This window comes from Desmodus rotundus, chromosome 6 (assembly GCF_022682495.2).
Source record: "Desmodus rotundus isolate HL8 chromosome 6, HLdesRot8A.1, whole genome shotgun sequence".
Classification (NCBI taxonomy): domain Eukaryota; kingdom Metazoa; phylum Chordata; class Mammalia; order Chiroptera; family Phyllostomidae; genus Desmodus; species Desmodus rotundus.
Window position 1 is genome coordinate 129,467,128 of NC_071392.1, and position 71,879 is coordinate 129,539,006.

General features: G+C 39.4%; 2 protein-coding genes and 1 pseudogene across 5 annotated transcripts; 2 read left to right on the plus strand and 1 right to left on the minus strand.

The window, feature by feature from the left end:
• Positions 1–20,231: 20,231 nt before the first annotated feature.
• On the plus strand, positions 20,232–31,646 carry SNRPB2 (small nuclear ribonucleoprotein polypeptide B2). Of its 4 annotated transcripts, none has more exons than XM_045194861.2 (7): positions 20,232–20,362; positions 21,911–22,000; positions 22,436–22,608; positions 28,108–28,248; positions 29,231–29,281; positions 30,701–30,789; positions 31,271–31,646. In XM_045194861.2, exons 2-7 carry the CDS (start codon positions 21,937–21,939, stop codon positions 31,428–31,430), a joined length of 678 nt encoding a protein of 225 aa, XP_045050796.1. In that variant the 5' UTR covers positions 20,232–20,362; positions 21,911–21,936; the 3' UTR covers positions 31,431–31,646. The 4 variants fall into 4 exon arrangements, with proteins under 4 accessions (XP_045050796.1, XP_024415561.1, XP_045050795.2 ...); XM_024559793.3 differs by having other exon boundaries at positions 20,350–20,453; XM_045194860.2 differs by lacking the exon at positions 20,232–20,362 and adding an exon at positions 20,499–20,829.
• A 2,296-nt stretch (positions 31,647–33,942) lies between these two features.
• On the minus strand, positions 33,943–37,914 carry LOC112303646 (bromodomain-containing protein 7 pseudogene; annotated as a pseudogene).
• A 2,543-nt stretch (positions 37,915–40,457) lies between these two features.
• OTOR (otoraplin) lies at positions 40,458–43,046 on the plus strand. Its single transcript, XM_024559266.4, has 4 exons — positions 40,458–40,572; positions 40,957–41,096; positions 42,026–42,136; positions 42,936–43,046. Exons 1-4 carry the CDS (start codon positions 40,458–40,460, stop codon positions 42,957–42,959), a joined length of 390 nt encoding a protein of 129 aa, XP_024415034.2. The 3' UTR covers positions 42,960–43,046.
• The last annotated feature ends 28,833 nt before the right edge of the window (positions 43,047–71,879 follow it).

Consider the following 71,879-nt stretch of genomic DNA (forward strand, 5'->3'; position numbering starts at 1 on the left):
TTCTCACCTCAGGTAACCTTTACACTTATTTATTTTTTAATTAAATTTATTGAGTTACATTGGTTAAAAAAATTAGATAGGTTTCAATTGTACAATTCTATAATACATCATCTGTATGTTTTCATTGTGTGTTCACTATCCAAAGTCAATCTCCTTCCATTGCCATATATTTGACTCCTGTTACCCTTTTATACCTCTTCACCCCTCTTTCCCTCTGGTAACCAACCGTAGTATGTCTGTGTCTAACAGGACAATTAGTTTACCTATTTTTGGAAATTTATATAAATGAAACCAAACAGTAAGGCCTATTTTTGCTTGGCTTCTTTCATTGAACATTATATTTGTGGGATTTATCCATGTTTTTGCATACAGCAGTAGCTGGTCAATTTTTGTTGCCATATAATATTCCATTGTGTGAATACATACCTTACTCATTCTATTTATCCATTATACTGAAGAAGAATTTATAGGTAGTTTTTGGCTTGGGGCTATTATGAATAGTTCTCCAAATACTAGTATGTGCTTATTGTTTTATATATATTTCTGTTGAGTATAGAACTCAGAGTGAAATTACTGGGCCACAAAATATGCTTTTCTCAGCTTTAGTAGGTAGAGTTAAACATATTTCCAAATTGTTGCACAAATTTATATTCCAACCAACAATGCATGAATGATCCTGTTATTCCACACTTGTCTGTCTTTTTCATTTTAACTATTCTGGAATATGTGTTACAGTTTTCTTTTGAGACTTAAAGATTTGGAGGGTTTTTCTCCCCCATAGTGGGAACATTTAATGACCTGTTTAGTGTATGTTCCTTTGGGTTCTGATGCCTGGTGCCAGAGCAATCTACAGGAATCTATCAACCTGGAAGGATGTAGTTTCTAAAACAAAATGATGCAAAAGAGCATGAGGCACTCAAAGGGCTCACAGTAAACTTGGGAAGATAAGAAATTTACATATGGCACTGACAGGCTACAGTGAATTAATGAAGTGTTTGAGACCCATGTTAAATCTTCTCTTAATGTTTCTTGTGTTTGAATTGCTAATGACAAACAGTAGAATAAAGCCCTGAGCACATAGAGGGGAATGATGACAGAGCACTGGTGCTGGGAAAAGGAGTGAAAGGGGACTGCAGCTGGGCCTTTAGGTGTAAGATGTCTGCAGGTGAAGAAAACTGTGTGGGTGTGTGTGCATGTTTTTTCATATATAACACCGAGCTAATATATTTTTTATCCACAATTACCTAAATTGCTAACACCGTGAGGAGACTCATGAGCATGATGGAAACACAAGGTGCAGGGATCTGCTCATTGAATGTTTCAGAGAAATAGTGCCATCCTTTACGTTTCAAATTGTCCTCTTATATCTTGCATTAGCTCTGACTTCAAACATTTAGACCCAGAGCAAATGTGCTTTGAAATTAGGGGGTAGATTTAAAACATGATTTCTATGCTGCCATCAAATATTTAGACTCAGGAATAAATTCTACAAAATCTATTTCTCACCTCAGATTTCAAAATATTGAAGTAAATCTCTCATTTCTTGTAGGCATTTAAGAAGAAAAACTGTTACCACAATTATATATTCCTAGAAATGTCTTTATGATGCATTTAACTTAGTAGGTATTTTTTAATATCATAAATTGGAAATTTGACAGAGAGGGCTTCTCACCTCCAAATACTAATTTTGGCTTTTTGCCTTTAGTAAAGAAAAACTTGGGCAACATCTCTGGCTAAAAGATTACATTTCTCAGTCTTGTTTGTAATTTCATGAGTCCATAAAACTAAGTTCTGGCCAAATTGATATAAATAGAAGCACCATGTGAGACTTCTAAGAAACCTACCTAAAAGGCAGTAGGATAAACCTTCCTTCCTGCTGCCTGGAATGTGGATATAATGGCTGTAACTCCAGCAGCCACTTCTTCATGAGGTGATCTTTTGAATGGGAGCAGAAAATAAAGGAAGAAAATAGAGCATAAAAATTGAAGGAAACTTGATTCATGGATACTTTGTGCAACTGCCCTAACCTGCTGATTTTCAGTTGTCTTTTGTATAATAAATCTGTGTGAGTTTAAGCCAGTGCAAATTAATTTTTGTTGTTAGTCATTGAACATGATTCCCCATTGATACAGAGGGGTGGAAATTCCTACTTTCTAAACCTACAGAATAAGGCTAGTCAGAGGACCCTGATGATGTTTCCCTCTCTGTAAGATTCCCATTGGGGAGGGATATGAATCTACCTGCATGTTTGGATTCCTGAACTATTCAGGAATGTCACTATTGGGTCAGTCCTGTTTATTCCCCCTTCCCTCAGTTTGGGGTACATCTCAAGATTGTAGGGAAAAGAAGTCTCTCTCCGCCCATAAAGACAGAAGACCTCTTTTATGACCTTTCTATCAGTCACCCATGGCCCAGAAGGCTTGAGGCACCTTGAGAGAGGCAAGATTATGTTGCGTTGACATCCCACCCAGAAATGTGAGAAGCTATTCCTCCAGAAAGCCATGTGTCAGTTACTGTTTTCCAAAAGAGAACACAAGAATATTTCTGGTCTTATAAGAACTTCAAGAAATTTTCTACTTCTCTCATCAAGATTGGTCTTTACAACGTCCCATTCCTTTAAACCCAAGGCAGGCCTTTGTGAATGTCACAATTAAAAGAGGACAGCAAAGGAGATACTTATGTGACTTCCAAGGATGAATCATAAAGGACAATACAACTTCCTACTGGCATACTTGCTTTCTCTCTGTCTCTCTCTCTTTGTCTCTCTCCACATATGTTTCCAGTTCTGAGCCATGATGCAAGCAGCCCTCTACCCTGAAGTCTCCAGTCCTATAACTGTCTGAGTCTTGCCAGCCCAGCTCACACATTAGGAGCGAGGAAGTCTTCAGATAATTACAACCACAGCCACTGTCTGACATAAGATACCTTGAGCAAGAGCTGCCTAGCTGAGTCTAATCAACCCCTAGACCAAGAGAGAAAATAATAAAATAATTTTTGTAGTATTAAGCCACTAATTTAAAAAATTATTTGCTCACAACAATAGAAAATCAGAATAGCCCAACAAACTGAATGTCAGGACTCTGAGATGCCATTCATTCCTGCTCTACATTTCATGACTAGATACCTTCAGAAGTGCTCCTGGCAAGTGGTCCCTCCCATTTCACCTGAACTCCTCCAGCGATAGGGACTCACTATCCCTGTGATAGTCTGCATGGTTTTCGATATGCTCTAAAATTCTGTCTCCCTGTGACTTCCACCTGATGATCTTACTTAATTCAGAGCACTGGGACCACTCAGAGCAAACTGGACTCCTCCTCCATAACTGACTTTTAAACTATTCAAAGAAATTTTTTGCTCTTCCAGCAAGATGGAGGCATAGGTAGATATACTTTGCCTCCTCACACAACCAAAAGAAGGACAACAACAAATTTAAAAACAAAACATAACCAGAACTGCCAGAAAATTGAACTGTATGAAAATCTGACAACCAAAGGAGTTAAAGAAGAAACATTCATCCAGACCAGTAGGAGGGACAGAGATGGACAGCTGGGGTGGAGAAAACTCATGGCAAGGCAGCGGCTGGAGGAGTGGGTGGTTCCACATTTGCATGCAGATAAACTGGGAGAAACAACTGGAGAGTAAGACAGACCACACAACCCAGGGTTCCAGTGCAAGGAATTAAAGCCTCAAAAACTCTGACTGAAAAAAATCTGTGGGAGTTGAGGCAGTGGGAGAAACTCCAAGCCTCACAGGAGAGCTTGTTGGAGAGACCCACAGGGTCCTAGAATGTACACAAAACCACCCACCCAGGAATCAGCATAAAAAGGGCATGATTTGCTTTTGGGGAGCAGAGGAAGTGACTGAAAGTAGGCAGAGAGCCGAGCAAGTGGCATTGTTCCCTCATGGATACCTCATCCATATACAGAGCCACAGTGCAGTGATGTGGGTTGTCCTGCCCTTGCGAATACCCAAAGCTCCCCCATTTACTATGTAACAGGAGTACTGAGACAAATAAATGGCCCAAATGAAAGAACAGATCAAAGCTCCAGAAAAAACACAACTAAGCAACGAAGAGATAGACAACCTATCAGATGCACAATTCTAAACACTGGTGATCAGGAGTCTCACAGAATTGGTTGAGTATGGTTGCAAAATAGAAGAAAAAGTAAAGGCTATGAAAAGTGAACTAAAGGAAAATGCACCAGGACCCAACAGTGATGGGAAGGAAACCAGGACTCAAATAAACAGTTTGGAGCAGAGGAAGAAATAAACATCCAACCAGAACAGAATGAAGAAATTAGAATTCAAAAAAAAATGAGGAGAGGCTTAAGAACCTCCAGGACAACTTCAAACATTCCAACATCCAAATAGGGGTGCCAGAAGGAGAAGAGGAAGAGCAAGAAATTGAAAACTTATTTCAAAACATAATGAAGGAGAACTTCCCTAATTTGGCAAAGGAAATAGACTTCTAGGAAGTCCAGGAAGCTCAAAGAGCCCCAGGGAAGTTGGCCCAAGGAATCACACACCAAAGCACATCATAATTACATTATCCAAGATTAAAAATAAGGAGAGAATCCTAAAAGCAGCAAGAGAGACTTCCGGCCAAGATGGAGGCATAGGTAGACACACTGTGCCTCCTCACACAACCAAAAGAAGGACAACAACAATTTAAAAACAAAAAACAACCAGAACTCACAGAAAATTGAACTGTATGGAAGTCTGACAACCAAGGAGATAAAGAAGAAACATTCACCCAGACCGGTAGGACGGGCAGAGATGGGCAGCTGAGCAGAGAGGACTCGCGGCAGGTGGCAGATTGTGGAGCAGGGTGGGCAAAGCTGCAGCTGGCTCGCAAGGAGCAGCTGGTGGACCGGTCAACAGACTGCGCAACCCAGAGTTCCAGTGTGGGGAAATAAAGCCTCAAACCACTGACTGAAAACACCTGTGGGGGTTGAGGTGGCAGCAGGATAAACTCCCAGCCTCTTAGGAGAGTTCCTTGAAGAGACCTGCAGGGTCATAGAATGTACACAAACCCACCCACTCAGGAAGCAGCACCAGAAGGGCCCAAAATGATTGTGGGTAGCGGAGGGAGTGATTGAAATCCAGCAGAGAGTGGAGCAAGCGCCATTGCTCCCTATTGGCCCCTCCCCCACATGCAGCATCACAGTGCAGCTACAAGCATTGCCCCACTCTGGTGAACACCTAAGGCTCCACCCCTTTATGTAACAGGTGCGCCAAGACAAAAAAAAATGGCCCAAATGAAAGAACAGATCAAAGCTCCAGAAAAAATACAACTAAGCAATGAAGAGATAGCTAACCTATCAGATGCATAGTTCAAAACACTGGTAATCAGGAAGCTCACAGAATTGGTTAAATTTGGTCACAAATTAGATGAAAAAATGAAGGCTATGCTAAGAGAAACAAAGGAAAACGTACAGGGAACCAATAGTGATGGGAAGGAAACTGGAACTCAAATCAGCAGTGTGGACCAGAAGGAAGAAAGAAACATCCAACCAGAAAAGAATGAAGAAACAAGAATTCAAAAAAAATGAGGAGAGGCTTAGGAACCTCCAGGACATCTTGAAACGTTCCAACATCCGAATTATAGGGGTTCCAGAAGGAGAACAGGAAGAGCAAAAAAATGAAAAGTTATTTGAACAAATAATGAAGAACTTCCCTCATCTGGCAAAGGAAATAGACTTCCAGGAAGTCCAGGAAGCTCAGAGAGTCCCAAAGAAGCTGGACCCAAGGAGGAACACACCAAGGCACATCATAATTACATTAGCCAAGATGAAACAGAAGGAGAGAATCTGAGAAGCAGCAAGAGAAAAGGAGACAGTTGCCTACAAAGGAGTTCCCATTAGGCTATCAGCTGATTTCTCAAAAGAGCCCTTGCAGGCATGAAGGGGCTGGAAAGAAGTATTCAAAGGCAAGAAAGGCAAGGGCCTACATCCAAGATTACTCTATCCAGCAAAGCTATCATTTAGAATGGAAGGGTAGATAGAGTGTTTCCCAGATAAGGTAAAGATAAAGGAGTTCATCATCACTAAGCCTTTATTATATGAAAGGTTAAAGGAACTTATCTAAGAAAAAGAAGATGATGAAAAATACAGTCAAGTGACAACAAACTCACAACTATCAACAACTGAACCTAAAAAAAACCATAAACAAAAACAGGAACGAACTAAGCAAACAGCTAGAACAGGAACAGATTCACAGAAATAGAGATCACATGGAGGGTTATCAGCAAGCAGGGGGAGGGAGGAGAATGGGGGAAAAGGTCCAGGGAATAAGAATCTTAAATGGTAGGTAGAACACAGACAAAGGGAGGTTAAGAATAGTATGGGAAATGGAGAAGCCACAGAATTTACAAGCATGACACATGGACATGAACTAAGGTGGGGGAATGCTTGTGGGAGTGGGGGTACAGGGCAGAGGGGAATAAGGGGAGAAAATAAGGGACAAATTTAATAGCAAAATCAATAAAATATATTATTATAAAAGAAATTTTTCTTGCTTCTTGTGAATGTTTGTTTCCCTAAATATAGCTTGTGTGTGTTTGTGTGTGTATGTCTTTAATCCCTTGTTGAGCCTCACTGTGGAGCTAGGACTGATAATGATGTGTGGCCAGGACTTGGCTGAAAAGAAATCTTCAAAGAGCTATGATGTAATAGAAGATAAAAACCAAAATGTAACATTATGTAATCATTGGAATTGGTAATTATACAAAATAAGCATATGAGACAGGCCATAATGAACTATAGAAATGATTTCTACAAATATTAAAGGGTGATTTTCTGCCAAATTTTCAAAATTTTATATTATCATGTAATTACTTACATGTAATGCACTTGATAGACTCTAAAGAGAATAATGGTGCTGTTTGGCATGAGGAAGGTGGAGATACCAATGAAGGAGACACATAGGCAACTCACGAGAAAGGGCTGGCCACCTGCGTGCGCCACACTGATTTATTAATGGATGTGGTGAAAGTCCTTGAAAGTTTAAGTTTTTGCCCAGTTTATCTCCTTAAGGTCAGATGTTCCCTTGAACTTTTAGCCAGATGCCAGAAAATCAGTTTAATCAAAATAAGTAAACCAAGGTTCTCTGTTCCCAGACCATCTATTGTTTTTTTCTCTTTTTTCCTTTCTCTCGCAAATCATGTATTTGCCTTGGTTCATTGACAGTGTGTGCCTCACCAAGGGTCAAATGCATGCAAAAACTAAAAATCTCTGAGTAATTTTTGGACTGATTTTTAGTATTAAATAAAAGCAAATCAATTCCTCATTTCCCCAGCATCAAAGATAGAAATAAGCAGATCACCACTATTTACACTAGTTTATTTCATATTTCTTCTCAACTCTAACATTCTGGTTAGAGTCTAATCATTGTCCTTGAATGTGACCCATAAATGTTTTACTTCTCTGTTCATTTTCAGAGCTTTCTCTCTGTGGTTTTCTTTGAATATCCAAATTCAAATTCTCCCACTTTTCTGCACTCCACAGACCCAGGGTATGTACCATTTTGTACATTTCATAAAGGGCCTTTGGATGAGTTACACTTTAAAAATATTTTTTAATTTTTAATTTTTTATTGTTGTTCTATCACAGTTGTCCCAATTTTCCTTGTTGCTCTTCCCTGCCCTGCCCCCCCCCTCCTCCCAGAGTGAATCCCCACCCTGGTGTCCATGTCCATGGGTCATTTATACTTGTTCTTTAACTAGACCCTTCCCCTTCTTTCCTCCATTATCCCCCTCCCCACCCCTCTGGTCACTGTCAGTCTTCCTTCTTTCTATGCCTCTAGTTCTATTTTGCTTGTTTGTTTGTTTTGTTAATTAGGTCTCACTTATAGGTGAGATCAAACGGTATTTGTCTTTTGCTGCCTGGCTTATTAACTTAGCATAATACTCTTCAGTCCCCTCCAGGTTGTCATGAAGAGTAGGAGCTCCTTTCTTTCTGCTACATAGTGTTCCATTGTGTAAATGTACCACAGTTTTTTGATCCACTTGTTCACTGATAGGCACTTAGGCTTTTTCCAGCACTTGGCTATTGTAAATAATGCTGCTATGAATATAGGGGTGCATAGGTTTTTTTGAATTGGTGTTTCAGGGTTCTTAGGGTATAGTCACAGCAGTGGAATCACTGGATCAAAAGCCAGTTCCATTTTTGTTTTTTTTTTGAGGAAATTCCATACTGTTTTACACAGTCGTTGCACCAGTCTGCATTCCCACCAACAGTGTACTAGAATTCCCTTTTCTCTGCATTCTGCCAGCACTTGTTATATGTTGATTTGTTAATGATGGCCACTCTGACCGGTGTGAGGTAGTATCTCACTGTGGATTTAATTTGCATCTTTCTGATGGCTAATGATATTGAGCATTGTTTCATATGTCTCTGGGCCCTCTGTATGTCCTCCTTGGAGAAGTGTCTGTTCAGGTCCTTTGTCCATTTTTAAATTGTCTGTCTTCCTGGCATTGAGTCATATTAGTTCTTTATATATTTTGGAGACCATACCCTTGTCTGAGGTATCATTGGAAAATATGTTTTCCCATATGGTTTGTTCCCTTTTCATTTTGATGATGTTTTCTTTAGCTGTGAATAAGGTTTTTAATTTCATCTAGTCCAATTTGTTTATTCTTTCCTTTATTTCCCTTGCTCTAGAGGATGTATCAGCGAAATTATTGCTGTCTTCTTTCTTCAATAAACTTGTAATGCCTGTGGAAGAAATGATGACATAATTATACAAACCTTGTGTTTCCTACAGTATATAGAACATGGTTTGTATATACTACTATAGAAATAAGAGCCGAATTTTAGCCAAATCCAACTGTGGAAAGAAATGGAGACCGCCATTTTAGCACATACTATATGTCAAGCACAGAGTAGCTTTTTTCCCACTACTTTACTTCATGTAATCCATATAATAACCATGTATTTTGACAGCATCACCTTCAGACAACAGAGGCAAGAGAAATTCCTCCCAGTCCATGAGGCCAAGTGGTTCCACCAAAACCCTGCATCTTTTCCCTCTGTAGATATGTTCTGTGTCCAGGAATCCCAGAAACCCCTAAGTGGTACCAAGTCATCTTTCAGGGTCTCTAACAACCTCTTTATTCCCAAGGATGGACTTTGTCCAAGGGGTAGCTGTTAAATAACTTCCTGGGGCTGAGGTGAGTTGAGGGGATGGTGAATAGAGCTTGGACTTGCCATCTGGACTTTTTTGTTTACTTTTTTGTGAAGTTCCTGGGACTTTGGAATACAGCAGAAGGGACAAGGGCAAGATTAGTGGGGGGAGGACCAATAGTTTCCCTTTGTACTCTTTCCCTGGGACTGCAGATGTTAGTGGTGGCCCTCATTTTGCTATTTATTACCACATTTCACAGAAAAGGAAACTGAGTCTTAGAGGGGTTAAGTATCTTATACAAACTCTCATATCTAGTTTGTGGCAAAGACAAGAGTTAGTTATTTTCCACCCCTAGTCTGGCAAAAGACAAAATAATTGACGATGACATGAAATGTATCATGCAGAAAACTTTCAGTTACACTTCACTTTTAAAATGACCAACCTACCTTATAGCTGTTTGGCTGAAAATCAGGATGAATACCAGCAATGTCTTTTAAAAAGGGTGAGAGGATGTCTTCATTATAGACCCCAGAGACAGGGCTCCAGAGAGTGGGTCTTTTCCAGTCTTTCTCCTCTGTGTGTATATATAAATATGTACACCCAGAAATTATGGCCAGTGAATGGAAATGTCACTGCCTATACCTTACTTTATCTGTTCAACTGTTTAGTTGTAAAACAAAACACATATACTCTAGGCAAAGGACCACTTCTTCTTTTTCTATAAGAACAGAACCAAAGTTTTGCTGTTGTGACTTTTGTTAAGTGAGAGTAGGAAGGGACCTTGAAGGCACTTAGGAGCAACCATTCTTTTCATAAAGACACCAAAGCCCAGAGAGGGTAAGTTAATTGTTCAGCTGATACACCTAGGAGAATGAAACTGGGTCTGACTGCAGAAGTAGGCTGTAACCAAATTGTACCAGCTTGGAAGAATCAACTTTTAAATTTTCAGGAATTCTTCAACCTATAAACGTGGTGGGAGTATTTACACCATGGAATTGGCAAACTCTACAAGTCAGGGTTTTCCTCTTCTCCCCTTCCCCTGGAGAGCTAGTTGTTAAATAGCAGCATACCATTGGCCTTGATTTTTTCTCATATGTCTTGAGAGATTGAATGGAGGTCCCCTGGGCTTTAGGCTTTTCTCTCTGCTCTCACCAGCTGGTTATCCTGCATTATCTTGTTTGTCACTCATCAGAATACAGGCCCTACAACATAAAACTTTCACCCAGATTCCTCCTCCTAAATCTCCAGACTTGTCTGTCCAACTGCCTCTTTGACATCCACAACCGGACATCTCACAGTCAACTGAAGTTTAATCTTTTCAAAATAAATAGCTGATTTCCCAGCTGCCTCTTCCAGCCTGCTCTCACCTCTACTCTATTCACCTTTATTACTCCAAGTGTTTGCCCTGGAAACCTGGGAGGCTTCCTGGATTATTCCTTTCTTTTCCTCATATTGTGGGTTTGTGTCCCCAAAAAGATATGATGAAGTCCTAAGCTCTGGTACCTGTGAATGCGACCTTATTAGAAATAAAATCTTTGCCAATATAATCAAGATGTCAGTTAGGATGAAATCATACTAAAGCAGGGTGGGCCCTAAATCCCAAATGACTGTGTCCTTCTAAGAAGACGAGAGGGACACTGAAACAGTGAGGGGGAAATGTCATGTGAGGACTGGGGCAGAGTGGTGCATCTACCTATGAAGAAACACCAATGATTGCCAGTAACACCGGAAACCAAGAGAAAGGCTGGGGACAGATTCTTTCCAAAGTGTTTAGAGAGAGCATAGACCTGCTGACACCTTGATTTCTGACATCTAGCTTCCAGACCTGTGAAAAAATTAATTTCTGTTGTTTTAAGCCACCTAATTTGTGTTATTTGTTACAGCGGCCCCAGAAAATTAATACCTTGGACAACCCTTCTATATATGTAATCCACTAGCAAAACCTGTCAACTGTGTCTCCAAATAGAACTCAATTCTGTCTGCTTCTCTGCTGTCACATTAAGTCAGGCCACCTTCATCATCAGTTTGGACACTGCAACCATTTTCTAACTGTCCCAGACCTGATTCTTCCAATTCATTAAGGAAAGTTCATGGAAAGCCTCACATTATGTCACTCCTCTGCTTAAATGTCTGATTTCCATTGCTCTTAGCATAGCATTAAAATGTCTTAACCTGGCTTAGATGATACTACCAGCTATAGATGTGTCTCTTTTTTCATTTTTTTAGTTTCTGAAATTTAGCAATTCTTTCATCTCGGGGTCTTTGCATGAAGTATTTACTCTGCCTGGGGAACTTACCATTGCCTTCCTACTACTTACTACCTTTCTAACTGCCTACTTCTTCTACCTTTAAGCCTACAAATCTTTCCCCTCCACCTCTGTTTTTTAATCTTCATTTCTCTGGCAGATTTCATTTTCAAAGAAGATCATAAAGAAGATCCACATGTCACTGATGACCCAAGCCACTGTGACTCCAAAGGCAGTCTAAATATCCTTGGAAGAGCACCGCCAGGAGAAAAAAGCTTGAACACTATGCCATCATCAAGTTCCCCCTGACCACTGAGTTAGCCATGAAGAAGATAGAAGACAACAACACACTTATGCTAATTGTGGATGCCACAGTCAGCAAGCACCAGCTCACGTAGCAGTCAAGAAGCTTTATCACATAGATGTGGCAAAGGTCAACCTCTTGATTCAGCCTAGTGGAGAGAAAATGGCACATGTTCAACTGGCTCCTGACTATGTATGATGTTCTGAATGTTGCCAGCAAAATTGGGATCATCTAAACTGAGTCCAGCTGGCTAATTCTAAATATAAACTTTCACCACAAAAAAGAAAAAAATGGTCATAATAGTACCTCCTTTATCCTTGTTTTCTATAGTGTAAATTTTCCATTCCCGTATCAAGAAAATGGAATCCAATTTCCTTCCCTTTAAATCTAGGCTAGCCTTATGACTCACTTGTAACCAACAAGAAATTGCTAAAAGTTTTGTTGTGTGACTTCCCAGGCTGAGTCCAAAAAAGTCATGAAACTTCCACTTAATTTTTTTGGGACACTTGGTGTGAGGGAACCTGACCTCTATATGACAAAACCAACTACTCAGAGACCCTTAGGCTAAAAATACTAGGTATGGATGTTCCAGCTGATAGTCCCATATGAGGTCAGTCTTTTAGCCACACCTATCCACCGAACATGTGAGTACAGCTGTTTGGATCTTCTAGACCAATCCTTCTACCAGCTGAGTCCCACTGAGTGAAGAATCACTCAGCCACACTCTGACTGAGTTCCTGACCCACAAAGTCCATGAGACATAACCAGTTATTATGTTAAACCATTAAGTTTTGAGGTAGTTTGTTTTACAACAGTAATGGAAACACCTCTATGGTACTTATTCACAGACATTTGCTTATCAGTCTAGTACCTCCAAGAGACCAACAGCTCCATGAAAGCAGGTAGCCTGCCTGTGCTGCTCACTATTATGTCTTCAGTAGCTAGCACAAGATTCCCTGTGTTGTAGGTGTTCAATGAACATAAGAGTGTCTGAAAGTCTTAAGCTATTTAAAACTTAGCACTGCACAAAGACTTCTGGGATACCCTATATTGAATAAACAAGGCTCTTTCAGTCTCAGCTACTTTAATGGAATCTGACTTTTTCAATTTCGGCCACAGAGAAATAACTTAAAACTGATTTTTTTCAGGCTTCTAAACTCACCAGTCTTATTCAGAATCTTCTACTGAAATGACAAAATGTATTATGTTATATTAATATCTTTCAGGAGCTGAAGTAATTTAGTGAAATTAAATATCAGAAAGTAGTTTTGTATTAAAACTGAAAAAATACTGATTAAAGGAAGACTATTCAATATCAATAAGAGATAAACACTATTTCTTACTTTCACCATATTTTTCAATAAACTCATTAACCCATATGATGATAATTTTACCAGTGGATATTAGAGAAATTTATGATAGTTGAACTGACTGATCCACATTCACCTTAAACAAAAGAGTATAGGAAGTATCAGCCTCATTTACATAATTGTTTTGGATTCCCTAGACAGAAATGACTTTCAGGATTGTCTTATCCAAACAAATTTGCAATTCAGACTAGAGGCTTTCTTTTTTTCTTCCAGCTTCTTTGTGATAAGAATCCAAACTGTCTCATGATGTTAAATCTTGCCTGGAATGTTTTATAATATCCTGATCTTTTGTTGCAACATGATTCTGATCACTTTAAAATTAAAGTGTGCACAAGATATCTTTTTATTCCTTCAGAACCCTTCTCTGATGGTATGTGAAAATGCTACCAACCATCAATTCTTTCAGCTAGGTCTCAAGATAATTTCTTATACAGTCATCTTACAAAGGTTCTCCATAAATCTGGGAGTAAATTACTCAATAAGGGTCACTCAAAAGATGGATCATATTGATTTTCCTTTCAAGAGGCAAGAGTCACCTCAGATACGTAACTTCTAATGGACTCAAAAAAAACATCTGCAATTGGGAAACTGCTCACATGCAACTCTTTTGAACTTTCTAAGAATTATTTCTCAGAGGTGGTTTCAATTAGTGTATAAAGTCAGGATGGTGTGCTGCATTAACAAATACCCCTAAATCTCCTGCTTATGTTATATGACCAGTTTGAACTGCTGTATAGGAGAAGGTGTTCTCTAATTATTGTAGTCACTCAGGGACCTAAGCGTGACAGAGGTTCCATGTAGGAGTATGTTTCCAAGATCATAAGACAGAAGAAAGGGCACTTGGCCAATTTTGCACTGGCTGTTGATACTTCTGCTTGAAGTGATGCTTAATATCCTCACACTTCATTAGCCAAAGCACATTAACTGACCACGTCAATTTTCAGAGTGTGGAGAAGTGCAAGCCCTCCATGAGTCTGGCAGGAGACAAGAACCAGAACAGTTGTAAACAGCTTAAAGACAACCACAAATTAGAGGGTGACCCAGGGGCTCACAAATAATTAAGCAATCTCTCATCAAAAGGAAACAAAAATTCCAGACTTTCTCACTCTCATTCAAAATTGATTTCCAAATGCCCAGTAGAAGGCAGTAAAAAGAAAGTTTTATATAACTCCTTTGATAGAAATGGTTGACGTGTGTTTGCAAGAAGATAGTATTCTGTATCTGTATTCTGTAGGAACTCTGTGGCTCCACAGAGAACTGTTTACAATACTGACAACCTACCAGGCATTCTTAAACACAAAACGCTTAGGGTCTTGCTATTCAAAATATGATGGGGGACCAGCAACATCAGCATTACCTGGGTGCTTGCTACAAATAAGGATTTTCAGGCCCTATCCAAGCTCACCCAAATCAAAATTTGATTTTAACAAAATCCCTAGGTGACTTGTGTGCACATTAACATCTGAGAAGCACTGGATTAGGATATTTGGTGTAAGCTCATGAAATCAGTGATAGGTAACGCTCGAAATTACATAACTGAGGGCCAACATTGTTAAGAAGTTTCCTTTTTTTTTTTAATTTGGATTTTCAAATTGTCATAGGGCTTAAGACTCCAAAAAGTTTATAGCATTGAGTCATAGAGGCAAAACCTGTTGTACTTAAGAATTTTATCTGTATAATTTCATCTGCTGTACTTAATAATTTTATCTGCTGGTTAGTTGGGCCTCATGCCATCAGCACCTTATTTTTCCTGTTCTGAAGACAATGGCAGTCACATGATATTACTTCAGTGGACTTCGGGGGAGGTCAGAGGGACAGTAGGCCAAGCACAACTTATTCACATCATAATATTGAAGAGTAAGAAGTTCAGGTTTTCCCCCACAGATTTTTAGATTAGTTATCAGGTCTTCCAAGGCAAACTACTGCTTCCAAACAGTTATGGAATACATACATTATGATACTATCTCTGATTCCACCTATTTTGGGGAGAGGATGGTGTTCCTGCATAGAGTGGAATCTTGGCTCTCGAACTTAATTCATTCCAGAAGGCTGTTTGAGGAGCAAGTTGTTCAAAAACTGAATAATTTTTCCTATTAGAAATAATGTAAATTGAATTAATCTGTGCCAGACCCCCAAATGATTCCCTGTTTTAACCTTTATTATATATAGCACATGTCTAATATACTGTTTATCTGTAAATACTTTAAAAACAAAAAGGACATGAAATGTAAGTGAAAATTTAATATGAAATGAAATGTACAGTAAAAAATGAAAATTTACATATACACTAGAACTTTCCTTTAATGTTGAGAGCTATTGATAACTGAATATGGAGAGGAAGTTTGGAGGGATGGAGGGATGTCATTGTTTGGAAGGGGAGTCCCCTTCCATAAAAATGTCAGGTAGCTGTTCTGGGATTCTTTCTCTCTTTTGTCTCTTTGCTCCATGAGAACTAGCTTCAGGCTTACTGGGCCTCTGTCTCACTAAAAACCTATCCAATGATGTTTGGTTTCACCTGCATTTTAACACTTGCCTGAAGTGAAACACTGTATTGTCATTGAACAAGTTTATCACACAGTTTGCTACTTCTTCGTCAGGGTGATATTTCTCAATAAAACTTTGCATTTCTCCCCATTTCCTAAGCATGTCCTTTACTAGTGAAGTAGGAACATTCCCCTTTCCTCCTTCTCTTCTGAAGAGGGCTCCTCAGCTGTGGCCTATTGCTGCTCTCTCTAAAGGTCTTGGAGTTCCTAGGTAGTGAGCTCTGTGTCGTGGTCCTCTATCAACTCCTCCATATCATCATCATCCACCTTCAAGCCCATGGACTTGCCCAGAGACACAACATCCTCCACAACAGACACAGGCTCATCCTTAAAACCTTCAAATTCTCTCAGCAACACACTCGGACCAAAATTTCTTCCAGGCTGAATGTATGGTTCTAGAAGACTCTTACCCCCATGCTTTGTCTATGAGACTCAAGCAGGTGATGATATTAAAATGTTCCTTCCAGAACTCTCTGAGTGTTAAATTAGTTTCAGAGGCCAATTCAAAACATCTTTAAAATAGTGCCTTTGTGTAGAGCTTCTTAAAATTAGAAATGACCTGCTGGTCCATGGGCTGGATGGGAGGAGTTGATAGGTAGCAAAATATCTAACAGTGACGAAGCTGTATACCTCCACCAGCTTGGCCTCCAAGCCTGGAGGGTGGGCAGGAGCATTGTCCATTACAGTAAGTGCCCTGAGTAGCAATTGTTTTTCCCAGAGGTATTTCTTCACGCTTGGGGCAAACAATTCATGAATCTACTCAATAAAATATTGCTTCGTTACCAAAGCTTTGCTATTAGCCCTCCACATCACATTCAACTTGTGTTTCATGACATTATTTTTCTTGAAATCTTGCAGACTTTCAGAATGGTAGGGGAACAGAGGCTTCAATTTCAAGTCCCCACTCACATTCCCACCCCAATAAATGTTAGCCTGTCCTTCACTGGCTTGTGTCCTGGCAATGACTTCTCCTCCTGTATGATGTACGTCATCTTTGACATTTTCTTCCAGAAGAGGCCTGTCTCATCATAATTGAACACTTGTTGGGGAACAAATCCCTCAGCCTCTATGTATTCTTGAAATTCTGTCATGAAATTATCAGCAGCTACTTTGGTAGGACTGGCAGCCTCCCCATGCCTTACTACACTATGAATGCCACTTCTTTTCCTAAATTTATCAAACCACCCCTACTGGCCTTAAATGAATCACTTTCAGCACTCGTTCTAGGGGTATCTTTTGGTAGGTCAGCATGCAGCATCTCACTTTTTCATACGTCATTGCCTCTGAAATGCTATCACGGGCTAACTGATTTTTGTTTATCCAAATCAACAATTTTTCTACCTCTTCAATTGCCTGTGATCATTGTTTTGTGAGCACTCTCATACCCTTAGCAATGCCAGCAGTTTTGACGGCCTTTTTATGCTTTAAAATTGTGCTAATTGTCACATGAATGCCTCTATCATACTTTGCAATTATTTCTTTTTAAAGCTCTATTGTTCTCATGACTTTCCTTTTCACTTTTCTGCTATCACTAACCTTCTTAGGACCCATGTTGACTTACTGTACATATTTAATAATAATAAGCAGCAACAAAAGCAAAAAATATTCACAGCACAATTTCCTGAAATGTTAACAATCCAAGATTTAGTGGTAAACTGACATGCACTGGTGCATTCTCTCCTTTGTTGGTTGAGAGACATGTGACTGATCACACAGGTATCAGCATGCAAGGGTTGTCAAGCTGAGAACTGAAGTTTTGCTCAACAACCAAGACATTTTTTCCATGAACAACTTGGGTAAGAACCAAATTGTTTGAGATGGGAGATGTTTTAGAACTTGTCTGTATGTAAAAGACACCCTACTATTAACATTAACACAATAGTAAATATCAGAGGTTAATAGTTGGTTCCCCCCAAAACAAAAATATTTCCAAAAAGAATAAAGAAAAAAAACTGGAGTAAAATGAAAGCAAATAATTGCACAAAATGCTTTTCTTCCTGAGTTGAGGTTGTGGGGGTGCTTTTCAGGAAGTTTCAGCCAACATAATTGCAACCAGCTAGGAAAAAACTAAACCTGATTTGGTGCTTGACAATAACGCCTAGATTTGTTTAGTGACTGTTGTGAAAATAATTTTACTCTACATAAATTTTTTAATGGAACTGCCACCTAGAGAGAGAGAGAAAAATACAAACAAATTGTTGTACATTCTGTGGCTCTATCTAACATAAATAAGCCAAAATGTATCCACCAGTTTTATGAAGCACTTTACTTTAAGCATGACCCTGTCTCCAAAATACTGCAGCAAGGTGCTGAAAACATTTAATGAGAAACATAAAACACGTGTCGATAAGGTAGGAAAATATATTGTATTTGGACTCACTAAGAGTTGTCTCAGTTATCATGCTTATACAGTAATTTAGATGTCTTGACGCAGTTTTATTCCCAACTGTTTCTAGTTATTTTTCTACTACCTCTACAAATAAGTGAGTTTCATCATCAATAGCTACGAAAACCTTGGCTAGAGTGGTATAGTGCTGCCTCTGGATCACCAGTTCAATAAAAACTCCTGTTGCAGAGGAAAGTAAATCATGTTACCTAACTGAAATATAAGGGAATGGATTGAGCAAAACAAGCCAACCCACTTGTTTTTCTCTTCTTTTTAAAAACAGGTGAGTTTTGGAAACATCTGACCCTCAGGAGGTGAATTTAATTATAAAGGAATGATGGTTGTTTTACAGTCCATCTAACCAAAGTTTAGATGTTATTATGCTCTTAATATAGTTATTTAAGCAGGGCATTCAAGGCAGCTCACAAAGCCAGAAGAGCTCCTCTCTCCCTTTCATTCCTTTCCCAGTCCTGCTTTCAATTACTAGCCTCTCAAAAGCATTCAGGAAAACATTGAGGATAAGTAGTGAGACACTGGAAAGCCCAGACCAACTGCCGAAGGACAGGAAGATGCAATGGTTCTATTTAGAAAACCTGGGGAATAGCATGTGGATCATTGCCACTGAGTTGGCATTAGATGAGTTCCTTCTCACAGTATAATGTTCACTAGCCATTTCTTAGTGGTTAGTATAATACAATGTGTAGTCTGTGTTTAAGTCTGTGTTTTGTTTTGATTTTTTTCTTTCCAAGTAGAGTGTGTTGGCAAAGCCCCACCTTATCCTCTCTTAATAGTAATGATGTTATCTTGGCCAGAATAACTTACATAATATAGTACGGTTATAGCTTATTTTCAGAAAAATAGTTTAGCCATGTTCATTATCATCAAATAGAAGTAATTGGTCAGACACCCATATTACTGTGCAGGGCAGCTTGCCTGTTGTTATTCAGAAATTGTTTTTTATTTAGTTTATATTTCTTTCAATGTACTAAAGATTTTTCTTTCGTAATTCCTTAACTGAGACTGAACTATTTACATTACTTCTAATTTTTATATCTACATAATAAAATAATAATTTTCTGTGATTGTTTAACATTATTTCCTAGATTTATGTGCATCTTCATATGACGCCACATTTGTTTGGTGTTGTCTCATTTTTCCATGAGGTTTCAGACATTCAATACATATTTATCATTAGTCACTTTTGTAGTTACTGAGGGTACCTGAGTGAACAAAGCAGACAAAAATCCCCACCCTCAAGAAGCTTATATTATTTTCAAGATGTTGCAACTTTAGGTAATCTTTCAAAATAAAAATCTCTTTCTTATCAGACCAACCTATTTGGTCCCTTCATCCATATGTCCAAGTCATAGCCAGCATTTAGAAATAACGCTTATTAAGTACTTATTTTGTGACTAATCGCTTGCTTTACATTGAGTGCACTTAATACTCACAATAACTCTAGAAGAAGGTACTATTATGATCCCTAATTTATGAGAGGAAATTGAGGCCAAGAGATTAGTTAAAGGGAATAACAAGATTAGAGTCCCCTTGGCTCAAAACAACCATTTCAAATGATTCTTTACCTATATTTGATGAATGAATACATGTGTGTACTTTTTAGGATTCCCATTCAGCTTTGCCTAAACACCATCTTGTATTACCCTGGAACAATCTAGGCATTTTGTAGGGAGATGGGAAGGTGGGAGGGATGAGAGAAAATTAGTGGGCTTTGAGGGAGTTTAGGCCAATGATCTCACATGTGTTTGGTTATTAGTCCAGTGTGGTTGCCTTACAAGGTCAGAGCTGGACAGAGACATCAACTCCCTTCACTTTGGGGCCTCGAACAGCTGCCTCGGGGATTCAAGTTCATCAGCAGTGCTGGAGAGCTCCCTCGGAGTTCCCGGAACCGGAGGACACTTGTGGGAGTATTGGCTACCCTGAATGATAGGTTAAACCAGGAACAACCAGAGCCCAGAGAAGGGCGAAACTAAGTTACCTGCCCTGGTAGTGGCCTTGGGGTCTGTGCCTGTAAATATGTATAGAATTTAGAAAGATGGAAGGTACCTTTGTGTGGGGTAAAGCCGCGTAAAGTCGTGCTGGGGTAACTGCTCTTCTCTACCCTCTCACTGCACAGCCACTAAATTTGTTTCATCCTACAGGGTTGCCACAAGTTCCCTCCCTTCCCCCATTCCCTTTTTGCATATTTTCCCCAGGCCCGCCAGGGTGCGCATGCGTAGAGAGATTCTCAGGTTTAGTAGCGGGGCATCGATAGATTCTGTGCTCAGCTTCTCGACTTATCAGCGCTCGATTGAGGGGGCCTGATACAGTTACTTCCGGCTTCTGCTCAGTTTCCGGCTATTGTTTCTTAAGGGACACCGCGCGGTCCTCAGGTCAGTTTGAGTGCATTCTCCTTCGCTGTCTTGGTTGTGGCAACTGCAGGTTGACGCTCGGCCCAGCGCTTCCCTGTGGGAGCGGAGAATAGTGCGTCCGGCTCGGGGTTTGCGGAAGGCTCAACTAGTGGGCGAGGGAGGAATGGTGACTGCCGCGTTGGTCTGGCTAGGCACCCGAACTTAAGAACCTTGTTTGTAGGTTGGGCCGGGGTCACGTGGCTGCTTCCTTAGGCCTCTGACTGGAACCTTGGGCGAGTGTGTCTGTGTCTGGAAAGGAGGGTTACGGAGTACAGAGTGAAGAATAATTGAAGTCCCTTCGCTCGTGTGAATGTGCAGCTCGCTCTGAGCTTTCACGTACCATCGAGAGGCTCCCTTTTGCATTGGGAAACGACTCCAGGTGCCCCCGCACTAGTCCAAGGCCACCATCAAATATCGAATGAGCACCTCCCCTCCGATCTCTGCCTTCGGTTTGACCTCTCTTTTTTTCCTCTTGTTATATTGGCGACTCAGCCCTCTAGGTTCCAGTTTAGGGGGTCGCAAGGCTCTGAGAAGCATTACTTTTCATGTATTACCCTAACAAGTACAGTCCCTTTTCAGTCATCCTGTGCTGTTCACATGCAGTGGAAGAAGTGTTATTTGTGAAGTTAAAGAATATCTAGGACATCCTAGGATATAAAGCAAAGTCAGAATTTGCAACTAAAGACAGTACATACAATGAAATAGCGAGGTGAGTGAAAGAAAAGTGCGAGAGACCGTAAGACGTGAACAGAATTCCCAGGCCTTCTGCTTATTACTTATGTGGCCTTAGGCAAGTCCCTTAGTATTTAATAACAGCTACTTTAAGCACTTACTGCCCAGGCAAGAACTGTGCTGGAACTTTTTCTGGGTAAATGTTGTTCCACCATCCCCACTTGACAAATTTGGGCCCGAGGGATTAAGGGATTAAAGGATTAAGGAACTTGATCCCAATCAAACAGGTAGTAAGAAGCATAGACTGGGTTTGAATTCAGACCTGGCTGGTACTAGAATCAGAGTTCTTAACCATCAGGCAATACTGCTCTCAGCTCCATTCCTTCAAGTTGGTTAGAGATAATTTTGGAATTAGGACAACTAGGGATGGTGTGTTTAAATTAATAGATAAGAAAGTGATTACACATGAATTATTACACATGAAATAGTTCTTGGCAAATAGTTTTGTCTAAATGATTTTTACTGGATGTACACTTGATAGTTTCTCTTTCATTTTTCTTCAAATCTCAGATTCTAAATAATTGAAAAGTTGGTCTATTAGGCAGATGGAAAAACAGTACCACTTGTCATAGTGAAAGATAATTATTAAAATGTATTGAATAAAGTAATGTTGTTAAAATCTGGCTAGGTACTAGTGCTCCATAAAGTTTTGTTCTTTTTTAAAAAGAGGGGTAGCAAGAGTAGGAGAGGCTGAAAGAGAACCGAAAAGTTAATAACCCTTGTGGTGTGTTCTAATGTCACACTAGAGTATGAGTTAACTCTTCCCTGTTTCTAACAGAATATTTACTGTCTCTTTAGGGTATTTGAACAGTTTAACCCAAAAGATGGATATCAGACCAAACCATACAATTTATATCAACAATATGAATGACAAAATTAAAAAAGAAGGTAAGTGCTCTTCAAAAAGGTTTGTAAACACCAAAGTGTGTTTAATTACTACCGTCTTAAAAACTGTACTGTTTCAACACTTCTCACCTAGTCATTTCTCAGTGCCTGAAATAACGGTTTATCCCTATTAGGGTAAGGATTTTAAGGCTTCTTAAAAATACAAATAGAAGATGTGTTGAATCCATTTTCACTCATAGATAAAATGATTTCAGATAACTATATAAATTAGAAAGCCAATGAAAATAGTGTGATGATGTTTTTAAAATGTGTAATTTTGTATAAATGAAAATAGTGTGATGATGTTTTTAAAATGTGTAATTTTGTATAAATGAATAAGTGAATGGTGAGGATGGCATTTAATGAGGTACCATTTAATGAAGAACTTTGTCATTGTTTTATTCACAAATAAGATGTTTCCCCTCTAATTTTACACAGAACTGAAGAGATCTCTGTATGCCCTGTTTTCTCAGTTTGGGCACGTGGTAGATATTGTGGCTTTAAAGACCATGAAGATGAGGGGTCAGGCCTTTGTTATATTTAAAGAACTGGGCTCATCCACAAATGCCCTGAGGCAGTTACAAGGATTTCCATTTTATGGTAAACCAATGGTAAGTTAATCTTAGTATTTTGATTTTAATCTCTATTAACAGTATAGTAGATTTGTAAATATACACCTGAAACTATAGTTACTGCTTTCCGCTTTTAGTTATGTGTTAGAGGGAGTTTGGCTTTATTTTATATTTTTATAGAAACAGTAGTAAGAGTTTATAATTTACTCCCTAATTTATGACAGTTCATGTGGGCAAAAATAAAATAGATTGAGATGTAGACTATTTTTAAAAATAATTGCAGTATGGGCAGTATTCTTATCTCAAAAAAATTCAAAATGATTAATAAATTAGGTTAAAAGGAAAGCTCTATTAATAAACTTGTAAAGCAACACAAGGTAAAAACCATGAGTCAAAGAGGAAATCTAATATTTTAGATTTAGGAAGGTTCAAAAACCACCACAGTGAAATACCGCATGTCAGAAGCCATGCAGTCTGTAGATAAAGCAGTGATCTAAGGATAATTCATAGACTTAAATTTATAGGTTTTATTAATAAATGAAATAGTTACTCATTGAAAGTTTTAAGCTCAGGAGTGATATAATGAGATTTCACATTGGCTGCTAGAGAGAGATTGGATTGTGGGAGGGCCAGAGGGAAGGTAGGGAACTCAGTTAGCAGGCCCTTGCTGTAAGTCAGAGATGGGAGAGGATTGGATCAGAGTGGAGACATAGTGTAAAGCAAGGGGTTCTACTTGTGTGAATGAGTATACAGCACCTTGGGTGTGGATTCCAAAGTGCTTTTCCTCTGGAACTGGACTGTGATGGGAAGGAATGCTGGGGAAAGAGCCAAGGCTGAGCATTTCAAGGGCGCAGGTCCTCAATCTGGTCTGTCATTAACTGGATTTGTGTTCAGTTTCACCACCAGTGAAATGGAAGCCAATTGGATATTTGTTGGTCTAATTCAGAGGTCAGCAAAAACTCTATAAAAACCAGATAATAATTATTTCATGGTTTGTGGGTCACATATGGTTTCTGTTCCATACTTTTATGTGTGCATAGTTTTTTTTTAACAACTCTTTAAAATTGTTCCCCCCCCAAAAGTGCTAAGTCCTTTACTCATAGGCCATACAAAAACAGGCCACGGGCTGGAGTAGGCCCAGAGTCTGTAGTGCAGACCACTGGTCTAATTCCTTTATTTTACAGATGAAGAATCAGGTGCAGAAATGGTAGTCACTTATCTAGGTTATTCTTTTTTTTAATAATATATTTTATTGATTATGCTATTAGTTGTCCCATTTTCCCCCCTCTATTCCCCTCTGCCCTGCACACCCCCTCCCACCTACATTCCCCCCCATAGTTTTTGTCCATGGGTCGTACATATAAGTTCTTTGGCTTCTACATTTATTATACTACTCTTACCCTCCCCCTGTCTATTTTCTGCCTACCATTTATGCTACTTATTCTCTGTACCTTTTCCCCCTCTTCCCCCTCCCACTCCCCTGCTGATAACCCTCCATGTGATCTCCATTTCTGTGATTCTTTCCTGTTCTAGTTGTTTGCTTAGTTTGCTTTTGTTTTTGTTTTAGGTGTGGTTGTTAATAACTGTGAGTTTGCTGTCATTTTTACTGTTCATATTTTTAATCTTCTTTTTCTTAGACAAATCCCTTTAACATTTCATATAATAATAGCTTGGTGATGATGAACTCCTTTAACTTGACCTTATCTGAGAAGCACTTTATCTTCCCTTCCATTCTAAATGGAAGCTTTGCTGGATAGAGCAATCTTGGATGTAGGTCCTTGCCTTTCATGACTTCAAATACTTCTTTCCAGTCCCTTCTTGCCTGCAAGGTCTCTTTTGAGAAAGCAGCTGACAGTACTATGGGAACTCCTTTATAGGTAACTGTCTCCTTTTCTCTTGCGGCTTTTAAGATTCTCTCCTTATCTTTAATCTTGGGTAGTGTAATGATGATGTGCCTTGGTGTGTTCCTTCTTGGGTCTGACTTCTTTGGTAGTCTCTGAACTTCCTGGACTTCCTGGAAGTCTGTTTTCGTTTGCCAGATTGGGAAAGTTCTCCTTCATTATTTGTTCAAATAAGTTTTCAATTTTTTGCTCTTCCTCTTCTCCTGGTACCCCTATGATTAGGATGTTGGAACGTTTAAAGATGTCCTGGAGGTTCCTAAGCCTCTTCTCATTTTTTTTGATTCTTGTTTCTTCATTCTTTTCTGGTTGAATGTTTGTTTCTTCCTTCTGGTCCACACTGTTGATTTGAGTCCATTTCCTTCCCATCACTGTTGCTTCCCTGTACATTTTCCTTTATTTCACTCAGCATAGCCTTCATTTTTTAAATCTAGTTTGTGACCAAATTCAACCAGTTCTGTGAGCTTCCTGATTACCAGTGTTTTGAACTGTGCATCTGATAGATTGTCTATCTCTTCGTGGCTTAGTTGTATTTTTTCTGGAGCTTTGATCTGTTCTTTCATTTGGGCCATTTTTTTTTTGTCTTGGGGTGCCTGAGGCACGAAAAGTTAAGTGCCTAAGGCAGGTTCTGCTGAAAGGATTGATGCACCCGACTGTCTCTGAACATGCAGGTAAAAATGCGGGAAGAACTTGTCCCCGTGTAAAAAGTCTACCCCCATCCACACAACTGCGGTTCCTTGGAAGAAAGTACATTCTGGGTGGAAGGGATTACTCCTCTTTTCTTTCCAAGTTTTTCCTAGGTTATTCTTAATATAACCAGTATATCATCAGACTTGACACCTTATCTCTTAATGCCCAATATTGGAATTGTTCTTTTCCTAAACCAGGAGTCAGCACACTATCTGTAAAGGGCCAGATAATACTTCAGGCTTTATGACCCAGCTGATCTCTTAACTGCTTTTGTAGCAGGAAAAGCAGCCCTAGATGATATGCAAGTGAATGGGTGTGATTTTGTTCCCTAAAGACCTAATTTACAAAATCAGGCAGCGTTGCCCAGGAACAGTAGATTGTGGATCTATACCACACTGTTTAATTCCGGAATGAGCACTTTTTGTGTGTTACTAGAGCAAGTTTTCTTCTCATCTTCTATCCAGCTCCTCTTCCCATCGCTTCCTACCTGACTGGGCATAATATGTGTGGAAAGGCCTGTCCCAGAAAACTGTGGGATTGTGCCCACATACCCTAGTTTTCAGTAAATTGGTACTTCTTGAAACCAGCTTATCTTAGTAGTATGAAGAAATAGCATAATTGAGGTCTCAGTTGGCAGGAGTATAAGACTAGGTTTTAGTTTAGATCTAAAATTACATTAATATAAGGGGTAATTTCTTCCTTCAGGAAGGTTTTTAGGAATTTTTTGCTGAGTTGAAATGACAGGCTTGTGTGTGCGTGTTACTCAGATACAGGAAAGCTGGAAGTTATTTGCTGTGTTTGGCACCACTTCACCTTGTCAAATAATTTAGTTTAAATCAGTGGGAAAAGTTCATGGACGGTTCTTATATTAAAGCTATTTTAGGATGTCCATTCCCTGCCTTCAGGAAGGTAGCACATATCTGCCAAATCTTCAGCATCCTGGAAGAGGGAGAAGAACGTTCTTCGAGCCATCTTGTTTGTATTTATTTAGGTGGTTATAGTTGCTCTTCTGTTGTAGTTCCAACACACCAATCAGAAGTGAACAAAATGTGCTATAACTTAGAACTCAGAACAAAATTATTTTTTGTGATTCGAGGACATTTTAGCATTTAATGTCAAAAATACCTTAATAAAGTAGAATCATTCTAAAGGCTGCTGTCATGAAACATTTGGCTTAAATGTAAATCTTGCCCCCTTCTTGAAGCTGCAGGTGGGCTTTTATTTCTTATCCATATTCAGTCTAGACCAGGGTTTTTCAGCACTGGCATTTTGACATTTTGAACTGAAGAATTTTGTTGTTGTTGTGGAGGGCTGTCTTGTTCATTGTAAAGTGTTTGACAGCATCGCTGACCTCAGGCCACTATATGCCAGTTTCATGACCACCAACAATGTCTCCAGTTAACGGTGCCAACTGACCCCTGGTGGGCAAAATTGCCTCTGGGTGAGCACTGCTGGTCTTGACCAGCCAGCTAAGAGTGATGAGTGGAATCAGAGATTGTCACAGGTGATTGTCAAAAGGACAGACATGAGAGATCTACTCAGAGGAAGATGATATAAGACCCAGGGAGGGGGAGTTGGGAGGGAATCCTTGGAACGAAGTTGTCAGAGTTAGTGTGCGCTGTCAGCTTACCTATGGTTAGATGATTGCTGAGACTAGCAGAGTTGCTTGCAGGGATAAGTGCACTCAGAGCTACTGTAGCACAGCAGCCCAGGCCAGCCAGAGAACGCCTTGTGTACTCAGGCTTAGTGGTAGCCTTGGTCCCCTCCTGTTTCTCCAGTACTTTCATCTCTAGCTGAAGTGAATGAAAAGAAAAAGAATTGCTCTTGGTTTTGACAGATTTCTTGCTTTCAGATCCACACTATTTTAAAGGTCACTTGTTCCCTTCAGATTGAGATTGAATTCTTGCTGTACAGGGCAGTTTTAAATAGTAATGTTACGTGTTTTGATTGTTGTGCTTTTATATGCTCTTTTGAGACAGAGTTTGGCTCTTTTGACTCCAGGGAAGAAATGTTTCCCTTGAAGGGATGGTTGCAGTTTTGTATACTGTAGATAACTGTTTAATTCATAGCAAACATTTTGGAGCGGTTAATTGTGTTGACTTCTGCTCTGTGACAATGTTTTCGGACAGGGCTTAAATACTCCTGAAAGAGTCGCTCCATTCCAGTAGTATTACTGTCCCCTCTGTCCTTGTTAGAAGTGTAGAATCTCGGGCCTCACCCAGACCTACTGCGTTGGAATCTGCACTTTCATAAGCTCTCCTGGTAATTGCAGTGCACATTCTGCAATAGTTTATGAAATGCTATTCTAGACTGGTGTTTTTCAATACTTACCTGCTTCTTACTTGTACATACTGTTACTGCTGACTGGCCTAGTAAGAATGAGCAGGTGGCCCGATTGTAGAGGTTGGGATGCCATGCTTTTGTTACCTTTCAAAGCATTTTAAGTTTAAGCTGATGCCACTAGTAGTCATTTTATTTAAAAATAATAGATCAGGTTGAAAAGAAAGTCATTCCCAATCTTGTGCTTTAACTTTGGAAGTAACAAATTCCAAATGACACATTTCATAGCTAATTGCCCATCTGCTGAGAGCCTCTGCTAAGGATAGGCAACTTTCTAGTGCCTTTTTCTCTATTCTTTTACTAATTGGAGAGAAGCAGTGGTATAAATATTTCACAGTCCTATTTTTCTCATGAAAATCTACGGTTTTTCTTCTTATAAACACAGTTGACTCTAACTTTGTATAAGTTGTGAACCAGAAGCCACGATTTATTTTCATTTGGCACTCAGTACATTTGATAGGTTTCCTTAGGAATGGGTATAAAATTATACCCATAGTGTATTTGGGTATACTTGTAGTGTTTTTGGATAATGAAATTTGAAATATTAATGACTAGTGTAAAAAACCTTCAACATAATGAAAAGTAATTTATTTTCAAATAATTAAAACAGCGAATCCAGTATGCAAAAACAGATTCTGATATAATATCTAAAATGCGTGGCACCTTTGCTGACAAAGAAAAGAAAAAAGAAAAGAAAAAAGCCAAAACTGTGGAACAGACAGCAATTACTGCTAATAAAAAGCCTGGTCAGGTAAGATGGACAAAAGTTCCTTTTTTTTGATATGAAAAATTTGATAGGGATGTCTGCCTTCCACCTGAGGGATGATCTTTGAGGTATTCATGTGCACTTGTCAGTATATGTGTTTAAAAGGTGGATTTTTAAGAAACTAGACTGGTTAAGTTTTAAAGTTCCAGTATTTATGTTTAAAGAACAGATTAAAAGGTATGCCTTAACATACCTAGATTTATATTTGACAGTTTTATTTGAATTTGTATGACATTTGTTCATCATTCGCAGAATATATTAATATCTTTTGGCTTATTTCTCAAGTTCTGCTGCCTGTAAATGGTACTGTAGATATTACCTATAATCATGACTACTCTACTTAAAGCTGCTTTCTTTGAACAATTTAGGAATTCAAAAATCAGTTTAAAATAACAGATAAAAGTGAAATTACCATCCAAAAGAAGTTACTTTTAGAATTTCACTAGGTGTAATGCTTGACTTTTGTCTACTCTTTTTTTTTTTTAAAAAAGGAAAGGAAAACTCCGTTTATTCTCTTGTGCATTTATTCATAATTTTAAGGCATAGAGGTTAAATTTTATGACGTAGTCTTTAAAATTTATGGCTAGACCTTTAAAAAATATTGACAAGCTAAATATATGAATGTTTAAGTATGAGCTAAGATGTAAGTTCTTTTTTTTAATTAAAGAGTTTGTTTATTTTTAGAGAGGGTGAGAAACATCAGTGTGTGATTGCCCCTCCCACATCCCCACTGGGGACTGGCCCGCAACCCAGGCATGTGCCCTGACTGGGATCGAACCAGCAATATTGAGGTTCACAGGCCAGCACTCAGTGCACTGAGCCACACCAGACAGAGCAGATGTAAATCCTTAAAATTAAATGGAATGAGAAGTCTGTCTAATGTTACTTGTATGCAGCAATATAAACATATGCTGCTTTCCTTAGAGGGATTGAATATTTTAATTGTTTCTCTGTTTCTTTTGTTTAGGGAGCACCAAATTCAGCTAATACCCAAGGAAATGCAACACCAAATCCTCAGGTAGTGTTTTTTTGTGTGTGTGTAGTGCTTTAAAATAAAACTTTATATAAAGCAATAGCAATAATATACAACAACCTGATGTCTCCAAAAACTGAAAATAATTCCATTGATAAGATAGAACATTGAATTATATAATACTTTAATGTAGAAACTTAGAACGTACTAATTTCCTTTAGGAGGGAGAAAACCAAACCTGACTTTATTCCTTACTTTACCTAATGAGTCAATGAGGAAATCAGAATGACAGGTTTTAAGTTGTGAGGGCTGGAAGCAAATGTTTTTGTGCCCCACCCCCCGCAGTATGTAGCCCAGGGCTTTATAGACACATGGCCTGAGGAAACTGGCCGCGTAATGGGCTCATTTCCATTCCAGGTAGCTGAAGGTACTAACTAAACCATCTTTTCTAACAGACTCACACAAAGCTGTTTCCATTTACCCTTGCTCGCTCTTCCTCAGCACAAATATTTGTCTCCTTGTATAGATGTGTTACAAGTTTCTTTCCAGATCTCCTTGCTAAAGACCTCAGAGAGAAAACCTTGGTTATATACTTATGGTTTCCTTCTTGCTTCCTAGGTTTCTAGGGTCTGAACACGATTCTTAAATTAGAGAATTCCTTGCATCACTGAAGTTTTGCTGCTCTCATTTCAAGTTATTTGTATTTTCTTATATTTCCTACTTTCCTTCTTTGAGCTTTTTTAATAATTGTAGTCTAGTTCAGAAACGCCAGGACTGAATTCTCTAAGTCTTAAGTTGTTCACTTAAGTTATTCTTTACACTTCATCTTTATTTTTCCATGAAGATAGAGAAGCTTTTTCTTATATACAAGATGATCTCACTATAGTTCCCATAAACTCAGGGTGGGGTACCAAATAGTTAAAACCTAAATAACAATGCTTGTTTTCTGCCTAATTTGTGTGTAACTAGATGCTAAGTATATTTCATTTACTTGCAAAAACATTAGAAGTCACCAAGTAGTAGTTCTAAATCTTCTTAAATGTCGGGAGGCGGTAAACAATAATACAGGGAACTGAGTGTCTGCGTTACTGCCGGGGTGACCAGCGGAGGGGGCAGTGAGTGGCAGTGTTGCCTTCTCCAGTTTTGTTACGATCTTCCAGTGTGTAACCCAGACAACAAACTCCTCTGATTGTGACTGACTTCCAAATACTTAAATATTGCTAAATACGTAAAAACTGGTAAGATTGATAATTTGCCAGATTTGTGTTAAGTGATTTGAATGTCTGCTTTGCTTAGTTGCTGTTAAGTTCATATTTATTTCTCTGGTGTCACTGGTTTTCAGCCTCAGTGTTGGATGCAGTAAGATTTCATAAGCCTTAATAAACTGCAGTGTAGCTCTCTCAAGGTTAGTTTACAGTTCTTTTTATGCTTACACGCTAACTTTACCTTTTTTCTTTTTAATAGGTCCCTGATTACCCTCCAAACTATATTTTATTCCTTAATAATCTACCAGAAGAGACTAATGAGATGATGTTATCCATGCTGTTTAATCAGTAAGTTGTTTTGTTTTGTTTTTTAAAGTTTGTGTTCCAAGAGCCTTCTGTCAGGAGAAATAGCACGTCCATGGATTGACTCTATTTGGGTACCATACAGCAGTAATTTCTTAGAGTTGCATTCATTTGCTCTGGTATTTATCATGAATTGAAGTCAATCTGCCAGTTTTTAGCAAATAAAAGCTAAATTATCTCTAATTTTTAAATTATTAATTCTGATCGATATGTAAAACAGAAAACAAAGCTTTGATATAGTGACAAAAATATTTTTAGCTTACATTATTCCTGTAATTCTTTCATGGTGTTAATTATATTTAATTATAATGGTATTAATTATGTTTTATGATTTTTTATCCTACTCAGGATTCTTGGTAGGGTATACTTTTCAGAAGTTACTGAATAAATTTAAACACAGAATAGATATTTATGTATTTGATGTCATTTATATATTCACATAAATATAAATTGTTTTTCTTCAAAGGTTCCCTGGTTTCAAGGAAGTACGTTTGGTACCTGGGAGGCATGACATTGCATTTGTTGAATTTGAAAATGACGGGCAGGCTGGAGCTGCCAGGGATGCCTTACAAGGATTTAAGATCACACCATCCCATGCCATGAAGATTACCTATGCCAAGAAATAACATTCGGGATAGTTGTCTTTAAAGGACTTGGTGTTATTTATAGTGTTTGTTTTGATAACATTTGGTCAGACCATTTTAGTAGTTGGGGGTGGGAGGAAGTGAAAGTGAAATTTTTGTGTAGGTTTTTAAAAATTACCTAGTCTTTCTTTAGCCTACTAGTGAAATACGAAATGTGAAGGCCTTAATTTTGTACAATAAACTTTTATTTGTATTCTATATATAATACTTCATTTATTGACCCACTGTCTTACCATCAAATACTTATGCTAGTCTAGAACACGTTAAGGTAAATAAAACTAATAGGGTGCTTTCCTGACATTATTTTGGAGCAGTCAGTGTAGAGAAACAGTGAACCATTTTAATAAAAGCAAAGAATTAGATCAAGCCTTTGATTAGATTATCTGTAATGTTATTTTTTAGGCCCATGAACTGCAGTGCTACAGTTGCCTTTAAAAAAAAAATTAATAGTAAATATGATCATCCTAGGTGTTAGAAGAAAATGAGACCTGGACAGGAGCTAAATGTAACCTTCATATTCTTCATATAAATGGGCATAGTACCTTACTGGTAGTAGGCATTTCACAAGTCTTTCTGTACAGTGTTTAATTGAATAAAGGCCATTTAGGAGTAACTGCTTACCGTGTTCTGGGAAGACAGAAGGCAGAGGAATACCGCCTTTAAGCTTCACGTGGTGTGCTCTTACCCTCTTGAGGCAGGATTGTTCCTAAGGAATACCTGTGAGCCTAATACGGAAGGTCATTACTGAAATACCTCCAAGGCAATGATTGTACAATCTACAATCTTTTTAAAGACAGACAAGCTGGGTTTAAAGGGTTGCCAATCCTAATCTTGCTATCTTTTTGTAATTGTTAAACACCAATGTTCAAATATTTTCAAAGCTTATTTTTAGCTTTCGATTTATACCTAAGGCTATTGATTTAGGCCCATGCTAGTAAAAACAGTATCTTTTTAGAAGTGAGACATTTTTTGGTATGGATAGTACATATTAAAATGACATTATTATTTTTTCATATTCCTGTTTCAATATTTCCTTGAACAAGACTTCCTTACCACATAAAATTTTTATTGTATACTCACGGAAAAACTTAGGTTTATGTAGATTATCACATTACTCTTGCATACATATGAAATAAAAAGCAAAGTAGTTTATATTCCTAAAATTTTGGCACATTTGGAGTCTGACTTATGAATAACATTTTTAACCCAGCTGTCAAGTTTATGTAATTTCATAGAATTCAACAGTGAATTACTAGTAAAAGGACATGCTCTTGAATGTTACAGCAACTCCAATTGCTGCTGCATTTTCTAACTGCTTACTCAGTGGCTGTCCTTAGCTTGTCTCAGAAAGTGTTTCACAGACTAGCTCCACCTTGAGTGGCTGGATGAGAAAGTAGAAAGGTGTGTGACCAGTGGTATGAGAGGAAAAGTCAGGGAGGACCAGGGAGTGGGATTTTGCAGGACTTTTAAGGACTTGCTTGCATTCTGTGTGAAATTGGGGAGCTATTAGGTGACTTTTTTAATTGAGTTATTTGCATATAATAAAATTCACTCATTTTAGTGTTCAAATTGATGAGTTTGGTCAATAATGTATAGTGTAATGATGATAAGATGTAGAGTATTTCATCACTCAAAGCTCTCTTACATAGTCTTTCCCCCAGTCCCCAACTGTAGGGAACTGCTAATTGGCTCTCTATCGCTGTAGTTGTGTCCTATCTAAAATGCTTTTGAGGTTCATCTCTGGTGCAAGTGCCAGCAGTTTGTTCTGCTAGTGGATGATAGGCATTTGGGTTCTTTCAAAATGAAGTGGCTATGAACATGCACATATGCCTATGTGGACCTATTTTAGAAGATTTTGAGTAGAAGAGTGACATCTGATTTACTTTCGTAAGCTTTTCATTTTGATATAATTTCCAATAAGTATGAAAGATGCAGAAATAATACACAGAGCTCTCATAAATGTTTCTAAGCCACTTGAGAGTTCATTGACCTGGTTCCTCATTACCCTTTAAACACTTAAGTATATTTCTCACATAACTACAATATGATCAGCAAAGTCAGGAAATAATACAGTATTATTTAATCCAATTCAGTTTTTGCTGATATCCTGACAATGGCTCAAGACACCAATTCAGGTGCATGTGTGGAATACAGTTGTCATTTCTCTTTCCTGTCATTTCCTAACTCTGTCCTTATCTTTCATGATCTTCCCCCCTCCCCCCCCCCAGTCCCAGGTTCAGCTTTATTACCTAATCAGAATCCAATCTCTGGAACATTAAAGCTAATTGTTCCAAAGTTGAATTAAAAATACAGTTTACAGCCCTGGCTGGTGTGGCTCAGTGGATTGAGGGCCAGCTTGCGAACCAAAGGGTCACCAGTTCGATTCCCAGTCAGGGCACAAGCCTGGGTTATGGGCCAGGTCCCCAGTAGGGGGTGCACCTGAGGCAATCACATTGATACTTCTCTCCCTCTCTTTCTTCTCTCTAAAAATAAAATCTTAAGAAGAAAAAGTGTCTTTACAAAAAATACAGTTTACAAATATTTAATAGCTTCTGAAAAGCATTTCTAAGTTAAGAATGAAAAAATATGTACATGATATATCATCAAATACAAGTTAGCTGCAAATCTCATCAGGTCTACACTCAGCAACATCAATCTTTCTAGCTTTTTCAAAATCTTTCTGTCAGATCCATAAGGCTTTTTTTCCATGACGGGGCAGGGGGTAGAAATGCCCATTCTGAATTCCATACATGATGACATCACCTGGAGTTAACTTGCAGAGCAAGTTCTTTAAGATTACTGCTTACTTGCTCAGCAAGATGTATTTGTAGGGCGACAGATCATGTTGGGAGGGGATCTGGTGCTCAGTTGCTTGTTCTGGGTTCCCTGGAGCTCACTGAGCAATTTGGTGGTCCCTCTGGACACCAGCTTTTTCAGAGTCAAAAACTACAACTGGAGCACCAAGTTTGCTAAGGCTTCCAGTGCTATGAGCCTGTCCTGACTAACAGAGTCTAACTGCCCCACGGGCTCTGTTCCTGTAATCTCTATTTCTTTGGCCATATCGAGTGTCCTAGTTTGGCCTTCATCTTGAGGAGATGATGTCTTTAGCACTTGCAAGGTTCTAGAATGCCCTCCTTTTGTTAAAAATATCCAGTATACTATCTGCCATGACATAGGGGTAATCTTGGCATTGGCCAAAAACCTCATGTATGCTTAAATCGCTGGGGAGATCAGAATCTTTGTCATAGGTTGAATAGATGAAATCAGAATTGTCCTTGCTGATACTGGCAAATGTGGAGTCAGTCATTAGTGTGATGTGTAAGAACTGCAGGGCCCGTAATTCAAGTATGGCACCAGAGTTACTTTGTTTCTTTAATCTTCTTCAAAATGCTTCAGAGTATTCACTCCAGACTGAAGCCTTCCAGCGGTCATGCCCAGTCACACAGGACAGTAGCTAGGTTCTCCTACAATGTGGTCCACAAGGTGCAGAAGTCCCAGCGTCCTTGTTCCATCTGGTTTCTTCTTTCGAATTCACACAGACTATTAACAAGCTGCTGCGTCAGCTTCACTCAAGTTTCCTTAACGATGCAGTCATTCTCCTGCTCTCTTTCTAAATTATTGCTTCTACTTTGATCTTCAAGCATATCTTTCTCTTTTTGTTTTCCTTGTTGGGACTTGAAGACATGTTTCTGACTTGTCTCGCTAGAGTCCTCCCTTTCTGGAGGCCAGCAGCCACCATCTTCCCTGCTCTGTGAGGTGTCTGTTCTGTCTTTCTGCTTTTGACTCTTCTGCAAGTCTGCCATGAAGTCTATGTGCTGAATTTTCTCCTGACAGAATTTTCATGCCTGAGCGCAATAGCTTCTTTGCAGCTTTATAATAAATGGCCTCTGGTTTGTTGTAAAGCATAGCATTAGTACACATAAGTTGCAAGCTATCCTTCAGTTCTTCCATCCACTGGTAGTCATTGTTCTTGATCTTTTCTTTCCCAGTACTAAAATCCATTGGGTGTTTAATGATCATGGAGTAGCCAGGAGCAATAAAATCAGTCACAGGAAATAAAAAGAAAGCACTTGGGTCTTTTCTCTCCAGCTGTCATCATTAGTTGATTCAAATCTTATTGAAGCGGTGTCTGCTCTAGTTCTTGTTTGGCTAAAGAACTTGCAGAGGCTTTTTAAGACACAAGCCTAATCCTGCAGAGGCCTGGCACCGGTGGTCTTTCTGCCTCATTCTCGACAAGGTCCATTCTCACCTCTTTTTATCTTCTTTCACGTGTCAGCCTTTTCTCCCCTTTTCTTCCTCCAGAACCTGCTTCTCATCTTTCTTTCTCTTTTCTACTTTCTGTCCTTGTGTTTGTCATGATCATTTGTCTCGGAAGAGGCTTGATTCCTGCTGGAGCTACAGGTGGAGAGCTCGGTGACTTTCTTCCCTCCCACTCTGAGGACCAGCTTCAAAGGCTTCTCTACATACTCCTTGTAGAGGCAGGTGCTTTTTTAACTGTGCTTCTTGCCCACGTCTGACCAGTCCTGGTGCTGCCCTGTGTGCCAGGCCCAGGCCTTGTGGCACAGCTTTGGGGTCAGAGCCAGGTGAATGGAGTGTGAGAGCCAGATTCACAAGACATGCCACCCCCCACCCCCACAAGATGCAGCTGGAGCCCCTCGATCATAATTTTATATAGAGATATCTATACATATCTGGACATTTCTATACAATTATGTTAAAACAATGAATTTACAACCATACCTCTAGTTGCAATCCAAAAACACTTTTATTCTAGCCTTCCTCATTTGCAACTGCACGAGTCCCATTAACCTTAATGCATTTACTACTTACTTGCTCAAATCTCCCTGTATGTAATCCAACTTTAGAAAGCAAGGCTTTAAGAGGGAGGAAGGGGAAGGAAAAAAGGAGCTAAGTATACTTTCAAGAAGACTTGATCAGACTAGGCTCTTTGGACCTTCCTTACCCATCTGTGGGACTGGGAGCGCATGGAGGGAGTGGAGGCTGGTATCCATCTAAAACAGTGATTTTAACCTGTGTGCCTGGTACACTGGTTTGCCACAGGAATTTCTAAACATGCAACACCTGACTAGTCAGAAGCATTGACCTCTTTTTGCTTAGGTTGTCAAATTAAAAAAAAAAAAAATGGCCCTGGATGGTATGGCTCAGTGGATTGAGCATCAACCTACAAACCAAAAGGTTGCTGGTTCAATTCCCAGTCAGGGCATATGTCTGGGTTGTGGGCCAGGCCCCTAGTTAGGAGCCTCCAAGAGGCAACCAATCAATGCATCTCTCACACATCAATGTTTCTCTCCCTCCTCTCTATCTAAAAATAAACAAAAAATTAAAACAACCAACACACCAATAGCCATCCAGTGTGAATGAATCAAAATTATGACCTATTTTTGTCAGATTGGCAAAAAAATATGTATTTTGGTGTGCCGCAGAATTTTAGTAATTAGTTTATGTGTTCCATGAGAGGAAAAGTGTTGAAAATTGCTGACAGAATATAGTGGTTCTTAACTTTGAATTTAACTTTCAACTTTGGCTTCATATTAGAATCATCTGGGAAACACTTTCAAACATTTTCTAATCTACACTCCCTATCAGTTAAATCCCAATCTCTAGGGGTGAAACCCAGTCATCAATATTTAATATTTGTACGCTTCTGGGTGATTCCAATGTGAGTCAAGGTTAAGAAAGAAACAACAAAGCAATTTCTGCCTTACAAACTATGTTATAATAATCAGATCATTATTTCAAATTGTGTTTTTCAAAGGCAGTCTATTAATAAATAGAAGATAGTGTAAAAATGGAAATTAGTGAGAGGCTCATATCTCTATTTTAAACTTTAAGGCTTGAAGTATTTACTGTTTGGGTATTTAATAAGCATTGTCTTTGAAAATGTATCCAGCAAAGACCTAATAAAGAATGTGGAGCTCTGGCCAAAAATTTTTGTTTCATTTGATTTACCCTTGAGCAATACTTCTCAAACTCTAAGGCTCATACAAACCCATTGCATATCTTGTAACAATGTAGATTCAGATTTAGCAGGTATGGGGTGGGGTATGAGAGAATTTATAAAGTGATGCTGAAGTTATTGGTCTGAGGACCATGCTTTGGTGGCAAGACTCCTGAACCTCTACACTAATAATTTAGTCAGTGGCATTAATTTGGAGGGAATAGACCTCTTTATAAATATGACAAAACCTAGGACTTTCACCAGGAAAAGTGGACATGTGCACGTATACACCTAAGCATTCTATTTCAGGGAAATCATGCATTTATTCAATTAATACCTATTTATGAGTACCAAGTATTTTTCTGGATGCTAATTACAGAGTGATGGACAAGATAGACAAGATGCCCACCTCACAGAGCATTGATTGTAGTGCTGGGGGACAAAACACCACCAAGTGAATAAACAAGGCATGTCCCATAGTGATAAATGCCATAGGACAGCATCCATGGTCACGTGATGTGTAGATTGGGTTGGGAGAGTGCAGGAAGTGGTCTGGTAAACTGGTCTGTCTGTGGAGACATCTTGGCCAAGACCTGAATGCCCGTGTCTGGAGTGAAAGCATCCCAGGCAGTAAACTCAGAGAGTCTGAAGTGGAAATGAGCTCAGCATTTTCAAAAGACAGAGAGCAGCTGGTACAGTGGGCACAGAGCAGGTGAGGGAGACAGTGACAGATGCTGACTTCAGAGGGACAGAGCCAGATCACTCAGAGCCTTGTAGGTGACAAGGAGGCTGTTTCCACCTGACCCACTGGCCCAAACCTATTTTTAGACCCTAAGGGACCCAAAGTCTCCATTTTAACAACTCCAGACAGAGAGGCTAATTTAAAAACAGAAGAAAAAAATGTCTTTTGGCAATGAAAGGCTCAGAGAATACATCTGAAAACCCAGAGGAAGGAGGGTAAGCCTGTGCAGAACAGAGCCATTTTCTGGACCCCCGGATTGGCAGTGTCAGGCACAACTGCTTGCTGAGTGATTGCAAGTTTAAGTTCCTATTTGTGAGCAAAATTTTACAAACAGGCTTGTAGTTGTCATCCTGACTCTGCCCATTACAGAATGCTAGGGCATCCCAGGTCTGCCCAGGATGCACTCAGAAAGCTTGACATCTCTCTTCTTTACTTCTTCACCACCAAATGGCCAATAATGGCTTTGTGCTCACATCAGCCTTACTTTGCTGAGTTGTGAGAGCTTGAGAGTGGATTTATTTAACACTTCACCTGCTTTGGGAAGTACCATGAGACAATTTGACTTTGCACAGTCTTCTTTTCTTAAAGTGCCTCTTAAATGGCAATTGTCTTTTAACTCTCCTGTGTTGAGAGCTGGCTTGAGACTATAACAGTCTGTAAAACAGCTGCGGCATCAGGATTAAGAAGATTTAATTAATACTTTACTTTTTCTAGAGATCCTCTTAGATCCCTAGATTATAGGAAGGAAAATGCATTGGCATTCTGAGTTCTAATTTATTCTTTTCTTGAAGTGAAGTTGAAAATAAAAGATGTAAAATCCTAATTCTAATTTAATCACAGATGAATGGAAACAGCACTGAACTGCAATCCCGCTGGGCAACCTTTATATTAGGTGATTAAGAAATGAGGCTCTGGCCTTTGCTGGGCCTCAGTTTCTTCACCCATAATGAAGATATTGAATTAAACAAGGTTCCAAACCAGGGCCAGCAGTATAAAGATCCTCCATTGAAAATAACACCCTCATGCCCATACACAAACAAAGCAATAAAACTTTATTACACACACACACCCCAATCAGCTTTTAAAATTGTACTGTAAGTATATTTTGCTTTACCAGTATCTCCCTTGGAAACTGTTTTGTACAATACAAAATTACTTTGTGAGTTGAATACTTGGCCCTCATTTTGTGAGGTGACTGCATTTAGAGGGCAGGAAGGAGAGGCACAGCTCTGAAACCTCATTGTCCTCCAAATGGATGGGGCATCTGACAGGGACTTCTATTCTCGAAGACTATGGGGGCACCTTATGAAAGAGATGCCAGCCCCAAACACTCTATAAAAAGTAGCATCTTATTGTATGTCACTCTTAATAGAAAGTAAATCTGTGGGAGTAGGGCTTTTTCACTGCTATGTCTCTAGTGCCTACAACAGTGCCTGGCACATAGTAGGTGCTCTGTAAATATTTGTTGAATAGATGGAGCCAGGTGAATAGATGAAGCATTAATGTGCTTCGAGTTTGGTGGGCTCCTAGCAGTGCAATATGTTCTGTGAGAAAGATGCCCAGGAGCAGGGAGGGGTAGAGTTGTAACACAAACCGCCAGCTTTATTACCATCTCTAGGATTTATTATCCTTGAACATTTTGAGACTGAATTTCAGAAGTATCAGATAAAGTAGGTGGGGAAAAGATTGTTCCATTTTTTTCCCCTAGCCCACCTATCCCTTCCTTCCCCATTAGTAAGGTATGACTATGAGTCATATGTTACAACCCATGTCTGTTCCAAGACAGAAGTGATTTCTAAGAATCCTATCATATGACTTGTAAACTTAACCACCCTTTGTTTATCTATTATATAAAACCAGATATTTAAATGGATTCGCTTAAATCAAAATCATTTCTACTAAAGATACAGATCTCACATTTCCACAGATTCCTACAGTTAGCACATTTTTGTTCGTAAGTTGAAAGAACATGAGAGTTGAACTAAAACTTTTTTTAAAAAGATTTAAAATTCTTATAGTTCTTTCAACAATGCTATGCTCATGCAATGAACCACAGCTAAAGTGGCTTCAACAATGGTGGACCATTTGGAAATCATTTGTGTATAAAAAATACATAGAATTTGAGTCTCTTTGGAAAATCAGATGCTAAATAGCCCCTGGAGCCCAGTGGCTGTTATGAAAGCAGAGGCACCTTCCCATTGGCTGGGGGGTTTACCCAGATGTCTGGCTTTCACATAAAAGACAGAAACCATTGAAGTCAGCTTCCACTTCCACTCAAAGGGCGATAGTATAAACAGCAGAAAAGAATATGGCAAGACTCTTGTTACTTTTCCTTCCAGGTCTTGTGGTCGTAGGCACTGTGCATGGAATATTTATGGACAGACTCGCTTCCAAGAAGCTCTGTGCAGATGACGAGTGTGTCTGTAAGGACTTTTTAAATGCCTTTTATTGTCTTTATATTAAATAATTGAAAAACTATCCACTAACAGCATAAAATCTAATTGTTCTTTGAAGCAAAACTTCTCTAATGTGTATGTGATTGGCATTGTTTCTTATGGTCTGTACCTTCAGAGTGCTACCGAAGAAAATTCACTTGGCTAAGATTCTGTTGGATGCTGTTTTAATGCTTTGGATTTCTTACTCTGTTTGAACTGAACGAGAGCTGTGAGTGGGGTGGTATTAGTCACTCTGATTTCCTAGTTTTCTGATCTTCTTTGCCTTTTTACTGTTTTAAAATCCAAGGACCCTAAATAAGGTAGCCAGTCATTCAATGTTTTTTTTAATTTTTTTATTTTTTATTCTTCCAGATACTATTTCTCTGGCCAGAGCTGAAGAAGATTATAACGCCCCAGACTGTAGATTCGTTAATGTTAAAAAAGGGCAGCAGATCTATGTTTACTCAAAGCTGGTAAAAGAAAATGAAGCTGGAGAATTTTGGGCTGGCAGTGTAAGATGAGACTATTAAAAATATACACACATTTTGATATATGTTGCTCATAACTTTTTCCTATTACTTATTATCTTCAATGCATTTTAATGTTTAAAACTAGCTGTTATGAATAATGTAAAGATTACAGATTCAAGTACAAAAGTTCATATATATTTGCTTTTATTGCATTTTGAAGAAATGATGAAAATTTTAGAAATCAAATATAGGTTTATACGATGTTTTGTCAAAAATAAAACTCGTCAAATACATGGGAGCTTGAACATCCCAAAGAGTTTAAAACTTATTCAAAACTGTTTGAGCGGATTTGCCAAGTAAAAGCATGGATGTTGGCAGTCAGTCTATGTTTCAATATTTTAAAGGAAACCTTAGCCACCCCTTTAATTCCAAAGAGTCTGGGTTTTTGTTTGTTTGTTTGTTTGTTTTTGTTTTAAGTTAAAATGTGTAGGATGGGCCTTGGAGAGGAAAGAAACAGGACTTATTTACTGTCCTCTTCTGAAGGGCCACAGTTAGAATCTCAAGTAATGAAAAGCTAAATCTTAAATTCACTCAAGTATTTGTTCATTTAAATTTTTTAAAACTGAAAACTGTGAGTCCTTTAAAATCAAAGTGATGGTTTACTTTAAAAAATTTACTGTCTATTTATTTATGGTCCCAAAAAGATTTCAGGCAGCTCACAAGATTGCATAAAATAAGGGAACACTGGAGCAGTGAGACCAGTCTCACAGGAGAATGGATACAGTTTCTGTGGGTTGACTTAGTTGCTCTAAGTGAACTTCAAATTTCAGTGTGAGCCTCCCAAATCTAGAGTGAAAAGCAAAGCTTTGGCAGTTACATTATTCTTATTAACAGCAAAGCAGGTACCTGAGTGTTTCTCAAAGAGGACTCACCTCAGCCTTCCCCTGACTGTTGCGCTTCCGGGTACTCAGGTGTATAGTGATCGCCAAGAGGACGAGATGGGAACGGTGGGTTATTTCCCCAGAAACCTGGTTGAGGAGCAGCATGTGTACCAGGAAGCCACCAAAGAAGTCCCAACCACGGTAAGTGTCTCAGAGGTGGCCAGAGAAATATTCAGTTCTTGAGGTAATGTAGGCTGGTTTTAAAATGTGTCATGTAATTTAGAAGATAGAAGATATATGAAGCAAAGCCCCTAATTTTCAGTGGTGGCTTCTGAGACAGTGAAGTTTGGGAGAGCATTCATACCTGCTCTCAATGTTGAAAGAGACCTGAACTTTCTCCATTGACTCCCTCTGGTTTTAGATGAAAGTTATTCATGTCAAGGAAAGAAAGCAAAGTAGTATTATCTGACTCTTACTGATGGTTACACACTTATTTGCTAAAGACTTGGGCTGGGGAAAAATACTACTTGTATTTAATAAAATCCAAGCATATGGAAAAATCTTTAAATGCCATATTTTTTGTGGTAGATAAGACTCCACTTATGTGTGAAAAATATTACACTCTTTCCAATGCACTGGGGTCATGTAAACCAAGGACAGAAATAAAAGATCCCCTTTGAGCTACTGTGTTAGGTGGTTATTTTGAAGCTGTTCTCTTGGAGCTAATTTGCCCAACCTCCACAAATGGGACTCATTTGTCCTCACTTCATAGCATTGAGCTTGAATGTGTCAAATAACCATAAATTAAAAAATTGTATTTGAGAACCTTCATTTTAAATAATTTTTATTTAAAGTGATAATTATATCATAATTGTTGGGTTTTACTTATTTTAAATCCAAATTAATCTTTTATTACATATGATTTTAAATAAAGAACCTACATCTATTTTCTGAGCCTGCCTGTTCAGTTTAATTTCTTTTTCCTTTTTTTCTCTCACAGGATATTGACTTTTTCTGTGAGTAAGAAATAATACAAATCTGCAGATAGAAAGAAACTACCAAGATCAAGACCAAAGAGGAAAAAAAAAAGCCCAGAATATGTGTCCCTCATTTCTGACTTTTGTCTCCAGGGTCTGTTACAGGAAGGGGGGCGGGGTTTGGAGTGGGAGGTGACAGAGAAGGGAGAAAGGGCTTCAACTCAGTCTCCTTTTCTGCTGGCCTGGTCATCAGTCCATCATTTGGCTCAAAACAGTGATGGAAAGCAGAGAATTATTTTTCAGCCTTCTCTTACAGGGGGATGCATATAGAAGATGGTCTATTTGTAGCTATTTCTAAATAGTAATTTCTCCCAGCTCTTTGGCTTTCTGCATAAACTTGGTAGATTATACAGTTTTTCCCTTTGGACATGATGTTTTCTACTTATTTGTCTCTCTGGAAAATTGGAGTGTTATAATGTACTGAAGGGACTGTATCATCAAAGAGTATTCTAGGATTGTTGTTACTTTTAATATTTGATGGCTTTGGGATGTGAAACTGTTGGTGGGGCAATGCTATTTGGAAACACAGATGTTTGGACTATGCTTTTAAATTTCTCTTTTAAAAACGTCTCAGAAATTATTTCAATTGAATAATTTTACCCTTTAAATTGTCAATTTGCCTCTCTCCAAATTTTAAATAAGTATGTATATATATAGTGGGGATGGGACAGTTTACTAAATATTTTTAATGAAATAGTTTCCACTTAATATGTGCTATCACTTCAAGTGAAAAGACACAAAAAAGTCGGGGGGTTATTTTCTCTACTTCCATTTCAACTTTGAATTTCCTCTTCCTGTGCAAATTTTCCCGGTCAAGGATGAAGTGTCAAGAAAATCCGGTGAGGGATGTAGATTTGGTGGTTCCAATGGACCCTAAGTTTTTCTATACTTAACTGGAAATCTGCTTTGATTTTGTATTACTAATGTAATTCTTTTGATATAGTACTGAGTTTTGTTTGTTTACAAGTAATTAAAATGCCTGTACTAGACTCAAAAAATTAACAATTCCTGAGTTCATTTTTTTTTTTTTTACTATTTTACCTTGGGAGGGGGTGCTTGGGATTGGGTTTGTTCGTCAATTTTCTGTGGTCTGGTCATCCCACAAGCCTGAAGAGGAGGCCACTTAAGGCAACTTGGAGACTTGGACCCAAGGTCATTTTTATCTATGTCTATTGTGACTTTGGGTGAATATGTTTTTGCCAGATTCTTAAGTTCAGTCAACTAAATGATACAAAAAAGAAAAACCTAAAAAAAAAAAAACAAAAAAAACCCTCACTAGTTTACTTGTTTCTATCTCACTTTATTCCATTAAAAGTCTCAGGCAGTATGTAGGGCTTGCAACACACTTTTAAGGTAAGAGGTGTTTATTCTACCTCTGTTTCTGTCTCTCACTGCCAGCTCCCCCCATTCCAGATTCCCCATTACCCCTTGAGACACCCAGGAGCCCCATTGTGTTCTCAGTCTGCCCAGCGTCCCACATCTGTCTGCCCTTGTGCATCCAGCCTCACTCCCTAAGCACAGGCCTTCCAACTGCAGGTTCCCTGCTTGTCCAGGTCAGCTCCTACTCATCAGGACTGATACCTAACTAGAGAAAAGGGTGCTGAGTGGTGGAGAGTGAGGGTTTGGGGGGCAATGTGGCCTCTGAGACCCAATCCCACTTGGGGAATTTTTCTCCCTTTCTTCCCACTAAGACCAAAGACATGTTAACTCTAAGAGGCTGGGAACCACTGACATTATTGGTCCATAACCCCAGGAGTTCCCTGGGTTAACCTGAAACTGGCCCCTGTACCCAGAGGGCAAGGAGAGTGGGAAGAAAGAGGTAGGCCATTCCAGATTGGTAGACGGCAAGGGGACTTGCCTACAAGGTCACCAGACCTCTCAGTGTGACTGAGTGGAGCAGCAGTTTTTGTGCAGTAAAGCTTTACAAAACCCTAGCATATTTCACATGCTGAAGAGAACGAGAAGTCGAAGGTGTCAGTGCTGTTGCATCACCCACCCTTGACCCGAGGTAAATGTGGCCATTTATTGCTTCTCATGTCTTTGGTTGAGAAGACACTTGTGTCCTTATGAATCTGATTCAATACAAGAAAATATTAAGCTCATTTGTGTAATATTTAAGCAAATCTCTGGAGGGAGTGGGTATTTCAGCTCTGAGTGGAGAGAAGAAATAGGAGCTAGTTCTGGGAAGAAAATTTCATTTCTTCAACCATCAGCTTGCATCTATCTGAAATGGTAAAAAAAAAAAAAAAAGAAAAGAAAAGAGAGAGGGAGAGAGAAAGAAATTACACAAGCTAATACTATTCCACATTCAACCCTTGAAATGCAATTTTTGTGACTTAATGTCTTCGTAGCTGTGTCCCCTACAAGTACCAGGGTATATCAGTAATTCAATCAGCAAGTGGCATATTGAACCACATGCTTTATATAACTACCCTCTAACCCATCATTAACAGAGACACAGAATGCTCCCCAACCCATGATTTAAATATTTTTCTAAGTGGAAATTACTTTTCTGTCACACATGAGCAATTGTTTTAATCCTTTTTTCAAGCAAACATTGTGCTAAAGCCAGTGTGTTTGGGAGGTAAAAAATGACATGGTGCTACTAATATCTCACTCTCCTTTTCTACAGCTCATCTCTTGTTATCCTCCCTCTTCCCTTTTCCTATTTGCTTCAACATGTGAATTTATTCTGGATAAATGAACAAGTGGAGACGGGAATGTTAATTTGTTTGAACAATCCTATGTCAAGCCAAAAAAAAAAAAAAACCCCCTCAAAACTTTTCTCCCTGCTCCTCCCCCTCTCCTTTGCCCCTTATGACCCTAAAATAATTTAAGTGCCTTTTTATCTGCATCTAGATTTTTGAGTCTTAAGTCTACTTTTAACGCCACCACCAATGCAGTTGCAGACAAAGCTTGAGCTTTGACTCCCAAGGACCACAGGCAGACACACTGGTTCCTAGGAATCAGCCTCAGCCACCTCAGAGGGTCAGCAGACAGAATGGGTCAGCTGTACAGACTCGCAATGCTGGTCTGCCTGCTGGAAAAGGCAGGGGCTCTTGGGCCACGCTATGTAACTTGTGTGCCCAAATCCTACTGATATCTGAAGCAGACAGGTAGATGATCATGGGGGAAAGGAACCAATGATTTCTGATCATGAACTGTAAAACAGTGTTTTAGATGAGGTTCCCCAGAAGCAGATCCTGAGATGAGGATTTAGGGTACAGAGATTTATAGAATGATTCCCAGGGAAAACAGGGAGGGTGAGAGGAGCTGCAGAACAGGTCAATAAGGGTGCAACCTTGCAGTGCTGGTTTCTGCCTGATCCCAGCGGGGCCTCAGGGTCGCAGTAAGTTACACCTCAGAGACTGCCTGGCCTGAGTCAAGGAAGCTGAACTTTTTCTGTCCCACTGGGCATTGATTAAGGGTTGTCGTGGGAGAACATCATCTCCAGGCAATTGTGGCCTGCTCTGCATAAGGGCAACGTGGATTCAAGTTGACTGTAAGTATCGAGGGTGCATGACAATACTAAAAGGGCATTCAAGGGCACTTGTGGGGAGCATTGCACAAAGTGCTTTTCACTTCATTTCATCTTCCCAGAAATCTGTGAGCAAGCATGATCCCCTACCATAACCTTCATAGGACAAGTGGAGGCTAATCTGGTCTCACGTTTCCTCCTACATCAGCTTCCAGGGGCCCTGAAACTGTGACGTGAAAGTCAGCTGTAGTGAGAAACTTTGGTAGGATCAGGGTGACATCCAGTGGTGAGCTTGCAACCTGACACACAGAGAAACATTTCTAAGCGAGTCAGTCAGCAGCCCAGGGTGTGAGCATCACCCTTCACAGCATTTAGAATCATCAACATCGGGGCCACCTGCTTGGATGGACTCTACATACTTCACTCCTCCCCTACAGCACACAGAATCCCAGTGCTTGCCACATGGCGTAGAGAGAGCAGTTAATGTGCCTTCATTGCTGACCTTAAAATAAATTCAAATGATTTGAAAATTCGCACATTAGGGGAAAGCTGACATTTCACTTTCAGCTCTGTTATGCATATTTGCCTTGGATATGGAGCCTGAAGAATTTATACATCATTTTAGTTTATTTAATCCATTTACAGAAAAGCAGCAATAGCACCTTGAGCTCAGAGTTGAAGGTTCTTTAGAGAACAATTAATACAACCCCCAGCCCTCTCCAGGGGTGTCATGGGGTAGCTGAAAGGAACAGGACTCAGGGTCCCAGATCACTTACATGTAAAGTGTGGGAGCAGGGACCTGCAGCTAGACAAGCTGGCTTTAAGATCACGAGCTCTCCATGACACCGTGCTGGGATTGGATTAAAGAAAAGCAAGTCTGGGCTTCTACTTCATCCATCCAGCAGCCTAGTGCTCTACAGCAGGGTCTCCAACCTCTGGGCCATGGACCAGTACTGGTCAGGGCCTGTTAGGAACCAGGACACACAGCAGGAGATGAGCTTGAATAGAATGTGCTTGAATCATCCTCAAACCATCCCACCACCCCCAGTCCGTAGAAAAATTGTCTTCCACGAAATCTGTCCCTGGTGCCAAAAAAGTTGGGGACTGCTTCTTTACGGGGGCAAGTTTGACCACATGATCTACCTCCTCCTGAGGACGTTTGGATATGTCTGCAGACATTTTTGATTGTCACAATGGAGAGGGTCAGTACTGGTAAATACCCTATAGCACACAAGAGCGCCCCTGACCCAGAATGATCCAGACCTCAACGTCAGTACTATCCAGGTTGGGAAACCCTATTCTGTAAAGGGTGATATTAATCAGGGGGTAAACTTTGAAAGAATGATAAATGCTAGAAAGGTCAAAGCAATTACATGGCTGTGTGTTTGTTCTCAAGTCAAATCCGGAGTGTATTTTTTTTAATGAAACATTGGGTAGAGCTGGACACCTGAAAAATATGTTTGTGCAGGTTTATTATTTTTAAGATTTTTATTTATTAATTTTTAGAGGGGAAGGGAAGGAGAAAGGGAGAGAAACATCAGTGTGTGGTTGCCTCTCACGTGGCCCTTACTGGGGACCTGGCGTGCAACTGAGGTATGTGCCCTGACTGGGAATTGAACCAGCAATCCTTTGGTTTACAGGCCCATGCTCAATCCACTGAGCTATACCAACCAGGGCAATTTTATCTTGATTCACATATACCACACCTCTGTGCTGTGACTGAACACAGAGAGCACCTCCATCTTGCAAATGAGCATTGCCAATTCTTTTTCTTTAGGAGTGAAAACGTGGCCCTTTTGCTTCCTGCTCTAGTTGTGTATGCTCTCAATCCAGAAGCAACATTTCACTGAATGCCCTTCATCAGCTCCAGGAGGGCTCAAGGCTCCTGAAGGGCTGACACAGGACAGGCAGAAAGCTATTTGCATTTCTTCCCACATCCTGCTTCTGTTTTCAGTCTCCTTTAGGAGACCACTTAATTGCTTTTCAAATACCTATCACATCCTCCTAGGTTTACAGCTTCTTCTAGAAGATGATTACAATGTCCTATTATTTTCAAGAAAGAGTAGTGCATTCTCTCCAGTGGGTAATATATGCACAGTCAATATCCACAGCTCCAGCTGCCTTTACCCTGCATGGATCTCCGGCTCCTTATTTCCCCTCCTGTGCTATCATCATCCCGTTTAACTTTCTCAGGAGAGCTTCCTGGGCACACAGTTATATTTATGGTCTCTGTACATTTGTGGATACAATTAAAATTTAAATACTGCACATTCAGTCCAATGTTGACATTTCTCATTCCTTAGAGGAAGAATTTACTTAAACATTAGTAACTAAATGTGCAATGTACTTTTCCATGCATACTTAAGTTCTGAGACAGGGAGAACAATATCATGCAGTTCTCATCTATTAGCATCGTGGGTTTGTTTGAAAGAGATATGTAATTGGAGACTGTCAGGTCGGAGTTGCTCAAGAAATCAGACGGACTCAGTGAGCTAAGGAGAAGAGTTTATTAGTGGATAATAAGAGGGAAAGTGGAGCCAACCTAGGGAGGTTGGGGAGCCAACCAAGGGAGGTTAAGACTTGCTCGGTTGTTATTAGGGCAGGGTTTTTAAGTACAAAAGCCCACTAAGGGTAACTGGTTGGGGTGATAGAGTCTGATTGGCTAGAGTTAGTTGCTGGGTGCCCTTTCTGCTGACCATTGTTCTCGATACACCTTGTCAGGCTCAAGTTAAAGCTGCATCCTGTTACACCAGATAGGCCCACTCCAGACTCCAATCTTAGCTTGGCATCTGTTTGTCCTGGGTAGGGTCAGCAGGCAGTTTCCCAGGCAGGCATTTTCCCAGGATACAATTTTCCCACCTGGTGATTTTCCATTCCTCCTAGGCCTACCTAGGTCTGTCAGAAACCTAAAGCCTAACTTGAATTTTGTTACTTTATCTTACAGTAGAAGCAGAAATGAACATAGGTTTTTGAATAGTACCTAACTTAACTCCTGCTTGTTATGGTTCATGAGCTTGAATAAGTCTTACAAATTTATTTTTTGAAGTTGCTACTGAATTTCAGTTTACAAAAAGGAAAACATTCCTGCTCTCAAGTGACATGGTATTACATTTTTCAAAATGAACAATCTGAGCAACATGGAGGTAAAAGATGGCTAGAATACACACTAGAGGTTAGAATTTGGGTTTATGTATTCCAAATTCTACACTCTCATTTTCTCATTCCTTCTCCTCTTCTGAGATGCCTGAAAAGAGAGGGGCATCCACAAAGCACAAAAAACAATTGAGTTGCAATATATCAGCTTAATTAACTACCAGGCAAGCATCCAAGGATGCCCCCACCTCCTCAAACAGGGCTTCTAAGTCATAGGCTGGACTGGAGTTACTCAGACTGGGAAGTCTCCTTAAGGTTTCTTAGATGCTACTTCCTTGAATCTTGGTCACCTGGGTCTGTGGCACAGGATTCAATAGCCAGGTGGACAAAGAACTTATCACACTCAACTACAGAGGAGAAATTATAACAGAGAAGAACAGATGATCCCGATACCCAGTGTATGACGCTTACATCTCTTTGTCTGATGACATGTATAGTCCCTGGAGTTTCTCTACTCTTCCAGGGAAGTCTGGGAGCAGCCAGAAATTACTATCTCCTGAGAGAAGCCCTTAACCAATGACTGATGGGAGTTGGTGTTTAATACATCAGCACCTCCACCCTGGGAGGGGATAACTCTTAGGTATGTAGTCTACACTGTCTCCCAGAAACCCCAAATGAAACTGAGCTTCAGGTGTCTTTCTAGATAACACATTTCATGGCTGTCTCTCCTCCCTGCCTCACTTCCCCACTGCCCCAGGATGTTCTCCAGAATCACCACCCAAAGAAATTACTTCTATTCATATGTGTTCAGGGTCTGTTTCTCTGGAAACCAAGACTAAGACAAAATGTGTGACTGGGTCTGTCCTTAATAGCCAGGCCCTGTCCAGCAAAGCTGGAAGCCAAACAGGGTGGTGGAAGAAGACCTGGCACACAAAGGTGCAGGAGGTGAAACAGAAAGAGTAGGCAAAGCTGTTTGTCTTCTAACCCAGTGTCCTACCCTCTAGATCTTGGCCCAGTGAGTGTCTTGGATTCTGACCATCACGATCTGCAATTCCTTCTCTAATGCGGAAAAGGTGGTGGAAAACAGAGAGGTAAAAAGGTTAGGATTTTTTTCTCAGGTTTCCTAACTCCTCCAATAAAATATTTTTAAAAGCTCAAACCAAAAGCCTCCCCTCTCAACATTTCAGGTTTATCCCAGGCTATTCCTAGTTTAAGTGTGGCAGAGGGTCCAAACTGCCTCTGGTCAGAACTCCCAGTGAGTTCACATTCCTCCAGGAAGACTAAAGTCTCTGGTTCAAGTTCAAAGTTCCGGTGCCATTCCCAGCCTCCCGTGGCTTTCAGATTCATCGTGGTGGGACTTACTATTCAAACAAGGCAGTTCTGAAATTCTTCCACTTTCTGATATGAACATGACTTAGAGCTATGAAAAACTTGTAATTCAGCTTTTGGGTGTATTTTACTAAAAGGTAAGATTATGCTTGAAGCAAAGGGTAGGCAAACATTTGCTTAACGCCTTAGAACTCAACAGACAGGAAACATTTTCTCAAGTCAGGAAGCTCAATAAAATGCTGCTGGTGAAGGTCAAACCAGCAGGTCTTTACTTAAAGGTCAAACCAAAATATAATGGGAAAGAAAAAACAGTTTGATATAGACTTTTTTTTTTTAAGGGAGACTGGTTCTAAGTGGAGATTTGTTCCTTCTTTCAAAGTTTCAAAAGTTCATATGTCAGATTTTGAATCACAACTTTCTAAAAAATAAATGTAATTGAAGGGGTGCAGCCAAATTGGCCCTAACACAGCCTCAAATTTAAACAGGAGGAAAGTGACTAAGAGTTTGGAGAGGAAACCTCCCTTTTCCCAACACAACACAACTGAGTGTCCTGCCCTTTCACGGTCCCTGCTCCCCAGTCACTCCCGTGTTCCAGATTGCCAGGCCCCAGGTCCCATTTTCCAAGCAGGCAGGTAAATTGGAGAATAGAGCAGCCATTCTTGAGCCTGTTATGGGCCAGGAACTGAATTTCACAGTTGAAATTGGTGCAATGTCTTTCTGCCAGAGGAAGGAATTATAGGACCTGGCAGGATGCTAGGGGTGATATCCAGATCTGGGAAGCTCCTCAATTTTCCGAAAACCCTATGGGTGGGAGATGACCAATATTTGGGGCAGGCTCCCAGCATATATTCTTGTTTTACAACTAAATGAATGAAGAGGTGGGGATGCTGTTTGGTGTTTTCCCAAGACTTTGGCCATGCTCTCCCATAGGAAGTTGCAGCACATTTTCTCATTCTGTAGTGGGTGTGGAGCCAGTATAGGCTGATAAACCACAAAAGCCCCATAGCCATTCCTTGGGGGATGAGAAAGTGGAGCAGAGCCTTTGAGAATTACTTTGCATATCTAAAGAACTTGGCCAGTGTTTTAGTAATGCTAATAGCTGTACCTGCCTAGCTCCTGAGGGAGCCGTGGAGATAGGTGTGACTAACCTCCCCCCTACCACATGTAGTAGCCAGGAGGCATTCCTCAGTTATCGCCTTGCAGGAGAGGCTTGGAGGTGTTTCCTCTAAGTCACAGGGCCAAGCCGCCCCAGACTAACAATGGCAGCTGGAGAATGTCAGAAGAGACCAGAGTACTGGCAGGTATAACCCTTTATGGGAGGAGTTGGAAATGGGGTTATGGAGGAGGAGCAGGGTGAGGATTTAAACCCAAGTGTGGGGCACCCATGCTCTCTTCACCAATTGGCTTGGGTGGAAGAAGTGGCTCTGGACTATGTGGCTTTGGAGGGGTCTTGGCCACGTGGTTTGAAAGGATGCTGAAGTGTTACAGGGCAGACCCATAAGGGGGGGCAAGATACTGTTACTGAATGGACCCCTCCCTCTTCTGGGGTCCCCCTGTACTAGATTCACCTTACCCACTGCTCTTAGGAATTATGGTTGTTAATGCCAGAGTTTGGTGAAAAGGAATTATTTATTCAAAAGTTATACAGACTTAAGAGTAATGACTTAATGTCTTGGTTAAAATCCCAAAGTCCCTTAAAAAACCCACAAACACAGTCCTTCCTCCCCTCTTTTGCCCAGTCCGGCCAGTCAGGGGTACCATATTTCAGGAAAAAATAGAGTCTGTGGCTTGGCTAGTTTCCAGTCTTTCCCAGTAATCCGTGCTTGGCTGGCAGGCGACCCGCAGTTCCCAGCACCATCATCTGTGTCATTGTCATCTCTAGTTCTTAATCCAAACCCATGTGGCATCTTCTCATGGCCCACCAGCAAGAGTCCTGTCACCCCTTTCCTGCCTACAACATCTCTCCTGCATTCTTACAAACTGCTAAGAGTCTGTGTGGCTGCTACATCTTGCTTTCCTTCTTCCTAAGCCACTTGGTTAAGGGAGCCCCAAAACCTCGGGGTTAACTCCCCAAAATACTAGGTTCCAACCTGCCTGGCTGCCACACCTGGGCTTAAATCCTGGTGTGAATCTTCCTCTGTATCCCCATTTCCAACTCCTCCCACAATCGGCTACACCTGACAGCATTCCCATATTTTTTTTTCAGCTTTTCTGGGCTGCCGTAGTAAGCCCAGGTGGGCATGGCCCCATGGCATGGAGCTGACCATCTCTAAGCTCTCATACAGGCGCTATAACCAGGGGGAGTTGCCTCCCAGTTATGTCATGGCTCGAAGTCACTCCCCTCTCCGTCTCAAAGCATGACCACAGCTACTTAACATATCTCTGAAGCTAGCCAGCTGTTATAGATATGTTAAATAACTGTTTTTATGGTTATTTGCAAAACTGTTGATATGAAAAATAATTCTTAATGTCCATGCTCCATGTGTCCCACTCCCCAGTTCAGACTTGTGAGGGGTGAGGACATCCTATATTTTTAATATTTCCTGGACATCCAAGTTCTAGACCCTATTACAAACCCTCTTGGGGGGCCCTGGCTGTACCCTGTTACAGAAGAACCCCCCATCAGCCCACCATGAGGAGGGGCCATGCAGTTTTGGATTAAGAGTGAGAGCCTAGCCAAACATGGGTGATCGGGAGAAGCCAGAATACAGGCAGAAACCTGCCTAGCTGAGCTGCGGACTTCCGTTTTTCTAAGAGACTGTATGTACCCTTGTCTGGTATACTCTAACATGGACCTGATTTTGCAAAGGGAGGCAGGGTTGTGTGTGTTTATGGGCCTTTAGTTTTTCTAAGAGACTGTATGTACCCTTGTCTGGTATACTCTAAGATGGACCTGATTTTGTTTGCAAAGGGAGGCAGGGCTGTGTGTGTTTATGGGCCTTTAGTTTTTCTAAGAGACTGTATGTACCCTTTTCTGGTATACCCTAAGATGGACCTGATTTTGTTTGCAAAGGGAGGCAGGGCTGTGTGTGTTTATGGGCCTTTAGTTTTTCTAAGAGACTGTATGTACCCTTGTCTGGTATACTCTAAGATGGACCTGATTTTGTTTGCAAAGGGAGGCAGGGCTGTGTGTGTTTATGGGCCTTTAGTTTTTCTAAGAGACTGTATGTACCCTTTTCTGGTATACTCTGAGATGGACCTGATTTTGTTTGCAAAGGGAGGCAGGGCTGTGTGTGTTTATGGGTCTTTAGTTTTAAGGGATTTTGGGATGTAAAAATAATTCTGCCATTATTCTGGACCTGTATACCTTTTGAATAAATAGTTCCTTTCCTTTTCATTGGACTCTGGCATTGGGAGTCATGGGGTTTTTTGGCGGTGGGCAATAGAAACCAGTGGTTCTGTTACAGTCCCACCTGATATAATCAAACCCTCTCAGAAACTTCTTTGGACTTGTTATATGGTGTAAAAATGGTACTCTAATATACTGGTATTTGACAGATAGTTTTGCTTGATTGAGACTTATGGCAGGTAGTTCACTTCTCCAAGATTCATTAGTACTAGTGAAGCAGGGTGCAGACAAGAGGAGGGCCCCAGGAAGGGATTTGTAATGGGGTCCAGGACTTGGGGTGTCCAGGAAATATTAGAAAAATGTATGTAGGATGTCCTCACCCCCACAAGCCTGAGCCAGGGGGGATGGGACACATGGAACAGGGCCATTCAGAGCTGTTTTGGGTAGCAATAGCTTTGTAGCTAACCCCTGGCAGTCATTTAACATATCTATAACCTTTAACTGGTTTCATAGATATGTTAAATAGCTGTGGCCCTGCTTTGAGCCAGGGAGATGGGAGTGACTTCCACCCAAGGTGGGACTGGGAAGAAACTCCCCCTGGTTACAGGGCCTGCATGAGAGCGTGGAGATGATTGACTCCATGCCATGGGGCCACACCTGCCCAGACTTACTATGGCAGCCCAGTAAAGCTGGAAGAATACACGGATGCTGGCAGGTGTAACTGACTGTAGGAGGAGTCAGAAATGGGGCTGCAAAGGAAGATGGGCGCTGGGATTTAAACCTAGGCACGGCAGCCATAGAAGGGGGAGGACCACAGGGTTTTGGAGGAGAAAGGAGTAGACCACGTGGCTCCAAAGTAAATAGAGAAGACCACGCGGTTCTGAAGTAAATAGGGGGCCACACGGTTCTGGAGTGAATAGGAGAACCATGAGGTTCTGAGGGGAAAGGAAGAGGACCACGCGGTTCTGAAATGGGGAAAAGGACCCCACGGTTCTGAAGGAGAGTAGAGAGGACCATGTGGTTTTGGAGTGCTTCTTTTTGCCACGTGGCTTAGGCAGCAGGAGAGACTTTGCAGCCATAGAGAAAGGGGAGAGAGGACTCTTGCTGGTGGGCCATGAGAAGGTGCCACATGGCTTTGGATTAACTGGAGATTGCAGCAGCCACACAGCTGATGGTGCCGGGAGCCTGAATAACAGATTTCTACTTCTTTTCCTGAGACACGGTACCCCGGACTGGGCACAGGGAGACGGCAGGACTGTGCATCTGTGGGTATTCTAAAGGACTTTAGTAACTTATTGAAGACATTAGGTCATTATTCTAAGTTTGTGTAACTTTTAAATAAACAATTCCTTTCCTTTTCACCAGTCACTGGCATTGAGAGACGTCTTTCCTCTGGCGGCGGGCATTTTGAACCTAGCAGGTGGGCGTGGGGGAAGGAACCTCCAGAGACAGAAAGGGGGAATCCTTTCTATAATAATTTATCGTGAACCACCCCCTGCCTTGCTCTGTAACACTAGTTACATTTTGAAACACTGACTTACTAGTTGGTAAATAGTCACTGTCCTGAATCCTCTCTAGTGTCTCTTTCCTGCCAACCCTGCCTCACAATCTCCTCCCCTGGGATCACCAGGACCTCCAACCATTACAAGGTTAATGCCCAGAAGAGCATCTTCCCCCAGGACTCTGCTCCATTCTGATGGGCTGGTGCTCATCACTCTCAGTTTACTGATCGAGTAGGACTCAGCTCTCTTCACTCCCTTCTCATTGGGATTTGACTCGTCCTTACTGCTTCAGTAGCTCTCTGATAGCTCCAATGTATTCCATGTATTTTTTCCAGGTTTTTTTGGTGACAAAGTTGGTGTGCAGTAAGTTAGTCTATCACTACTGGAAGCAGGAATCACCCATGGATTTTTCATGTGAGATAGATGGAGCTCCTGAGGAGTTCAGTTGCTTGCAGCCCAATGAATTTCTCACTGATAAGCTTGCTATCACTAAGACCTTGCCCTGTGCATGATCCATACTCAGGTGGTCTGTGTAAGCATTTGGGTATGTGGGTTAAAGAGAAGGAAGCTGAGCAGGCTGCCTTGAATGGAGGAGAAAACCATAAATGGAGCAGAATATTGGACAAAGTAAGTTCTTCGGGGTAATCAGAGAAGGATAATTTGGATTTCCTCATTGTGAAAAAAACAAGAAATCTATAAAGTGTACTAACAGAATGAAAGGGTTATTAGAGAGAAAACTTAGGAAACTGCTGAGTGGTGGTGTTTCTAACCCAAATTAATAACTTGCTGGAAGCCCAAGAGGAAGGCATTTCGTCTTAACTTTGCCATTAAGCACAAAGCCGAAACTTTTTGTACATGATTTATAACACCCAGAGCTCTGTAGGTTTCATTAAAAAGTACTGAATAAATGCTGATACAGCCCAAGATGTCCCAGAGCCAGAGATATCAGAAATAAAAGGCTTTTTCCAAGGTGAGACTCTAGGCAGCAGGGAGAAGCCTGTGGATGTGAGTGTGTTAAAGGAGAAATGTAATTAAAACACACATACACACAATACATGGGTATTGGTAGGTAGGTACAATCTATATTAATTTCATGACCCCTGTGACAGATTATACTTTCTAAAGTTATTCCCATCAACATGTCCCTTCTTTCGTGGTCTTCCTACAATGGACATAGACTCCATCAAGAGGTGGGGGGTGGTGCCTCTATTCCTTCCCTTTGCATCTGGGTGGGCCTGTGACTACAGTAGAAGTGATGCTGTGTGACTTCCAAGGATAGGTCATAAAGGGCAATACAACTTTCTCTGACTTTTTTCAGACTCTTGACTTGGGATTCCTGCCACCAGCCACATGGGAAAGCCACTGTAGGTATTCTAACCATGCGCTTAACTGATAGCCAGTAATGACCACCCGTCATAAATATTATCATCGGTGCTCATGTGAGTGAGTGAGGCTTTGGAAGATTCCAGCCCCCAGCCTTTGAGCCGCCCCAGTGGAAGCTGCCAAAAACTTCCCAAAGTGTAGGTTCACAGGCAAAAGAAGTGTTGTTTGAAGCCACTAAGGTTAGGAGTGGTTTGTTAAGCAGTGATAGCTAAACCTCCTTCTCTACCTCTGACGTTAATGTTTACGAAGAGTTACTCAGATGTCATTCATGACAGAGAATGTACCTGAAGAGACAGAGTCCCCCAAATGTATTAGCTGGTCCATGTGAACACACGAAAAAAATCTCTGGTTGTTAACAGAGCCTCAACCTGGCATGAGGCCTTTCTGCTTGGAGATGCTGGTAGAAATAAGGAGTGCAGTTCTGGCCCAAACCCTTAGATGGTACTGGTTTTAGTTTCCCTGTTGGTAGCTTTATTGAGAAAAAATTAAAGAAAAGTTAAGGGCTATTTGCCAGAGATCAATTCTCTAAATCTGCTTTCTCCTCTTTCCTTTTTTAACAAGTTTAGCAGCTGAATTTTAGCAGCACACAGACCATGCAGAATAGATTCCTGTTGTCAGTGTTTGTGAGGTCTCATGCCACTCCTCTGTGGTCCACGTTCCTTTGTCCTGCATCAGGTGTACATGCTGTTGCTCTGCTCTTTCTTCTCTGAGGCTGCGTAAAGACAGGTGTGGGAATGACCCAGGCATGCAGGGGTAACTGCTCTGAGGATGGCACTTGGTCAATAGAGGGATGAAAGCAGGAAGAAAAATACCACTATCTCCCTATCCTCAGATGGAGTAATTCTGAACTGTTTTCTACAATGTCCCTCAGAGAGCCTTTGTGGGACTAAACTCCAGCTGCCCAGAACAGTAAGAAGCTCATTAATGCTCCTTTTACTGGCTTTTCTCTTTTCACTGTCCACTTTCCCTATTCATCCAAATTCTATATTTTTGGAATTGCCTCCCAAATAAACTGCTTGTACTTAAGTCCTTATCTCAGAGTCTGCTTTCGAAGGAACCCAAACTAAGACAATTGCATTTCCCACCATCCCACAACAAAGCTGCTCTGCCTGGCCTGCACACTTAGTCTATAAACTTTGATTTCATTTTTGTTTCCCTTAGTGAATAATGGTGTGATCTACTCTCTGAACTTACTTAGCATAGAAGTTAATGCAGTAAACTGCAGAACCCTCAGAGCCTGGGTTATAGAGTTCAAATCCTGGCTTCACCACTTATCAGCTGTGTGACCTTGGGAAGAAGAAAGATGATGATGATGATAGTATTCTTACTATGGATATTAAATGTAGAAATATATGCAAAGTGATGAGAAAAATGCCTGATGGATAATGTTAAATCACAAAAATACAGTTTTATATATTTTTAATAAAATCTCTACCCACTTAGCAATGAACAAAGAATGGGGTTGATTCCCACTCCTGATCATGGATACTCCAAAGTATGAAGGATTAGAGTATCAAGGCAGGCACTCTGGCTCTGGAACCAAATCAGGGGAATGCCTGAACTGCAGCTGGGCTGAATGTGCCAAGAAGACAATTCAACTCACTGTTGTAAAGAGACTTCCTGAAGACCTAAACTTCACTCAATTCCTGCAGAAATGGGCACAGGTAGAGATCCCAAGGTTAGGGAGGAGGAGCAAATGCTGATGCTGCCATGTGGCACCAAGTAACTTGTGAAATTGGTCATACAATCAGGAGCCTCTGAAAAGTGGAAGGAATGTTGTACACAAGGCTGCCAGCGATGAACCAAGACTTAGTAGCAAAAACTGATATATATCTATGTCCCAGATTGGGCCACTCAGAAATTTTCATCTCACAGAATGGCTCCTTTATAACAGGAGTTGGAAAAACAGTAACTATTAAAGTTAATGACTTCCTATCATTTTCATGGTGTGAAAACAATCACAGATTCAATTTTAATGCCTTTGGTAAATCTAGCTAATACTGCCTTGCCTCACTGAATCTCAAATTAACCTTATGAAATAAGCAATTTTATTATACCCACTTGATGGATAAGAGTATTAAGAAAGGTTAAGTAACTTCATCACACAACTAGGATTTGATATCAGATAATATGGCTACAAGGTCATGGTTATAGCCACTATTCTACAATGAGGCAATTGTAGCTCAAAGTTTAATTTTAAAGTCCTTTTCTTATATTTCCTGAAAAACATGAAATTTGGAATTTAAAAAATTTGTACTGTATTCCCAAGAGACACTGTCTTTCTATTTTCTGCTCTATGCCATACTCATTTTTCTTCTCTTCTTTTTTAATTGAAATAAATTTCACATAACCTAACATTTACTATTTTAAAATGTACAATGTTAAGATTTTTAGTATACTCACAATGTTGTGCAACCATTATTATTATTTAATTCCAGAGCATATCACCCCCAAAGAAACCTTGTACCTATTAAGCTGTAACTCCTCATTCAATCCTGCCCCTAGCCTTTGCCAAACACTAACCTACTTTATGTCTCCATGGATTTGGCTATTCTGGAAATTTTCTATGAATGGAATTATGCCATATGTGTTTTTTTTGTGTCTGGATTTTTCACTAAGCTTAATATTTTCATATAAAATTTAAGATCAGCTTATCTATTTCTCCAAAAATGAAATTTGAGTTTTGAAATGGGGACAACAATAACTGAAAAACAATAAGAAAATAAATTTAAATTTTTAAAAAATTCAAAAGAATTGAATTAAATCTGTTGATCCATTTTGGGAATATTGCCATTTTAAGAATTCTCTTCCAATCCATGACCATGAGTTTTTTTCCTACTTATGTAGGTCTTTAATTTTCTAAACAATATTTTGTAGCTTTCAATGTAGAGGTCTTGCAATTCCTTGGTTAAATTTATTTCTAAGTATTTTATTCTTTTTTATGTTATTGTAAATTGTTTTTTTAAATTTATTTTTTGCTTGTTCATTTAAAGTTTATAGAAATATAATTGATTTTGTATATTCATCTTGTATCCTGCAACTTTGTCAAACTCATTTTTAGCAATAATAGTTTTTTCATGGTTTTAAAAATGTGTTTTCTATATGTAAGATCATGTCTTCTGCAAAAAGAAACAATTTTACTTCTATCTTTCTAATCTGGATATGCCTTTTATTTATATTTATCTAGGGTAACAGAGTTATATAACAAAGTTCTGGAATAAAGATCTACTTTTTTTGTAAGTTGGTTCCCCAAGCAGAAGAAAAAGCAGGTGAGATATAAAACAGGTATGCTGTTCTTTATGATGACTTTGCCACAGATGTGAGCAGTAAGTGGGAAAGGGCTGCATAAGGCTGCAGACAGATGTCAAATAGTTAGTAGGCTGATTTGTGACATTCCTGAAAAGGTAAAAGGAAAGGACAGAGAAAGAATGTCATAAGAGGTTTTGATAATAAAATGTATACTTCTAAAAGGAAAAGAAGATATTAAATGTATAGTTCTTTTTAAAATGCAATTTTCTTCTTTTATTATAATATTAAAAACTAGGTATAATTTATTTGACTATTTGAAATTAGAGAAGACAACCATGCATAAAGAATGGCAGTGAATAAACTTATAGCATCTCCAAGATTTTTTCCAACAAATATTTAGTTAACAAATATTGATTGAGCGCCTATTGTGTGTTGCAAGCACTCTTCTAGGCCCTGAGAAAATAATGATGGAAAAAATGAAGTGCAAGCTGTTAAAGGAAAAATTATTAAAGGTAAAATTATGACTCATGGAGAAAAATAAAATAAAAATGGGTCTGAGATGTTATTCAATTCATTAATTAATAAGAAAATCAATAAGATACTGCAACTATTTTGAAAGATTCCAAGAACCAAATATATATGGATAGTAAGGGATGCTGAGATGAATTTCCAGATGGGTGCAAAATTGATTTAATCAGGCAATAACTAATTAAATTCTACAGAATGTAACTCATTTGCATTTGTACGGGCAAGAATCATTTGCTCATTATCAATTTTCTACAAAGTACAGTTATAAACTAACTCAAAGTCAATGAAAGGAAGAGAAAAACCATGCGTAGTTTCTGAAAGGACACACTAGAATATTTTTACCTCTATTTCTATGTTGTTTTACAATTTTCTCAAGTAACAGACAATATTTGTTCAATGAATTGAAATGATCCAACAACAAAGGAAGAACATATTTCAAGAAAAGAAAGAAATCAACTGTGTCAAAACCTAGTGTGAGTGTTAATGGCAAACAACATTAGATATTAGCTTTTGTCCTTGAGTTTGGCTAAGAAGGAATTCAGAGTCAAGACTCAAATACAAGCAAAAGTTTATTTAAAGTCACAGAGGTAGAAAAAGTGAGCCAGCTGGGTCGTGTGGACTCAAGAAACAAGTTACAAAGCAAAAAGAAGGGCCCTTTGAGCTTAAGAAAAAGAAAGCAATGGTACACGCCTTGAGGGGGAAAAAAGGAAAGCAAAAGCGCCAGCATGCTCTAGAGAAAGAAACTGCACTTAAGGAAAGAAGGGGATGGAGAAAGGCATGGACATGAGAGAGAGAGAGAGAACCCACTGGGTCCTTCATCTTTCCTCTTGTTTAGTTTCCTTTAAAATCATTATTTTCCCAACTGGTTTAATATCTGATTCATTTAGTTCTAAATACATTTCACCCTTCTGGGAAAAGTATATGTGGGCATCACTGATTTTAAGAAAATCTCACCCTATCAGGAGAATTGGGGCAGATTTGATTAGGAAAAATATATATTGCCCCATAACATCCTCTAGTTGAAAAGGAACAGGTTCTGATTTAAAAATAGACATTGGTTGATTAGCTATCCCTACTAGAAGCTTTACTCTGGTACAGAATCTTTACTCTGAGGGAGAAGGCAACTTAAAGTAGCCCCAGTATCTACAAGGGCTTTAGTAATTTCTTCTTTTATGGTGATTTCAATTTTTCCTAAACTATTAGTATGGAGAAAGGGAAACACCCTCTCATAGTCCTCAGAGCAACCCTGTGCTTGCTTTAGTTTCTTTTCTCTTTCTAAGTCTCATTTCAGTTTTCTACAACCCCTCTTAAGGTATCTTGGCTTTCTACAATAAAAAACAGACTCCTCTACAGGAGTTTCACAGCAGACCCTATTTAAGAATTCTGTTGTTTTGTTTACAGAAACCAGTAGGTATATTAATTGGAATAGTTAAGAATAGCCAGGATCATATGTTGCCACAGTTAAATTTCTTTGTGAACCCATCAGGGTTCTGGAGAAAATTGAGAAAATCTTTACATAGATTCCTTAATTCTGTACTAGTCCAAGGGATGTATATAGTTGCTGCTTCCCCTTCTACCTGAGACCAGCTTTTCTCTAAAGGAAGCTACCAGAATATTTTTCTAGTCTATTCTGGTCTGGTTGTCCATTCTGAGTGTCCCCTAGGTCACTAGAGAGCTGCAGTGGAGGAGGTGAGAAGAGAAAGAGAAGAAGGAGAAAAGGGTGTTAAGTCTGGACAATGTAGTAACGGGTACAGCGAAAGGTTGGAGAAGAGGAAAAGGTAGAGTGTTGGCACTGAGCAGCTTCAGAAGCCTTCCTTAGTTAAGAGGCTCTAAAATTTCTTGTTAATTTCTTGTAGAAAAAACAATTTATCTGTCCTCCCCCTAGAAGTTTTTAATTTCCAATCAAGATCAGCTTGCCATTCAGTTTAATTTTAGAGCCAGCTTTTTCTAATTTTGCATTCAAAAAGTTAATGGAACTGTCAAAGAGCTCCATTTAACCATCTTAAGTTGATATCACTTCTAGTTAAGTCTTCCCATATCTGTAAGTACTTGTAAGTAAAGGCTTTCTATTTATTGCATATCTGCAGGTATATTAATGGGGGAATGGGGTCTGAGAGTTTTTGGCCTTGGGGGCACAATTTCCATGTTAATTTTAGTTTTATTCTGAGATCTGTAGAATCCGAACAAAATTTCTAGGGATATTGTGTAGTGGGTTGGAGTGTGCTGCTTATAAGTTGAATTCCAAGGAACTGTCACCTCCTGAAACATCTCAAACCTCTTATGTGTCTCAGTTTCTCTCTCCAGATGTCTAATATAACCATGAGTACTCAGAGCTCTAGGTTACCATCCTTTATGTGTTCATTCCTGGATGAGTAAATTATTTAATTACAGTTATGTTGGCATTCCTTATGGAGCTCAGGTTTGACATGAGGAATATCTTCTGACATCTCCACAGAGAGCCTTTGTCATCTAAGAATACCTGAAACTAGAGCTGGAATGAAGAAATGTCTTTTATCTTCAGAGCCAAATGAATTTAGGCTCTCGTTTATACAGTAAAATGTTTGTTCAGACTCTCAGAAAGCAATTGCAATTGAACATCCAAAGTTAAAAAACCAGCCCTCAGTGTTTTTCTCCTCTCTGAGTTATCTCAACTCTTTTTTTTTTTAATTGTTATTCAATTACAGTTGCACCGAAGTGCCCATCAGCAAACCAGTGGATCCAAAAACTATGGTATATTTACACAATGAAGTTATCTCAACTCTTAACCTTTAGTTCCACCTTGAGGATTTAAAAAACACACCTCAAATAAAGTCAAGACCTCTAACCTTAAAACGGGAGTTCTGAAATTCCAAGAAAAACTTGCACAAATTTACCCAATGTAAAGTGAGAAGCTGGTGGGTCACAGTGAGTCCCTGCTTGTGCCTAACAAGGGTCATGTCTGCAAGGTAGTCCTGGGTGGGCTTCTCTGGAATCCTGCTACACTAAGCCAAGTAACTTTCAACCAAGAAGGGCAACAAGACAACACAAGTTACGGCACTTGAATGTTAACAGTGAACTATACCAGATGTTAGACTTAGGTCTTTGAGTATGACTAAGAAAGGATTCATATTCAAGACTCAAATGAAAGTGAAAGTTTATTTAGAAAGTCACAGAGATATAAGAAGTGAGTCATAGAAGATGTGAATTAACTCAGCTGTGTGGACTCAGGAAACAAGTTACAGAAGCAAAAGAAGGGCCCTTGGAGCTTAGGAGAAAGAAAGCAATGTACACACCATGAGGGAAGAAAACGGGAAAGAAAGGCACAGATTGTGTGTGTGTGTGTGTGTGTGTGTGTGTGTGTGTGTGTGAGAGAGAGAGAGAGAGAGAGAGACAGAGAGGGAGAGAGAGCAAGCTGGATACTTTGTTTAAAGGGCTTTTATCTGGTTTCCAAAGTCGGGGATTTTAGGGGAGGTTTCAGGAGAGGATCTCAATAAATATGGTTATGTCCTTTCAGGGTTGTGGTCTCTCCTGATTGGTCAGTACTAAGGCAGGAGGTCATTTGTCATTGGAGATAGTCCTGGTATCAGTCACAGCCCACTTTACCTGTTTTTTTCTGCTTTTCTGGGCCTGGAACTTAAAACACAACTGAGGCCTAGATGTTATCTCTGGTTTGACCAAAACTCTGTCTCTGTTGTCAACAGACCTGAGACTTTGTTCCTAAGATTAATTCAGGCCAGAGTCTATTGTCCTGAGGGCTTAATGCTTCAGGGAGTGGTTGTGCAGGGTTTGTTTGGGAGTTGTATGAGGCTATTCTCCTTCTGTAAGGAAGTCTAAACTGTATGACAAGTGATATGCTAGGGGAGGAACAGTTCATCTTGGAGGCAAGGTCCCACCCTACAATACTTGTTTTCCCAGTTGCTAGGCACCCAGTTGCCCTGGTGACCTCTGTACTTGGCCTATTATTCCACTTTGCTCATGTCTGTCTAACTGCCTTCTATATCACAAGGACAATGAATATTGAGAATTGACCACTGTATTCACTAATATGGAACATTGAGTTTGGTTACATGGAAGCTTGAGTGGAATTCTGGGGATAAAAGCCCAATTACAGTGGATTCAAGGGCAAATGAAAGCTGAGAAAGTAGAAAGAATTAGGTCATCCTTTGGAATGATGATTACTATAAAAGGGAGCAAAAGAATGGAGCTTTATCTGGAGAAAAACATGAGGTCCAGAGAGGATATTTTCAAAGATAAAAGATAACCCAGCATTTAATATGCTAAGGTAACTCAGAGAGGAAACAAAAGAGAGAATAATGTGAGAGGAAGGCTGGGTGAGAAGGAAGGGGACCACTATGCAAGTTAAAAATTGCCTGAGGTCACAGAATGGACAGTTTATCTGACAGATATCAGAATGTTGACTGGAAGTTTTCTTCTTATCTCTAAATTATAAACAACAACAACAACCATAATCTGAATATTATTTAACAATTGCCACCCACACACTCCATGGAACCATTTTCAGATGTGACTAAACCTGGTTTATGGGTGGCCATCATCCCACCCCTACTTGGGCCTGTGCTGTGTAACATGGTAACTACCAGACACATGCAGCTACTTAAATGTAAATGAACTAAAATTAAACACGATTTAAAAAATTCAGCTTCTCAACTGCATTAACTATATGCGAGTGTTCAATAGCCACAGTAATTCCATTGGCCAGTGCAGAGTAGAATTATTTACCACACTGCACAAAGTTCTATTGGACAGCTTTGGTCTAGAAGAATAGGTGGAGAAACAATGGCTAAAGAAGGGAGTGCTCAACCCATGTGAAGAATGCTATTACATTTGTATACTCTGTTGCCTCATCAGTTTTCCCCTCAATTGTTTGTTTGTTTATGCTTCAAATTTGTTGCTCTTTCCTGGGCTGATCAGAGCAGGAAAAACAGAAGTGGATAGAGATGGTGGGTAGAGCACAAGAAGGTAGCACACTGTGTTGCAGAGGCCTTGTTCAACCACCCTCCCATATGTATTAGTGAAAATTTAATAGACATGTTGGTATCTGCTGAATAACCTTTGGCTTTCAAAAATTCTCGGATACTTTTTAATTATACAATTAAACATATAAACGCATTTTCTTAAAAGGCACATTTTAAAGTTTTGCCTTAATCTTCATTATCATTCATCTTAGACAGAAAAAGTAATTTGGACATCATTTTGGGCATTAGAGATGAAAGTTATGAAGAAGAACAGATTCTTTTGGAAAAGAGATACCTTTGCAGCCACCACCTATTTTATCTCTAGGTATATACTAGAGGTATATACTAGATCTTCTGCCAAGCCGTGCTTGGGTACTCCTAGGCACTTGCCTAATATTTTGCTAACATTGTAACAGAAGATCTTTAAGTACAGTAATGGGATTTATGCATTGTTTTAAATTTTATTACACATGTAGATTTTTTAAAAACCCATTAATTGTTAAATATTATACTAAGATCTTATTTTAAGTTTTGTAGCACATTTGATATGACTTTAGCAACATTTAATATTTTTATTCTTGGATCCCCTTTATGCTATCATAAAATGGATATCTATGGCTCCTAAATAATTTTGTTCTATAGTAATATTTCTTCTGGGACAGTTGGGTATTGCAATTTATATTTTATTAGTTTATTATAATGTTTTTGCTACAGTTATTGCTGTAGCCTGGGTTAACTGAGATGTTCATGTAATAGGCACTCAGTCACCTAAATAGTGAGGTCTGATTTGAAAAATCTTTCAAAATATACATACTTATTAAACAAATTCAGACATATTAACTGAGTACCTACTACATGCTAGACACTGTTTAGGCTCCAGGGATACAGAAGCAAAGACAAGAGAGCTCCTGCCCTCATGGAGCTTCCATTCTTTAAAATTTTTTCCAGTTGTAGTTGACACACAATATTTTATTAATTTTGGGTGTACAACATAGGGATTAGAGATTTATATAATTTACCAAGTGATCACCCCAATAAGTCTAGTACCCATCTGGCACTATATATGGTAGTGACAATATTATTGACTGTATTTCCCATGTGAGGATAGGAGGAGAAAAGTTGGTAGGGGTCTGGATGAAACAAGATTAGTCAGGTAATTACATAAGAATTCATCATTTTCTCCATTTCTGTGTATTTTACAAAGTTTTTAAAGTTTTTTAAAAAATTAAACAATTTTTATTACAGTTTACATTCAGTATTATTTTGTATTAGTTTCAGGTGTACAACACAGTAGTTAGACAATCATATTTTACAAAGTATTTCCCCTGGTATTTCCAATACCCACCTGGCACCATACCTAGTTATTACAATATTACTGACTATATTCCCTGTGCTGTAATGTAATCCCCATGACTATTTTATAACTACAAATTGTACTTGTCAATACCTTCACCTTTTTCACCCAGTCCCTAAATCTTCCTCTCCTCTGGCAACCAAAAGTCTGTTCTTTGTATCTGTGAGTCTGTTTCTTTACAGATTTTCATAAAACAAAACATTTTTTAAAGCATCACAGAGAAAAAAGACCTCATAAATCAAGTCTCTCCTGCTCAAAACTTTTAATTGCTTTTTTCTTGACTTAATCTTTATTGTATTTTTTCCAATTACCATTTAGTACCCTTATACCCCCTCCCCCCAGCAATCACCACACTGTTGTCCATGTCCATGAATCCTTTTTCCTTTTTGCTCAATCCCTGCTCTCTAAGCTCCCCCAACCAGTAGCTGTCATCTGCTCTCCATATTTGATTCTGCCTCTGTTTTGCTTGTTCAGTTTGCTCATTAGATTCCACATATGAGTGAAATCATATGGTACATGTTTCTCTCTGACTGGCTTATTTCATTTAGCATAATGTTCTCCATGTCCATCCATACTATCACAAAGGGTAAAATTTTTCTTCTTTTTTTTACAGCTGAGTAGTATTCCATTACATAAATGTCCCATAGTCATTTGATGGACACTTGGACTGCTTACATATCTTGGTGATTGTAAAAAGCACTGCAATGAACATAGGAGTGCTTATGTTCTTTTGAATTAGTATTTTGGGTTCCTTAGACTCTATTTTGAGAAGTGGGATCACTGGGTCAAAATGCAGATCCATTTTGAATTTTTTGAGGTTTCTCCATACTGCTTTCTACAGTGACTGCACCAATATGCATCAATATGCATTCCCATCAACAGTGCAAAAGAGTTCCCTTTTTTCCACATCCTTGCCAGCACTTGTTAATTGATTTACTGATGAGGGGCATACTGACAGGTGTGAGATGGTATCTCATTGTGGTTTAATTTGCATTTCTCTGATGATTAGTGACATTGAGCATCTTTTCATATGTCTATTGGGCATTTGTATGTTCTCTTTGGAGAATTGTTTATTCAGATCCTTTGCCCATTTTTTAAATGGGTTGTTATTTTTTTTGGTATTGAGTTTTGTAAGTACTTTGTAAATTTTGGATATTAACCTCTTATCAGAATTGGTGAATTTGTTCTGCCATTTTGCGGGTTGACTTTTTATTTTGTTGATGATTTCCTTTGCTGTGCAATACCTTTTTAACTCAATGTACTTCTATTTGTTTATTTTTTCTTTTGTTTTCCTTCCCTGGGGAGATATATTCAATAAAATATCGCTACGAACAATGCCTGAGATTTTGCTGCCTGTGTTTTCTTCTAGGATTTTTATAGTTTTGGGTCTAACATTCAAGTCTTTGATCCATTTTGAATTTATTTTTCTTTGTGGTGTAAGAAGGTGGTATGGTTTCATTTTTCTGCATGTATCTGTCCAATTTTCCCATACCATTTACTGAATAAACTATATTTAGCCCATTGTATATGCTTGCTTCCTTTGTCAAATATTAATTGACTATAAAGTTGTGGGTATATTTCTGGGCTCTCTATTCTGTTCCGTTGATCTATGTGTTTGTTTTTATGTCAGTACCATGCTGTTTTGATCACTATGGCCTTGTAGTATAGTTTGATATCAGGTAGCATGATTCCTTCAACTTTGTTGTTCTTTTTCAGGATTGCTTTTGCTATGTGCGCCCCTTTGTGGCTCCATATAAATTTTTCAAATATTTTTTCTAGTTCTGTGAAATAAGTGGTTGGAATTTTTTTCTTTTGTTATTGTTGTACAATTATAGTTGTCCCCATTTCCCCCCAAATACTCTCCTCTGACCTACACACTTCATCTCCCACATTCAATACTCACCCCCCCACCCAGTTGTCTTTGTCCATGGATCCTTCATATGTGTTCCTTGATGACCTTTCCCTTTCATTGCCCCATTATACCCCTTCTTCCTCCCCTCTGGTCGCTGTCAGTTTCTTCTTTATTTCCATATCTCTGGTTCTATTTTCCTTGCTTGTTTGCTTTGTTGACTAGGTTCCACTAATAGATGAGATCATACGGTGTTTGTCTTTCATTGACTGGCTTATTTCATTTAGCATAATGCTCTCCATTTCCATCCATGATGCTGCAAAGCGCAGGAATTCCTTCTTCCTTAATGCTGCATAATATTCCATTGTGTAAATTACCACAGTGTTTTGATCCACTCATTTACTGATGGGCACTTAGGCTATTTTCAGCACTTGGCCATTGTAAATTGTGCTGCTATGAACACTGGGGTTCATAGGTTCTTTTGAATTGGTGTTTCAGGGCTCTTAGGGTATAATCCCGGCAATGGAATCACAGGATCAATTCCATTTTTAGTTTTTCTAGGAAATGCCATATTGTTTTCCACAGTGGCTTCAGCAGTCTGCATTCCCACCAACAGTGCACTAGGGTTCCTTTTTCTCCATAGCCTCACCTGCACTTATTGTTTATTGATTTGTTTATGATGGCCACTCTGACCAGTGTGAAGTGGTACCTCATTGTGGTTTTAATTTGAATCTCTTTGATGGCTAGTGATGCTGAGCATCCTTTCATATGTCTCTGGGCCCTCTGTATGTCCTCCTTGGAGAAGTGTCTGTTCAGGTCCCTTGCCCATTTTTTAATTGGATTGTTTGTCTTCCTGGAGTGAAGTCATGTGAGTTCTTTATATATTTTGGTGTTCAAACACTTGTCTGAGGTATCATTTGCAAATATATTTTCCCATACAGTTGGTTCCCCTTTCATTTTGATTATGTATTTATTTATTTATTTTTTTCCAAGCAGAAGCTTTTTATTTTGATGAGATCCCTTTTGTTTATTCTTTCCTTTATGTCCTTTGCTCTAGGGGACATATTTGTGGAAGTATTGCTGCATGGAATCCCTTAGATTTTCCTGCCTATGTTCTCCTCTAAGACTTTTATGGTGTTGTGACTTGTATTTAAGTCTTTTACCCCTCTTGAGTTTTTGTGTATTGTGTAAGTTGGTGGTTGAGTTTCATTTTTTGCATGCAGTTGTCCAGATCTCCCAACATAATTTGTTGAAGAGATAATTTTTACTCCATTTTATGCTCCTGCCCCCTTTGTTGAATATTAATTGGCTATAGAGACTTGGGTTCATTTCTAAGCTCTCTTCTGTTTCATTGATCTATGTTTCTGTTCTTATGATAGTACCAGGCTGTTTTGATTACAGCGGCCTTGTAGTATAGTTTCATATCAGATATTTTGATCTCTTCAACTTTGTTCTTCTTTCTCAATATTGCTGAGGCTATTGGGGGCTGTTTATGGTTCCATATAAATTTTTGAAATTTTTATTCTGTATTTGTGAAATATGTCATTGGTATTTTAATAGGGATTGTGTTGAATTTATAAATTGCTTTGGGTAGTATGGCCATTTCGATGATGTTAATTCTTCCAATCCATGAACACAGTATATGTTTCTATTTGCTTGTATCTTCCTTAATTTCTTTCTTCACTGTTGTGTAGTTTTCTGAGTACAGGTCTTTTAACTCCTTAGTTAGGTTTACTCCTAGGTACTTTATTTTTCTTGTTGGTGTATCAAATGGGATTTTTTTCCTGATTTCTGTTTCTGATATTTCATTGTTGGTGTACAAAAATTCCTTTAATTTATGAGTATTGACTTTGTATCACACTGTTTTGCCAAATTCACTTATTAAGCCCAGTAGTTTTTTGCTAGAGTCTATAGGATTTTCCATGTACACTATCATGTCATCTGCAAACAATGACAGTTTTACTCCTCCTTTCCAATTTGATGCCTTTTATTTCTTTTTCTTGTTTGTTTGCTGTGGCTAGTATTTCCAATACTATGTTGAATAGGAGTGGTGAAAGTGCACATTGTTGTCTTGTTCCTGATCTTAGTGGGGAAGGTTTTTGTTTTTTCCCATTGAGTATGATGTTGCTGTAGGTTTCTCATATATGGCCCTTATTATGTTGAGGTGTGCTTCCTCTACTGCCACTTTGCTGAGTGTTTTTTAACCATAAATGGGTGCTGTTCCTTATCAAATGCTTTTTCCACAATATTGATATGATTATGTGATTTTTGTCTTTCCTTTTTTATGTGATGTGTTATGTTTATTGATTTGTGAATATTGTACCACCCTTGCATCCCTGGGATGAGTCCCACTTGATCATGGTGTATGATCTTTTCGATGTATTGCTGGATGAGGTATGGTAAGATTGTGTTGTGGATTTTAGCATCTATGTTCATCAGTGATATTGGTCTGTACTTTTCTTTCTTTGTTGTGTCTTTATCTGGTTTTGAAATTAGTATGATGCTGGCCTCATAAAAAGAGTTTGGGAGTCTTCCCTGTTCTTGGATTTTTGGGAATAACCTGAGAAGAATAGGGGATACCTCTTCCTTAAATGCTTTGTAAAATTCTCCTGTGAAACCATCCTTCCTGAGCTTTTGCATTCTGGGAGTTTTCTGATCAGTGCTTATATTTCACTGGCTGTTATTGATCTGTACAGGCTTTCTGCCTCTTCTTGATCCGGTTTATATGATTTAAGAAGATTATATGTTTCTCGAAATTTCTCCATTTCACACAAGTTTTCAAATTTCTTGGCATATACTTGTTCATAGTAGTTTCTTACAATCTTTTGTATTTCTGTGGTGTCAGTTGTAATCTCTCTTCTTTCCTTTCTGATTTTATTTATTTGGGTCCTTTCTCTC

What these genes read in the sequence shown, in the direction of transcription:
- SNRPB2 (XM_045194860.2), top strand. Translation starts at nt 20,799, where the DNA reads ATGAGCACCTCCCCTCCGATCTCTGCCTTCG. An exon ending in CCCTCCGATCTCTGCCTTCG is followed by an intron (nt 20,830 to 21,910) that starts GTTTGACCTCTC and finishes CTGTCTCTTTAG; the next exon opens with GGTATTTGAACAGTTTAACC. An exon ending in CTAATAAAAAGCCTGGTCAG is followed by an intron (nt 28,249 to 29,230) that starts GTAAGATGGACA and finishes TCTTTTGTTTAG; the next exon opens with GGAGCACCAAATTCAGCTAA.
- OTOR (XM_024559266.4), top strand. Translation starts at nt 40,458, where the DNA reads ATGGCAAGACTCTTGTTACTTTTCCTTCCAGGTCTTGTGGTCGTAGGC. An exon ending in GAGAATTTTGGGCTGGCAGT is followed by an intron (nt 41,097 to 42,025) that starts GTAAGATGAGAC and finishes CCGGGTACTCAG; the next exon opens with GTGTATAGTGATCGCCAAGA. An exon ending in CCAAAGAAGTCCCAACCACG is followed by an intron (nt 42,137 to 42,935) that starts GTAAGTGTCTCA and finishes TTTCTCTCACAG; the next exon opens with GATATTGACTTTTTCTGTGA.